Source organism: Acanthochromis polyacanthus, chromosome 3 (genome assembly GCF_021347895.1).
Source record: "Acanthochromis polyacanthus isolate Apoly-LR-REF ecotype Palm Island chromosome 3, KAUST_Apoly_ChrSc, whole genome shotgun sequence".
Taxonomy (NCBI): domain Eukaryota; kingdom Metazoa; phylum Chordata; class Actinopteri; family Pomacentridae; genus Acanthochromis; species Acanthochromis polyacanthus.
Window position 1 is genome coordinate 39,309,639 of NC_067115.1, and position 60,948 is coordinate 39,370,586.

The window sequence follows — 60,948 nt, forward strand, 5'->3', positions numbered from 1 at the left end:
CTGTACTAGAGGTACGGACCCGTACCTGTAGCATCTGTACTAGAGGTACGGACCCGTTAAGGTCACTGAAGAGCTGGCGCCGGTTAACTACTATTTGCTGCACATTACAGGCAGTTTATATGAATGACTTTGGCGGCGAACATTGTATAATTTAACCAAAAATACACCGTCTCCTCTCACACTTTAGACATTGCAGTTTTTACGCTTTTAGACGCCGTGTCTAAATTGTTTGAAGTCCAGCTCCTATTAATTAGTTTACCGCGTTCAGTGGTGGAAGCGGCTGACGAACTCCATTGCAAATGTTCCCATTTAATTTCGGACGCTAATTTACAAGATAAAATTAAGGATGTCGAATATGAAACAAACACTCGTGAATGGTGAGGAGCAGCTCTTTAATTCGGCATGAATAAATAAAAAAACCACAAACTCGATTTACTGTGATATTGTGAGATTTGTTTGTGGTGATGTAACTTAGCCATTCAACAGTCCGCTAACATTAAAGTGACTGACGTGCAGTGTCTGTGTTGACAGACGTAGAAAATACGTCAGGGTTTTGTTTAGGTTGTTAATATGTAATAGTCTGTCGCTACTTTGAAGGTAAAAAAATACTTGTAGTTTGCTGGCTGTTAGTTCTGCCATTTGTTTTGTTTGCTGTTTGTGCTTTATTAGAACAGGGTCACGTGAATAAAGAGTTTTGCTATTTTTAATAGTAGTGCCGATTTCAACCCCCAAATCGCTGTCAGTGAAAAAGTCAGATAATGATATTTATAAGACATTATGCATGACAGAAAAGAGAACAGCAGATGACTGACATGACAGGCTCGGCACGCAGATTCACCTCGAATCACGGAAGCGCCTTCATCACTCGGATTACCAAGCCAGCTCATTAATATTTATGTCCGTCGGATTACCAGCCAATCACAAAGCGCGTTCATCAGCCGGCTCATTAATATTCATGTCCGTCTCATTAATATTTATGGTAAGGTAAAGTGCCATATCCGTAGGCCACAGGCTACGGGTACGGGTCCGTATCTGTAGACACTACGTTTATCAGAGGCTCTTTATGATGCATATGCTGAGCTTTATTTGTATTTGCGCAGCGTAATTATATATATTTTTTATCTTGGTAGACGACCGAATTTCTGCTACTTTTTTTAGCTCGACTCTGCTGTTAGCTGTGAAGTTATCTCCTGGGATATATTGACGGATTAATTGTTGATGAGTCGCTACCTCTTTTTAATTTTAACGTCTTTATATTATATCAGAAGCCCTTTGTGGTGCATACATTTATCTGTATTTGTGAATATTGGCAGATGACCGACTTTCAGGCATTGCCTTGTGCTTGTTAGCTCTTCTTTGAAAGCTACCTAGCTACATCGCTACCTCTTTTTAATTGTCAAGACCATGTCCTTTATATGAGACCCTTTATAATGCATAAACGTATACTTGTAAGTATTTAACAAATATATTTATTAATATCTATCGTATCTATCTATCCGCCAGTATCCGAGAGCCCTCACTGAAGACACGAAGACCCTCATTGTTTCTCCCATTGTCAATAAAACATACTATTTCATTCATCAAAGCATAATGAGTTGTTATTCTTGAATATATATATTTTGTGTATGCCTTAAAATGGTTATAGTGAGTCAACTCCTGCCTCATCAGAAGTGGCTGGACACTATCTGCTGAATGGACAGATAGTTACTCTGCTTTTCAATAACTCCCAGACTACGGGTAAGTGAATCAGAGAAATATAGACATTGTCTGGAAATACAATAATCCAGCTGGGCAAAAATTAACATCTTCAATCATCTTATATTTCTGTGTAAAAGTCGATTTTCCATGCTAACACGAATGTGAAACATTCCCTCCAAAACCCCGAAAGTGTCTTTAATATGTCACCTTACGGCTCAAAATGTAAAACTGACATTTACATACATACTACAATGAATTAATAATCAAACAAGTACTTGGAGGTGTGATTTTATTCCTTTTTCACCGTGAAATCGCCGCTCTCAGTCCCATAGAAGGAAATGACAGCCCTGCCTGTTTGGAACTATTCAGGCTTACATGAACCACGTGACTGCCCCGCTGCGAGAGCATGAGTGTCACAACTCTTACTATCTCTAGAGCTCTGGTCATTCCTGATCACAGGCATATGAAGAGTAGATACGACACGCCTCTCTGAGCGGCGTGCCGACGGAGACGCTAAGCTAGCGGGGGCAAAGTTTCAGTGTTTTCCATTGATGTGTATGGCACGAAAATTAAAACAAGAAGAATGCCGGCTCATTGTGCGGCATACAGTTGCACACTACATCGGACGATCACGACAAGGAAACTTGGAATAACTTTCCACAGGTAAGAATAGTTTTGGGCTCGTTTTTTATTATTAAATCTTGTTGAGGGTCTATGAGAGCTAACTAGTTTAGCCATTAGCAAAACATTAACACGAGCTAACAGCTGGACAACCAAATACCAGACGATTAATAGTAGCTGTAGTATAGCTGTACAAGCAGTAATACGAAAAGTACAAGCAGCAGTAGTAGTATAAGTAGCTGTTAGAGTCGTAGACGTAGTATCAGCATGTGTAATAGTATTACAAGTTGTAGTAGCAGTTGTAGCAATATTGCCTTATTAAACGTTAATTTAATAAGTCTGCACTCGTTGATAGTTTATTACCGTAATCGGGGCACCACCCGGAGTTGAATCTACCGGGAAATTATTAATCAATCTTAATAAAAATATTATTAATGGATTGAAAAATTTGATTAGTTAGTCAGTCTAATATCTGAATGTCGAGAATCCTCGAAAAACATTGACCCCAGTCAACACACATGAACGTAAAAGAGACTGTAATTTTGGTCTAAATGAAAGATATTTATTAACCAATATAATGATAAACACAGGAATTAATACAGTGACAAATATGGAATGAATAAATGCTGTGGGTGTATGTGTGTGGTGTAGGTGCGGGTGTGTGTGTGTGTGTGTGTAGATTATTTATGTTTGCATTTCTAATCTGAGATTATGGCACTGAGTAATCAGACCGTGAAAAACAAATATCGAGGAGTTTAACAATTTAGAATATGAACGACGATAAGTGATCAAACGGAGTGATTAATATTAAATCAAGCTATTATTTTTGACATCAACCATTAGTTTAGATCACACGTCAGCTGGTCTTACTTTGCGTTGGAGAAGAGGGATCACACGAAGCTCAGAGACTGGGACGGGTTGCTGTGGCAACGGCCCTCGTTGATTTCGAGAGTCGGCTCGGGAGCTGCGCTGTTTGGCTGCTATGGCAACGCTTCGTCGTCCTGTCTACTTCGAACCTCGCGTGTCCCAGGGGTCTGGCTTGACCCGGTTCGTCTGGTGGTCAGCTGGCGGTGGCGAGGGCTGAAACAGCCGGCATCCTTCTGGGTTGATTTTGTCAAAAATAATTATTTGGAGGCTGAAGGCTCACGTTCTATTTCTGCCGGTCAGGTATAGGTGAGGGCCGAACAGACTGGAACTCTTCAGCGGGGAATGATAAAAGCGACGGAACAGAATCGAATTGGTTCCTATCAAAATTAAATCGTAAATAAAACAAAATTGTAGATCTGGTTGTTGGAGATGAGCAAAAATATCTATTCTGAACGAAAAGAAAAATTGAGTAAGAAGTTGTGGCTAATAGAGTGCCAGCCTCTATAACCGCGAAGTTTGGAAAGTGGAAAAAGAACGAACAGGGCGCGCCTAAAGAAAAAGGAAGATTCGCTTAGCGTAGTTTAAGATCGTAAGAGTCGAACAAGGCGAAAAAGAGAGCGAACAAAGAAACGTGAAGCTTCTTATAGTTTTGGCTAGAGGAGGAGGGTACCGAGGAGTTTAGGCGCGAGTCTGACACTCTGGGGGTCCCCCTCCCTGTGGGCTCCGGATGGGAGATTAGAGCCGATCAGATAGTGAATTAAAATATTAAAGCGCGAAAAAAAAACGATCTGTTTACTCTGTCATAATCCAGGACACTACTTTTAACACAACCAAAGTGTATAACACGATAGAACATTCTAGCTACTAAAAATATGTGAGTTATTTGTTTAATCATAGGTTTGTGTACTCTATCTAATGATTATGTGGGTCACAGTGTACATAAGACAACATGGTGTACATAAGGAGGTAAAGAAACAATTTCCAACTCTTTTCGACCTGTATAAAACACAATTTTATGATTAATTTCAGTGAAATCCTTGATAATGTCATGGCATTCCGACGTCAATAGGGGGCAATGTTGAACTGTGGAAGAAATGGGTTAGGCAGACAATAAACTTTCAGAATTAACATCTCAGGACAGAAATATGCTAGAGACGTCGGAGTTGGACTAACATGTATAACAAATTATTATTTCAACTTTGATATCTTCAAAATCACAAACAAAATTTCAGAAGCACGATTTTTAGAAAGAGAGTCCTTATTGGCGTCAAACAGACTGAGTGTCTTTCTGCAGCCCTCCCGGGGTGACGGAAAGGTCCTTAGATATTTATGACTCTCAGTATCTGATCGTGAGGGAGGGAGACTGCATGGCGTCTGTGAAGATGAGTTCAGTTAATCAAAGGATAGGAACCAAAAGGGAATAAACAGTCCTTTAGATGCAAATTTAGGAAGGTGTGAAACATTTGTGTCCCCTTCCACTTCTCTGCAAGGGGTCTTAGTGTCTTCTGTGAAGGTAGGAATACAAGAAAACATGCAAATACAACAATCCATGTGAGAGTCTGAAAAAGGGGGGTTTTCTCCTAGTCAGATCACAGGTCACCGTAAATGAATTTTACGAGGCTTTTGGTGAAAGGTACAGATGTCTCTGAAGCCATAAAAATCCACTTTGGGGCTCTTAGTTTGTTTGTTTAAGCTTTCTGAGAGGAGAGAATTTTGTTTTTCCTGTGAGATGATGTTCCTGTGGAATGTCTGGGGCCTCTTGAAGCTGGATGTTGACTACATACCCCCACTTTGGAACGATGTTGCTGTCCAGGAACTTCGGTCCAACCAGATCGGGAACATCCGAGGTCGTCAGGAACACAGAGGCACAACAGGTGCTGATCTGACTATGGTTGATGTCAAATGTTAGTATACTAATAACTAGAAAAAAAAACCTAACGGTTAGTTGGTTAGCTTCAGTACCAGCTATTATTCGATAATCTGTAAAGTGTAAGAGTTAAGATTCTAATAAAGTATATAAGACCTACGGGCTCTAGGAGAATTAAATGAAACTAAATTTATAGACATCATTTCTAAAAGGTGAGTCCCTACAGAAATGTTAAATCAGGGTTAGAATGTTATTTTAGCCAAAGGCTAGTTCGAGAATGGCGGGGTTATTGAATGCATCTTCGTTTCCTAGTTCATGATGTACTTCGATGTCATCAAGTTCTCTAGGTGTACGATCAGTTCCTAGGTTCTTGCGTTTAAAGATTCTATGGAGTCTATTGGTTTGTTGAGTTAGCTGGCACTGAAGATTCTTAGTGCGTTTCGCATAAAAGAAAGCTATACCGAAAACGACTAAGTATCCTAGGCCTACACAGATTGCTAGTACTGTATCTGGAGTCGACCAGGAGTACATCAGTGGCTGATGGGGTGTTTTTGCATGTGAGGCAATCTCTTTAAGAACGTTATCAACGGGACCCACGTCAATAACTTGAGTGCCTTCGTATTTAATTTGGTTGATGGTTTGTGAATCCAATTCTAATGTGTGTTTGTTGAAGAAATCAGAAATTTCAATTTCACTCTCGTATTGGTCAGGATGTAGGTGGTAGAGGGCCAAATCACCGATATGGAAGATAGCACCTTCAGGAACATCGACCCATATGGTTTGGCTTGGTAACTCAACGCGAGAGGAGGTCTCATGTCGATCATAGGCTAGGATGGCGCTTTTGTCTGGAGAATTGACCAGCCATCGGTTACCTACGATCTCAGCGTGTGTTTCAATAATTTGGTGTCTGGGGGTCACGGTTGTAGGACACTGTGACTCCCTGGTCATGGGTTTGAGTCCACAAATTCCATCAGTGTTGTCTCGTACAAATGGTTTGCTGGGACACAGGTAGTGTATGTCTTTGGTGAGGGTGCACATTCGTAAATTTGGAGCGAGATAAAGTCCGGGATTACTGTCATGATAGGCTACTACCTGTGGGGTGTGCACTTTAACGTGAGTCTCACCCTGCCAGGATCCAACATTGATTACATCTTTTAGTCGGTAAATGTTCTCATTTGCCACTATTGGGAGGTTAATGATAAAAGCCATCTCCCTAACCTCCGGATCAACATAGATAGGTACTGCACTACCTAAGGTGTATGCAAGATGAGCTTGCAAGGGGGTTACGGTGTCTCTTGTGGCTGTTGCTAAGAGGTCCTGTACTAGTGAGAGTGGGACAAGGTAAGGAGGAATCCTGCCCATTGCCAGACTGTCTACCGATGAGCTGATATCACGGAGCATGTCGGACATTAACATGGTTACCAGTTGGGTGTGAGCATAGTCAACCTGTAGAACGGATAATAAGGCGTCTACGGCACCAGTGGTTTTTAGCAGGACTTCGCTCTGAGTGTTAAGCACTAGTACTGTGCCCTGTAAGGTTTTGCCGATGGTCTGTAATTAGTCGCGTTGCCGGTCCATTTGTTCCTGGATTACAGGAATTTCGGCTTGGAGTTCACCGATATGTCGTTTAACGGCGGCGATGTTCACAGCGTTAACCGCGGAGACTCCCAGACTAAATAACGAACCCAAGGCGGAAGCTGCAGTTAAGTAGCGTTCCAATGACCCGTTTTTCGCGCCTATTGATACCGGTTAGTTCTGAACGGGTGATTGTAAATTTCTGTAATTGGGTTAGTACATGAGTAATGTCTATTTCAGCATGGGTGATGACCTCTTTGTTCCAGCAGATTCCCGCCCATGAGGTCATCTTGGCCGTGGTGGAGACGTGTCGTTTACATACCGTCTCTGGGTGGAACCGGACAAACACTTTCTGTGTGTGCAGCCGGCAGTTTGTTATCAACAAGCCGGATTGTTCTTGTAGAACAATCCCTGAGGCGGGTCCTGGCTCAACAACTTCAGGGTGTGCCGGGACCACAATCCATCCAAGCATCAAGATAGTGAGCAGCCAGATCATCCTATCGAAAGACATATATACAAGGTTAGGGAATCGCGGATGATCAGGCTGGTAATTAAATTTTAACCCCCACTTTGTTGTTTATGGGGTCGTTAGTGATCATTAACAACGTTAGTAGGGCACTTGACTGAAGACGAGTCACCTGTTCTAACTAGTTTAGAGGCGTCTCTGAGGTATTTGTTTAACTTCTTCCTATTTCCGGGTCCTATGTTTGGATTCGACCGTATAACTAGTTGTCAGTTAATCTTTAGTCACTGAGGTCTGATTTTGGTCAGGGGTGTCGTTGTTCTCAGGGATGTTTGCAAGGCTCTTGTGTGGTTTGATCTGGTTTCTGTGTACCCATTTGAACTGGGGTTCTTTCCGACCTTTGCTGATCCTAATTCTGTAGACCACAGGGGAGAGTTTGTCTGTGATCATGTAGGGGCCGGACCAGCGAGGGAGGAACTTCCGAGTGAGTCTGCCAGTACTTTGTTTGGCATTTCCAGCTGGCTGGAAAAAGTTGTAGTACCAGACTTTGTCCCCCACTTGGAGTTCGCTTTGGGAAGCTTTTTGGTCGTAGTAGGCTTTGCGCCCTTCTACACTCTTGCTGAGGTTTTGTTGGGCGAAAGCGAAGGTGGCCTTCAGGTGTTCGCTTAGATCAGTCATGTATTGGTGAGTTGTGTAGGCTGTGGCCACACAGGCCTCACCTGGTTGGTAGAGCAGGTGGAGGGGTAGAGTCATTTGTCTACCCGTCATCATTTCAAAAGGCGAGACTCCAGTCGAGGTGTGTGGAGTTGCTCGGATGGCCATTAGGACCAAAGGTAGCTTGACATCCCAGTCTCTGTGGTTCGTTGCCACGTATTTCTTTAGGATGCCAACCACTGTTCGGTTGGCCCTTTCTACCTGTCCAGACGCTTGGGGGTGGTGACTGACATGAAGGTTGGCCTTTATGCCGAGCGTTTGCCAGAGTTGTTGAGTGACTTCAGCAGTGAAGTGTGTTCCCCTGTCTGAGTCTATGCGCGTGGGGAGACCGAACCGAGAGAAGATGTGGTTCATCAGTAGCACTGCAGTGGTTTGAGCGGTGTCATTTGGTGCTGGCAGGCCTTCCACCCATTTGGTGAAGGCGCATGTTACTGTCAGAAAGTATTTGTTGCCTCTGGCTGATTTGGTGAGAGGCCCCACCCAGTCGATTTGGAGGTCTGACCATGGAAAGGAGATGCCCCTCCGTTGTAGGGGAGCCCTGTGCGTTGCATTGGTTGGTTGGAACTGGCAACAGACCAAGCAACCTTTGATGTAGTCTGCAACGTCTTTCCGCATGTGTGGCCAATAGGCTACCTGTCGGAGTGCAGCATGAGTGGCTTCTGTTCCTCTGTGACCCGCACATGGTGAGTCATGGGCGTATGTAAGCATCACCCCCCTGTGGTTACGAGGCACCACGAACGCAGGCGATGTGAGTGGGTCGGAAACATAAACCAGCAGGCCCATGAGCACCTTCAGCGAGGAGCGGACAGCAAAGAGGTGTTTCAAGTCGGGCACAGAGTCGAGGTCAGAGTCCAGGAGGATATGGGTGGCAGGATCGGTTAGGTGGAGAACCATCTTGTGGATGGCGGGGTCAACAGACTGCAAAGCAACGAGGTCAGATTTGGACCAAGCAAGGGGGACCGGTCTGGGGTCCGGGGCAGGTTGGGGAGCTGCGGCTTGAGCGCGAGCCACCACACAGATGCTAAGGGTGGCTGGCGGGGTGTCAAGGGTGGCTGGGGCGTCACCTTGGGTGGGTGGGAGGGTGTCCAGGCCGGGGACGGTTGGCTCTGGCGGGACAAAGACCCACGGGGTTCCTGTGAGGGCGCCCCTCTTGGCCAAGACGTCAGCCAGATCGTTAAACTCTTTGTCGGGGCCAGGGGTGCGGGAGTGACCCCTGACCTTCTTCCAGTAGAGTTGCATGTCATGGGTAGTGACGATGTGGTCACAGGCCATGAACAACTCCTTGTGTTTCACGGGCTTGCCGTTAGAGGTGCGAAACCCATTACGGCGCCACAGAGGCAGGTGGCAAGAGAAACTCAGCCGGGCGTAGTTGGAGTCAGTGCAGACGACCAGTGCCTGCACCTTGTGCGTCACGGCCAACTGAAGCAAGATCAATATGGCTGCTATTTCGGCGTACTGGGACGACTGAGGCCCCAGCTGGAAGTGCTGCGGTTGGCATGGGGAGTCGTTAACCCAGACGACACCTACCCCAGCCTGTGGTTGTTCGTCATGGTGGAAAGAACAACCATCCACATAAGCCGTGAACATATCCTGACAGATGTTAGGGTCAAAGTAGTGGTGGTTCGTTGTAGGGAGGCCCGGTGGGTCGGCGACCGGTACGGTTGGTGGAGGGGTGTCATCAGAACACCGCTGACACTCCGCAAGTCCAGTACCCAGAGGGGTTTTCTGGTTCTGGGCGTAGCGGACCTCCATGTCGAAACTTTGCAACGCCATCAGCCAGGACGCCACGCGAGCATTAGTCACAACACCATCCCTGATTCTTTGGCTGTTCAGAAAGGTGACGGGCTGGTGATGGGTCTCAACTATCACCTTTTGTCCGCCAAGGTAGTTGGAGAAGTGTTTGACCGCCCACACCGTGGCTAACAGAGCTTTTTCACAGTCTGTGTACTTCAGTTCAGGGGCTAACAGCGTTTTACTGGCGGAGGCCACCACTCGTTTGTCCAGGTCGTGTATTTGGTACAGGCCTGAGCTCAAGCAGTGGTCAGAGAAGCCCACCTGAAGGTAGAAGTCTTTCTCGCAGTCTGGGTACGCCAGACAAGGGGCAGTACAGAGTTTGTCTTTGAGGGCCTGCATGGCACGGTCGTGTGGTTCAGACCAAACAAACGGTGCGTCTTTCTTAAGCAGGTCGGTTAAGGGTTTCGCCAAGTCAGAGTAATTCTCAATGAATTGCCGTGAGTAGTTACAGACTCCAAGGAAGCTACGAAGCTCGGTGAGGTTGGTTGGTGCCTTGATATTCATGACACCTTGGACACGGTTGACCTGGGGTCGCACACCGTGCGTCCCTACTAGAAGACCAACGTAGTTCACGGAGGTCCTGCACCACTGGCATTTGGACAGCGATATCTTGGCACCAGCCTTAGTGAGTTGACCGAGGACGTGGTCAATTTCAGCCAGGTGGTGGTCGAGCGTGGCGCTCCGCATCAAGACGTCGTCGACGTATATGAGGGTGCCACGATCGTTAGCGTCAGGGCAAGCTTTGTTCAAGAAGATGTTGAACTCAGCCGGTGAATTGGCATAACCGAATGGACACCTGGTGAAGGTGTATTGTCGGTTGCGGAAGGTGAAAGCGAGTTTATGTTGGTCTTCAGCGTGCACTGGGATGGTCCAGAACCCCGAGGCGATGTCAAGAGTGGAGAAGTAGTTAGCCTCCCTGACCTTAGGGAGTTCCTGTTCCAAACGGGTCATGGGCCATCGTGACAGCGGCACCTGTTGGTTGAGTCTGCGGTAGTCAATGGTCAGGCGCCATTTACCGTTTGGTTTGACGACTGGCCACAGAGGTGCAGAGTAAGTGCTGTTGCATGGACGTATGATGCCTTTGTCCAACAGTTCGTCAATGATTTCTTGGACAGGCTCATACGAAGCCAAAGGAATCTTACATTGCCGTACGAACACCGGCGGAGCGGTTGGGGCTGTTGGGATGCGTACGGAGTGGATGTCGGTCAGCCCGCAGTCAAGGGAGTCTTGTGCAAAGGAGTCTTGATACTTGCATAAGACTGCACGAAGCTTTTCGCGCTCTTTGTCAGTCTGTAAAGCATCAGCCTCTACAAGCACCTGTTGTAGTTGAGCAGCGAAGGTGGACTCAACTTTGGCGTCCGGTACAGGGTGCGTCGTGTTCCGGTCGCAGTCCGGCGTTGCGGATGGCGCCGAATCGACAGTCAGGACCGAAGCTGTTTGGACCACCATCTGCTCGCCGTCGGTCAAGTCGATACGACTGACCAGGTTGTTGGGGAGCGAGAGGGCGTGGAAGACAGCTATAGCCCTAGAGGGTCTGGTGTATAACACCCCCGTGTCACCGTGGTCAGGCAGCAGCGAAGGGACGTGACCGAATACCGGCACAGCCAGTTCGAAGTCATGAAATTCAGTGCTGATGAGTCAACCTAGCGGTGTTGATTTGGGGATGAGAATGTCCTCGGTAGTGCGGTTATGTACCAGCAGGTGATTGGACCGAGAGCACAGTTCCATGAGGGGAATGGCTTCCAGGGACAATCCCATGTTGAAGAAAATCGGTGAAGGCTGAAAGAATGCCTGAGAGTGATTCAGACGTTGACCTGTCTGCATGCAAATGCGTATCGCAACGTACTTGGAGGATGCAGGAATCGTGAGGTGCTGTTCGGTGGTCACCTGACAAGCTTCAGGGATGGTTTGGCCCGATTTGAGGTTGTCATTGTCGGCTGGGACAGGACCGTCCCTGGCCTCGGTGAGTGACCAAAGAACGTTGTTAATGGTGTCCACTTGGACACCAAGGCGCACCAGTATGTCGCTGCCAACATAAGCAGGGTGTGGTAGGTCAGGAACGACCAAGAAGTGATGAGTGAAGACCTTCGTATGCCATTGGACCTTCAGGGAGCAAATACCTTCGACGGTTAGTGTCACACAAGGTCCAGTGGCAAGTGGGAAATGGAAAGTCTTTTTAGCCATCTGGAGTGTAGGCTGGGCCTGTAGAAGAGAGTCATAGACTGTTCTACTGATGGCTGATTTGTCTGACCAGAGGGCCAATGCCACGTTTTGCACACCGACGCCCTCCAGGGTGATACCACCTTTTATCTGGGGGCAGTATGTGTCAGTGGTGGCATTGTCGCCTAAAGCGCAAAGGAAGGTGTCACGTTGGGTCATTGGAGCAGGACGAGCAGCGTCGTCCGTAGCTCTAGCGTCAATCACACAACACTGCACTCCAGTGTTTTCGGGAGCCGTGAAAGGTAACGGTTGGCGGACTTGGGCCCAGATCTTTGAGCGTTTGAAGTCAATCAGCGGTTCCAGACGGTTGAGAAGATCCTTCCCGATGAGCAGAGGAACGTCATCAAGAGGGGACACGTAGACCGGGTGAACGAGGGTCATCGAGCCGATGGTGAATTTTACCACTGACATGGCGGTCAGTTCGGTCATGGTAGGGGCATACGGTTGCACATTCAAGGAGCACGTCTGCATTTTCAGGTTCCTGTTAGCACGCCTTGCCATAGGTTGCAACCTTTGGAAAAGCGATCGTGACATCAAAGTGATGTCTGCTGCGGTGTCAAGGAGGGCTTCATGAGCAAGGACGTCTTCTAGCATGATAGACAAGTAGAACTTTCGGGCCACCCCCTTTTCGATGAGGTGGCCAAGGAACTGTTGGACTGGAGGTTTAACCTGGATGGTAGCCGTGTCTTCTCTGAAGTGTTCGTCGGTGGTATCTAGCTGGACCACCAAGACTGCACTGGAAGGTTTACCGATGTCACCTTCCTGGTTAGAGTGGTCAACCGAGTTGTTTTGGTCTTCGGTGTTTGCCGTAGGTTCAGGGGGTCCTCGATAGAGGTCTTCTTCAATCGGAGCCGATTGGTCGGAGGAGACGCCCGTAGGACCTGCGTTAGGAACCATGGATGCCACCGAGAATAGATCTGCCTTACCTTGTTTGTCTTTCCGCTTTCCGCTCTGTAGTTCACGAACCAGTTGCTTAATTGCCTCCAAGTCTTCTTGGGAGAGGGCAGTAGACTTACCGGTGTCGTTGTAGTCATCTTTTGGTTCGGTTTTGTGGCCTTTATCATATTGGTGGAAGTCATTATTGCGGGGTGGACCACGATGGTCAGACCGATCACAATGGTTAGGTCGGTCATATTGGTTAGGCCGCCACCCTTGCGAGTGGCGTGGAGACCAACCCCGGCGGGTGTCTGAAGAAGCCTGGTTGAAAGCCGGTCTCATGTGGTCCTGGTTTTTGCCAGGCCAAGAGGGTTTGGCAGGTCTGGACTTCTGCTGACGTCCTGGAGGAGAGGACCATTTCGGTGACGACTTCGGTTGGTCAGTGTGGGGCGCCTGAGTGGTTGGCCCTTGTGACTCACTGACTGGAGCTCCTTCCAGCTCTAGTGGTAACGGTTGGGTCACCTTCATGACGGCGCTTGAATCCGTCGACCTGGACTGGCTCTGTCTCTGCCTAGCGTGTCCTTTATTTGCCAACTCACGTAGTTGTCGACTACTTAAGGTGCGGGGACATGCCGAAAGGTGATGACTGGTGGTAGGGTGGAGGTTCTGGACAAAAAGAGATTTGAAATTCAAGTCTTCCTCTATTTCTGGTTCATTACGGGACCCGAAATAGGCTATACGTAGCCTGTGGTAATATTGTGGGGGTGGCTCTGAACGACCCTGCTTGATCCCAAGTGCAGCTGTCAGGCCAGTCTGTGACAGGCAGTCGCTGAACTCGACTTCTAGGGCCTGACAGAGCACGTCATAGTCAGCTCTAACGGAAGTGGGTTGGCGCTCGATAAAGCTGCTGACATCACGACTTGATGTTATCTTTATCAGATAAATTTTGTCCTCTACTGAGGCATCTGGAAATCTCCGCAAGTGGAAGTCGAGGTCGTTTAAGTAGGTGCGGGTGTCGTTTGAGCCACCAAGATTTGGTTCAAAGCGAGGAATGTGCCGGGCCATCTTATCGAAATCACGGTTCATGGGTGCCCGGGAGGACTGAATACCCGAGGGCCCGGAAGACCGAGGAAGCGAGATAGGTTCAGCCTGGTCAGGGGGTGTCCTGACATCTCTTTGGTGGGTAGCAGGTTCCGGCGTAGAAGCCCGAGAAGCGGACGGGGGAGGTCCCCCCTGAGTTTCGCGAGGAGGCGAGCCAAATCCCCTCCTTGTTGTGGGGTCTTTCATGGAGCGTGTTCGACTAGGTCGGTCTAATGCTAATGACTGTTCTAGTACACTTTCCATCTCAGCTATCTCTTCTACTTTGACTTTTTGGATGTCCTGTAGAGCTCTAACTTTGGCCCTATCGTCCTGTAGTTGTTGTTCAAGGTCTTCAATGTACATGCGATCAGACTGTTGGTGTTCACTGTATGTTTTGACTTGCTCTCTCAAGTCTTGGATTTCACCCAAAGCTTTGTTAAGCAGGTCTTTGGCTTTTGCATAGCCCCTGTCGGACTCTTCCAGCTGTTCTTTTGCAGCGTGCAGCTGGGTATTTTGAATATGAATGGTTTCCTGCAAGTCATCATTGTTCTTTTTCAATTGGCGTATTTCTTGGTTGTCTGACTCAGCTTTGTCACTTTTAAGTTGTATGATTTGGTTTTCTAGCTCTGCTACACGTGTGTGAACCCGTGCACTGGCTTGAAGTTCTTGTTTGAGTTTTTGTATTTCTGTATTGCGAGCTTTTATAACTGTGTAGGAATTTCGTAGTTGTGCTGACAGTATTGCAGCCATGCTCCCCAAGAGCTTGGCTAAAGCCTTGTCTTTGGGTGGTTTGGTAAGTGCCTCACTTATGAGACCGGTCATAGCGTTCTCAAGTGCAGTAGAATCGGCGTCCTGGACTTTGTCCATGTATCCAGGTAGCAAGTCATCAGTCAAGCCTGCTAACGCAACATATAAATTCATTGTAGGGTCTGCGTGGGCAGATGTGTCCTTAGACATGTTTAAGAACGATAAATTTATAGAACAACAACAAAACAACTTAAGCACCAAGTAGGTTGTTTAAGGAATGAGCAGGAAAATTTTTCCCCAAAGGAAAAATTGAAAAAATTGCAAAATCAAAAATTAAAATGTGGAATTAGATAATAAAAGAGAAAGAACAATAACAAGTGGAATTATTTACATGCAAGTTAGTTGTTATCAAAGCTTTAAGTGATTCAGTGACAAGCCTGAACCTGTGTATTTTTGTCAAAATTAAATGATTTGTTTCACCGTGCAGGATTAGCAAGCTTGATGTATTTATCAGCTGTAATTGCCCTAGGTGAAGGAAATTTAATTAAGCCTTAAGGTTAGTTAAAAGCGTTCAGCTTTGGATGCAACCTTAAATTGAACAAAGAGAGAAAAACCACAAAACGATTCAAAAATAAACATTAAATTGCAAGCTTTGTCATGCACATTAAATGTTTGCTTAAAGATATCCAACTGATTAGTTGATGCAATAAAACAATTCACTTGACTTGTGTTCAAGTGATGAGTAAATGGTGAGAAACTCTTAAAGTCAAATAGGGTTAAAATAGAATTAAATTTTTATTATTGTATTGTTTTTTTTGTTTGTTTGTTTTTTTGATCGATAGCAAGTAAAATAGAATTGAAAAAAATTAATTAAAAAAAGAAAAATTCCAATAGTAGGCAAGGTAGAATAAAAAGAGCAATAAGATTGTTTTTGTTTTGTTTTGTTTTGTTTTGTTTTTTAATAGTGAGTTGAGTAGAATTAAAACACACAAAAAGAAGAAAATCTCAAATACTGGGTTAAATGGAATTAAAAGTTGGTGTTTTGTTTTGTTTTTTCTTAACAAGTGGTTTAAATAGAATTAGAAAATTAAAAATCTTTTTTTCTTTTCAAGAGTGGGTTGAGTAGAATTCAAATTATTTTTATTTACTTTTTCAATGGTAGGTAAAGTAGAATTAAAATTTTAATAAAACAAATGAAGTTCTGATAGGATTGAACAGAATTCAGTCAAAAGACAATAAATTTTTCCAATAATACGTGAAGTAGAATTAAGAAAGGAATGTAAGAAAGAGATTAATTTTTCCCGATAGGGTTGAATATAATTAAAAAGAGAATAAAAATGTTTTTTTTCAAATGATAATGATAATTGTAATTGAAAAAGATTTAATGATTTTTTTTTTCAATAATAGGTGAGGTAGAATAAAATTCAAAATAAGATTTCCAAAAGTGAATCAAGTAGAACTAAAACTTAGTAAGGATTTCTTTTCTTTTCTTTTGTTTTCTTTCAATAGTTGGCTAAATAGGCTTAAAACAAAGAGGATTTCCTCAAACAGTGGGCCAACAATAGTTGAATAAATTCCGAAAATCGTTAATAATAGGAGTTAATTCCAACAGCTCAGTCGTATATTCAAAGTCAGTTATGCTTTTCAATCAAAATGCGTTTTAATCGCTATTTATGAGCTCTCATGTGCATGCATTAGTATTCAGACAAACATGCAGCAATCAATGAAAAAAAAAATTCAGCTTTAAATGCAATAACTCAAAACAGCCAGCAGATGGTGCCACTTGCTTTGTTGTTGTTTGTGGCCAGCGGGGGTATCCCCGATATTATGGACTGGAGCTGCCGGTCCAAGGCGGCTAACGCTAGTTAGCTCGGCGGCTAACGACAGAGTAGCACGGCGGCTCTCAATAAAATGACACAGTGTGTCCCAAGCGTCAATCATGAATTTTAACAACTTCTGGAGCTTCAGCAGGCAAATCGTCTTTTACCAGAAGGCCTTATAATCATAAATTCAAGTCGACAAATTCTATTATAGCTCAAAGGCTAATCAAGCACAAATGGCTAAGCTACTTAGCAACACGCACAGCGGCGTCCTAGGAAACTAAATGGTACCACGAGAACAAAGCTTTCCGAAAACAGCTCAGGGAGCTAATCAAGCAATTTTAATAAGATTCAGATACAGCACGATGGCTAAATTATTCAAAACTCACGCACGGCGGCGTCTCTAGCAACACACTGGTAAACCAGCTTTCCACAAACAGCTCAAGGCTAATCCTAACAGTTTTCATAAGATTCTGATCCAACACGATGATTAGGTTAATCAAAAAGTTACGCGCGGCGGCGTATTTCGTAATAATAATAATAAAACACAGCTTACTGCAGCTTCCACGTGCTATTTGTTTTGACACGTGACCTGTCAAACGGCGTTCCACGGCAGGGAACGTTCAGAGCACAGAGAGACGCTTTAGCAACGTTTAGCAACGATATGAATCTCAAGCGAATAGAAACAGTTTCGTGCACAGAAATATGCACAATATAGCTCAAAGAAAAGACATTATGCTCACACTCGATGGTAATGAATCAGGAGTAGATGTGAATGAAGAGTTACAGTTCAATTTAACGTTCAGATGTGAGGACAGGGTATTCTTTTTCGCCTCACACGGGGCACCAAAATATGTAGCAATATTGCCTTATTAAACGTTAATTTAATAAGTCTGCACTCGTTGATAGTTTATTACCGTAATCGGGGCACCACCCGGAGTTGAATCTACCGGGAAATTATTAATCAATCTTAATAAAAATATTATTAATGGATTGAAAAATTTGATTAGTTAGTCAGTCTAATATCTGAATGTCGAGAATCCTCGAAAAACATTGACCCCAGTCAACACACATGAACGTAAAAGAGACTGTAATTTTGGTCTAAATGAAAGATATTTATTAACCAATATAATGATAAACACAGGAATTAATACAGTGACAAATATGGAATGAATAAATGCTGTGGGTGTATGTGTGTGGTGTAGGTGCGGGTGTGTGTGTGTGTGTGTGTAGATTATTTATGTTTGCATTTCTAATCTGAGATTATGGCACTGAGTAATCAGACCGTGAAAAACAAATATCGAGGAGTTTAACAATTTAGAATATGAACGACGATAAGTGATCAAACGGAGTGATTAATATTAAATCAAGCTATTATTTTTGACATCAACCATTAGTTTAGATCACACGTCAGCTGGTCTTACTTTGCGTTGGAGAAGAGGGATCACACGAAGCTCAGAGACTGGGACGGGTTGCTGTGGCAACGGCCCTCGTTGATTTCGAGAGTCGGCTCGGGAGCTGCGCTGTTTGGCTGCTATGGCAACGCTTCGTCGTCCTGTCTACTTCGAACCTCGCGTGTCCCAGGGGTCTGGCTTGACCCGGTTCGTCTGGTGGTCAGCTGGCGGTGGCGAGGGCTGAAACAGCCGGCGTCCTTCTGGGTTGATTTTGTCAAAAATAATTATTTGGAGGCTGAAGGCTCACGTTCTATTTCTGCCGGTCAGGTATAGGTGAGGGCCGAACAGACTGGAACTCTTCAGCGGGGAATGATAAAAGCGACGGAACAGAATCGAATTGGTTCCTATCAAAATTAAATCGTAAATAAAACAAAATTGTAGATCTGGTTGTTGGAGATGAGCAAAAATATCTATTCTGAACGAAAAGAAAAATTGAGTAAGAAGTTGTGGCTAATAGAGTGCCAGCCTCTATAACCGCGAAGTTTGGAAAGTGGAAAAAGAACGAACAGGGCGCGCCTAAAGAAAAAGGAAGATTCGCTTAGCGTAGTTTAAGATCGTAAGAGTCGAACAAGGCGAAAAAGAGAGCGAACAAAGAAACGTGAAGCTTCTTATAGTTTTGGCTAGAGGAGGAGGGTACCGAGGAGTTTAGGCGCGAGTCTGACACTCTGGGGGTCCCCCTCCCTGTGGGCTCCGGATGGGAGATTAGAGCCGATCAGATAGTGAATTAAAAATATTAAAGCGCGCAAACAAAACGATCTGTTTACTCTGTCATAATCTAGGACACTACTTTTAACACAACCAAAGTGTATAACACGATAGAACATTCTAGCTACTAAAAATATGTGAGTTATTTGTTTAATCATAGGTTTGTGTACTCTATCTAATGATTATGTGGGTCACAGTGTACATAAGACAACATGGTGTACATAAGGAGGTAAAGAAACAATTTCCAACTCTTTTCGACCTGTATAAAACACAATTTTATGATTAATTTCAGTGAAATCCTTGATAATGTCATGGCATTCCGACGTCAATAGGGGGCAATGTTGAACTGTGGAAGAAATGGGTTAGGCAGACAATAAACTTTCAGAATTAACATCTCAGGACAGAAATATGCTAGAGACGTCGGAGTTGGACTAACATGTATAACAAATTATTATTTCAACTTTGATATCTTCAAAATCACAAACAAAATTTCAGAAGCATGATTTTTAGAAAGAGAGTCCTTATTGGCGTCAAACAGACTGAGTGTCTTTCTGCAGCCCTCCCGGGGTGACGGAAAGGTCCTTAGATATTTATGACTCTCAGTATCTGATCGTGAGGGAGGGAGACTGCATGGCGTCTGTGAAGATGAGTTCAGTTAATCAAAGGATAGGAACCAAAAGGGAATAAAAAGTCCTTTAGATGCAAATTTAGGAAGGTGTGAAACATTTGTGTCCCCTTCCACTTCTCTGCAAGGGGTCTTAGTGTCTTCTGTGAAGGTAGGAATACAAGAAAACATGCAAATACAACAATCCATGTGAGAGTCTGAAAAAGGGGGGTTTTCTCCTAGTCAGATCACAGGTCACCGTAAATGAATTTTACGAGGCTTTTGGTGAAAGGTGCAGATGTCTCTGAAGCCATAAAAATCCACTTTGGGGCTCTTAGTTTGTTTGTTTAAGCTTTCTGAGAGGAGAGAATTTTGTTTTTCCTGTGAGATGATGTTCCTGTGGAATGTCTGGGGCCTCTTGAAGCTGGATGTTGACTACACAGTGACAGTATCAGCAGCAGTAGTTGGTGTATTACCACTAGTAGTAGCATTACTATTAATACCACCAATACTACCACTAGTATTCTCTTGTGAGATCTGATAAGGTAAAGTGAAATATTGCATTAACAACAATACTCCCTCCTGCATTGAAACAACAAAAGTACCAAAGAACAGAACTTTTGAAAAATAGTGTTCCTTTTTTTCTTTTTGCCTGTTTATATATTAACTTTCTCAAGGGTGGGGAAAATGTTGCTGTGGCCCATTACATGGTGAGCCAGAGAGGAACAGGCCGACATTCCCACATCACTGGACGCAGTGTACATAATCAAAGGTGATACATGGTTATGTAACTAATTACGATCATGAGTATCAGATATATTTTTAAAATACTGGAAAGGAAATTCCTGTTATATACATGCAGTTGTAAAATTTAGAGTAATTATGTATTATTTTTGTTTTTGTTTTTTTTCATCTACAGAATTGAAAGATTATGGCGAAATGTGTATGGAAATGTCCTTGACTTGTTCCACACACTATTTCTCAATTTGGAAGTGGATGGGTTTCTAAACCCTGAAAATGTACTGGAGTTATTCACTCTCCACTGGACCTACGTCCCACAGCTGCAGCAGCATCTTCAGGCATTCAAGGAAGCCTGGACTCACCATAGTTTGAGGACAGAGAGAGGGCAATCCCCCATGCAACTGTGGCTTAGTCAGCCATGTGAGGGAAATGCTGCTGATCCAGTTGAGGTATGAATCCCCTCTTGTACCTTTACTTTCCTGTCTTCCTTTATATTTGCTTATGTTAACTTTATTATTTCTACTTTGGTACTGGATGGTTCACTTGACAGAGAAAAAAATCTAATGCATGTGATCTCACTTTATGATTCAGAATCCAGATTTATTTTGATTTATTAACAAATTGAAATTACCAAAGCATATTTAACAGACACAGTGTAGATGTATGCTGTCTAACACTGCTAGGAGAACCTGGACATTTCAAAAATGCTATACTTGGTTTAGTAGCACAATAATATCTATTCTTTATAGAGCTGTGACAGGTCCTGTAGTTTCTGTACTTGGTATTTTTAAATTTTAACATATAAACATATTGTCAAGTACAATGAAGATGTTGAGGTCTCAGAAAGGACTCAGGCTTATTATGGCCCTAAGGTAACAAAGGTTTTGAAGCAGACAAATAAAGGTCTTAAGAAGAAACATTATAAGTTAACCATATGATTATGCTTGCTGAAATATATATGCATTTTTAAAGTGTTGATTTGATTAAAGTAATGATTCAGATGATTTATTATGTTCAGATTGAGAGGAATGATTTAAGAAGTGATTCTGAGTAAAGTAATCCTTGTTTAGGCTCTGTGTGTGTGCGTACAGGCCTCATAGGCTTTGTGTGTAAAAGCAGAAGTGCAGTAAACAACAGTCACAATGACTCGGCAGCCACAATGACATTGCAGCCTCCTCGGAAAAAAGGGAAGTTTGGGAAAAACCCAAGAGGGCTGGCTGAAATGTGTGTGTGTTAAACAGAATGTGGACACTGTGTATTTGCTGTAACAACATGACTTCTGTATTACTGCTGTATGTGATGACAAGTTGATTGCATAAGTTAGACGGTGTCAGAGGGCGTACCTAGCCAGTTTTGTGTGTCAGGAGAGAGTATAAGAATGGGAGAGCAGAGACATTATACGGGAGATGTTCGCCGGAGCTGCGAGAAGAGCTGCAAAGGGAACTTGGCCGGAGTTCTGAAGAATCTTCAACTTCCTCTATTGCCCTCGAGACGGGAAGACTACGCGGGACTTAGGCTCCAGAGATCGCTGAGGACATCGTTGGAAGCAAAGTCTTTTTCTGACTTTGTTCAACAAGCGAAGACCACACTCTGCCAAACGGAGAGTCCTAAGAGGTTCTGCAGTTATCCAGAAGAAACCAATAGAGGGGAGAACCGACTACACCCGAAGAGGCAAAGGAGGCAACAGCACCGGGCTGTTCCCCTCCCCGGGGCTGGGAGACCCAGTGACCCACTACAGCCTGAACAGACGAGGGTTTTCCATCACCACCAAACCACAGAGAAGACAGCTGGGGCGTAAGCACTAACGTTCCAGCCAATTCCAGAGATAACTGCCAGACCACGATTGGCTTACAGGACTCCTCCGCTCCCCCCTGCCGAGGGATAAGATCCTTTTGTCCACAAAGAAGACATCGTACCGAGTCCTCTGGACAACTGAGGGCTTTACCCAGACGCAAGTCAAGACCGAGTGATATGGTAGTGGCCACGCTGTTCGCTCTCTCTCCTAAATTCAATAATTAGAGAAGATTGTCAGGTACGCTCAATTTAGTTACTTTAGTATCATTTTTAATCAGAAATAATTAATTGTTTTAATCATGAATTGATGCTGTGCCCTTGCTAAACTTGCTTAATAAAACTCTTTATTGCATTTAAAGAGAAGCCTAATGAAATCATTATAAACCACTGAAAATCTGCATAGTGGTAAAAAGTTAAGTTGATTGTGTGCATTCAATCCAATGGTTCTTAAAGGTTACTTAGTCCAAAGTGAGAGTGTTTAAACATTACCCCCGAGGTTAGTTCTTTCCAAACCTCTAAAACGAACCCAGGAATAGCACCAAGTGCATGCAAGTCCTTAGAGAGAAGCTGACCGATAACGAATGTGAATGATAGATCAATTCTACTACTTAGAAAGGCTGCTTGGTGGGATAGCATTTATCAGATAAGAGGGGTGAGACATTTGGATGCAAGGCAGTCAGAACCTGGGCGAGTGTCTCTCGATTCCAGCTTAATTTATTCTGCTGAAACCTGTTCGGTGGAATACTAATAGGCAGATAGAATCTAACCCTTTAAACGGAGAGCTGGACCAAATTTAACCTGTGGTAAGGGTTAAAAAAGGCTAGACTGGCGAACAATATGCATAGATATTTCAATGGTGTAAAATAATATCTATACAATTTCATAGTTTATGAATTTACTCCTTGCACATCTTGTTGTCCAACCCACATATGAAATCAAGTTTTGCCATACCATGTAGTCCCTAATCTCATTTACTTTTTTTATTACTTGAGGAGTGTGCATTTCTTAATAGAAGAGCTTGCTTCTAAATTATGCTTTCCTTTCAGGTTGCTGCTGATTATGGGATAGACTGGACAGGACCTCACACCCCATACCCAGAAGGCGTCACTGCACCTGATGCACAACTACCCCGGCAGCTTACACAGGCTGAAGTTACATCATTGCCTGATCCGGCCGTCCCTTTTTCTGCTGCACTACGGGCATACATGGATACAGTGTATATTCTTATGGACATTTTTCAACAAACCTAGACATATCACAACTCACCTTAACATAATCAGAATGAAACGGACAAGTCTCAAAAGAATGCTGCAAATTTTTGTTGCATAATTTTATGACCAGTTGTGAATTTCAAATAAATGCCTTTGAAAACAACAATGTACAAAGACACAGCAAAGGGATATAAAACTGCTTTTATTGCATGCTGAATAGTTTGACAGCTTTTAAAAGCATTAGAACAATGTGCCAATAAAAAGATTTTTTAATAGAACTGACAATTCTTTTCTTTAACTTCCAAACATTTATATTACAACTGTTCTCCAAAGACAGTCTTCCACAAGTGTGGAAACATTTTGTTGTCGCAGAAATGCACAAACCTGAACCATCGTTTTTTAATCTTTCACATAAAAATACGCTATTTCATTAATTCACTCTCACCTATAAACTGTCTTCTTGCAACAACTCACAGGCCGCCACATTTCTGTTACATGTTGTCAAGTGAGATGCAGATGTTGAGGTCTCAGAAAGGACTCAGGCTCATTATGGCCCTAAGAGACGGGAAGACTACGCGGGACTTAGGCTCCAGAGATCGCTGAGGACATCGTTGGAAGCAAAGTCTTTTTCTGACTTTGTTCAGCAAGCGAGGACCACACTCTGCCAAACGGAGAGTCCTAAGAGGGTCTGCAGTTATCCAGAAGAAACCAATAGAGGGGAGAACCGACTACACCCGAAGAGGCAAAGGAGGCAACAGCACTGGGCTGTTCCCCTCCCCGGGGCTGGGAGACCCAGTGACCCACTACAGCCTGAACAGACGAGGGTTTTCCATCACCACCATACCACAGAGAAGACAGCTGGGGCGTAAGCACTGACGTTCCAGCCGATTCCAGAGATAACTGCCAGACCACGATTGGCTTACAGGACTCCTCCGCTCCCCCCTGCCGAGGGATAAGATCCTTTTGTCCACAAAGAAGACATCGTACCGAGTCCTCTGGACAACTGAGGACTCCTCCCAGACGCAAGTCAAGACCGAGTGATACGGTAGTGGCCACGCTGTTCGCTCTCTCTCCTAAATTTAATAATTAGAGAAGATTGTCAGGTACGCTCAATTTAGTTACTTTAGTATAATTTTTAATCAGAAATAATTAATTGTTTTAATCATGAATTGATGCTGTGCCCTTGCTAAAATTGCTTAATAAAACGCTTTATTGCATTTAAAGAGAAGCCTAATGAAATTATTATAAACCACTGAAAATCTGCATAGTGGTAAAAAGTTAAGTTGATTGTGTGCATTCAATCCAATGGTTCTTAAAGGTTACTTAGTCCAAAGTGAGAGTGTTTAAACATTACCCCTGAGGATAGTTCTTTCCAAACCTCTAAAACGAACCCAGGAATAGCACCAAGTGCATGCAAGTCCTTAGAGAGAAGCTGACCGATAACGAATGTGAATGATAGATCAATTCTACTACTTAGAAAGGCTGCTTGGTGGGATAGCATTTATCAGATAAGAGGGGTGAGACGTTCGGAAGCAAGGCAGTCAGAACCTGGGCGAGTGTCTCTCGACTCCAGCTTAATTATTCTGCTGAAACCTGTTAGGTGGAATACTAATAGGCAGATAGAATCTAACCCTTTAAACGGAGAGCTGGACCAAATTTAACCTGAGGTAAGGGTTAAAAAAGGCTAGACTGGCGAACAATGTTAAATGTCACACACAACAATTTGAGCCTGACAGCAGGAAAAACAAGAACTGTTGTGAACCTTCTTCTGAAGCATGTATTAGCCTCACAAGCTTACATCACATCAGAGCAATTGTCAAAACAACTAAACATATCCGTTTTAACATTTTATGTGTTTTGGTAGCATTATTTGGACTCTCACACAACATACGAGTTGGTAAGCCATACTGAGCAACAGCTGACCTGAACAGTGGTGGATTTGTTGTTTGTAGCTGCTCCTATGTAAACTATGAGCCTGCTAAATCCATCCACTCCTGCATGGATCACGATTTGCCGTATATAAAAGTCACAGTGAAAATATGAATAGAAATGTATAATTATAGGTAGTTACAGCAATGCTACAGTAATAAGGAACAAGGACAAATTATCTCAATAAATGCAACGTAAAGACAACCACAATTACAATAAACAACAGAATTATTATTAATAATTATTATTATTTATTTATCTCTCTCTCTAGGCTGTTATATAGTTGCACCAACCCCTCTCGCCTCAGAGCTGCTTCCCACTTCTTCCTCAACCCAGTCTTTGGGGAACCTACATGGAGTAAAGAAAAAGTAGACAGGGAAGTAATTAAGTATATACACAACAACATATTTATAAAGAAATTATTTGAAAGCAGTCCTAAATAATTGCCTATAATCCCAAACATAAAATGGGTTTGGAGGAAGAACATAGATGCTAATCTGGATATATATGAGTTAGGCTTTATAACTACAATTGGTAGTATTGGTGGTATTACTAGTGGTAATACACCAACTACTGCTGCTGATACTGTCACTGCTACTACAACTTGTAATACTATTACACATGCTGATACTACGTCTACGACTCTAACAGCTACTTATACTACTATTGCTGCTTGTACTTTTCGTATTACTGCTTGTACAGCTATACTACAGCTACTATTAATCGTCTGGTATTTGGTTGTCCAGCTGTTAGCTCGTGTTAATGTTTTGCTAATGGCTAACTAGTTAGCTCCCATAGACCCTCAACAAGATTTAATAATAAAAAACGAGCCCAAAACTATTCTTACCTGTGGAAAGTTATTCCAAGTTTCCTTGTCTTGATCGCCCGATGTAGTGTGCAACTGTATGCCGCACAATGAGCCGGCATTCTTCTTGTTTTAATTTTCGTGCCATACACATCAATGGAAAACACTGAAACTTTGCCCCCGCTAGCTTAGCGTCTCCGTCGGCACGCCGCTCAGAGAGGCGTGTCGTATCTGCTCTTCATATGCCTGTGATCAGGAACGACTATCCACCCTGGAGAGGAAGCCCCGCCTAGAGCCATTTGATTGACAGCTCAGTCCACCAAGTGAAAGCAAACTGATTTGCATTTTATTTCTTGGTGGTTATTTCATAATGGCCTGACACCATGAAATAGAAAAATGCAAATCAGTTTGCTCTGGGCGGGGCTTCCTTTCAGGGTGGGGAGTCGTACCCGCACACAGGCTTCTTTCCTGACGCCAGCTGCGACCACGGCTGAAGTGAGGCCGTGTCACCGTGGAGCTTCGGCTGATTCTGCCATCAGACACTGAAAGGACGCTACTAATTCGGTAAATTAATGTTTGTTTTCTTATCAGTGGCAGAATAAGCCGAAGCTCAACAGTGACATGGCTTCACTTCAGCCGTGCTGGGAGCTGGTGTCAGGCAGGACTCCTGTGTTCAGAATCCCCGCCCAGAGCAAACTGATTTGCATTTTTCCTTTTCTTGGTCGACTGAGGAAATATAAAGGGAAATAAATAAATAAATAAATAAATGTGGAAATATAAAGAGAAATAAATAAATAAATAAATAAATGTGGAAATATAAAGAGAAATAAATAAATAAAAGGAATAAACTGAAAAGGTAAAAGCAAAGACAAAATTTTCCTTTTTATTTATTTATCTTTATATTTCCACATTTATTTATTTCTCTCTATATTTCCACATTTATTTATTTCTCATTATATTTCCACATTTATTTATATTTTGATTTGGCACTCCTATTACTCCATACTGCTGAGCCTGAGAACTACCTGTATTTTTGTTGTGTTTGAACTTAAAACAAAGACAAGTCATTGTAGTTATATTTAAATTTTACTGTATTTTCTGTGGAAAAATTTCAGAGAGCTATTTATTTAACCTTTTATTCAACTTTATAAGAGATGTTTCTGAGTCTAGGAAATTCAGGCACTTCTGGAGCTATTATTTTCTATTTGTGTGATTCAATAAACATGCTTTAGGCATTTCAATGAAGTTCAGTGTTTGCATTATTCGATTTTTTTACACCAATTTTTACACTTTTACTGCAAATGAATATCGGCTCCAAATATCAGTTATCGGCCTCCTCTAACTACTAATAATCGGTATCGGTCCTGAAAAACCCATATCCGTCTATCTCTAGTCCTTACAATATAAAGAGACAGAAAGGGGATTGTGCTCTCTCTCAGAAGACATCAGGCTCTAATTTTTTCCCCAGTGATCATTCTTTATATTTCATGCCAAACCAACAGCATTTCTGATATACATGAATCCACTCAAGCAGATGTTGCTAACAAAAACAACAAACACAGATGTGTGGGCAAATGTAAAGATCCATTGTTAAAAACTAGTTTTTCCAAGTGTACAGTTGACATAACTATTAAACCTGTAAATTAATCTAAACTTCTCACACACAAACGACATGAGCGCAGATTACAAATGTCCATTTTGTTCAACCTTAACATTGATGGTAAAGCTTTCTTTTTCACAGTGATTAAACTTAGTATTTCTATGACTATACATTATACAGTAAATAATGATGCACTTGTACAGTGTCTGCATGTGGGTGATCATGTGGGTCATTAAGACACAGCAATTTCAATCTCAACTTTTATTACAAACCAAAAACTCATTTACAACACCAATGCGTGTCTGTGCTAATCTTGTTTTATCAGTCTGAGTGTACAGTTTGTTGAAGCAAGTTGGATGTGTGTGTCTGTCTAGTAACTCTTGGTGGTCTCGTATGCATCCGGAAAAGGTAGGCTGATGTGTCCACTTCCAGCCACCAGGGGCAGGATTCCCGCATTGGGAACAACGTTCCAGGATAGCGTTAGAGTGATATTCTTATTGGCCCTGCAAACAAGAAAGATAGGACAGTCAGCCAATCACATTCCCTAACACATCAACAACATGCAGGCCACAAAAATTAGTCCCACTGATTTTAGAATGGTAACGAGCTGTGAAATACGAGGAAAAGGAGTTCTTATTTAGGATGGGAATGAGTTCATTGATGGGAAATGTAAGATCCTGTAAGAGTGGTGACTGGCACATAATAGGTACTAAAACTCAGCTGTGTAATGTGTCAGTGTCTGATGCTTTGATTCTTATCTTTATAAAATGGTAATACTAAATTGCTGGATACGTCAGGCAGATCACTGCAATGGGAGTTACTGGTATATTTCTGGAGGTAAAGAACCCTTAAAATTGCTTTCTTGGTAAGATGTTTTTTTTGGGTGAGTGAAACTCTTTGGCACCAACAACTGCAGAGCTACCTGCAGATGCTATGAAGAAAGTTTGGGGTTCTTTGATACTTTATGTGTTTTGTACAAACTGCTCTGCCCCTGGGCTGAATTGACTAACATAGCCAGTCTGAGAAAAATACTCATTTTATGAACTTGAACTAAATAATAATTACCTTTTCCATATGACTGATCTGCTTTTTATTTGTGTACATTTTTGTTTGTTTGTTTGATTAGGTAATTATTATCTGTAGATTCTGTTTCAAGTAGGACATGTCCGTTTTTCAAATGATGCTGAAAGATGAATGACAAAAGATGCAGAAAAAGTGCATGTAAGTGAGGCTGCAACCTGATTTAATATGAGGACAGTTTAAGAAGTTAAGAGTTATGTTATGCTGTGTTAGTTCATGACTCTGACAAAAGAGCATAGAAATATAAAATACTAGAGCTGGTATTACTTCAGCTAACACAGGAATGCAGACCTGCCAACCTTGGCGAAATATTTTGAGTACCACTTAATCTCACGCACACACGCACACACACACAGCTCGCGCTCATGTCGATAGGAAAAAAACTCTCGGTGCTTATTTCCCCAATATGACATCGTATTTTCAACGTGAAAGTAACGTTATTAACAGTACATATTTGCCAAAAGACACACACGTACACTCACGCGTGTGTGCGCACACACACACACACACACAATTTTACCGTTTTAACCGCCAGCTGCTGCGGGTGGGGGCACGGGGAAAGGGGAGAGTGGCGGCAGGAGGCAGAGGACAGGACAGAGCGGCCCAACAAAGGTTCGGCAGACTCGTTATTCTCCGCTACTCTATGATGATTGGTTGAAATTGCACCACTACACTGCTGCATCGTGTTGTCAGGCATGAGTATTGCACGTCCACATTTCTAACAGCACTCACAGATGTCTGCAGCTTTTTGAGTAGTTTAATGAGGCGGAGCGTACCAGCGTATTTTGATGTCAAATTGCGTACCTGCTACGCAAAGTGCGTACAGGTTGGCAGGTCTGGGAATGGTGCGAAAAACATGAGCTAAAAGTGTGCCATTGCCTAATTTGCATAATTTCCCATTTCAACGTCGTGGGAGAGACAAAAAGTGAGTATAAATCATCCAAAATATGTTTTTGAACTAGAGGCTTAATGCAGTCATTCATTTTAGCATGACAATTATGAAACATTTTCATTTACATTCCGCTAAGCCTGGACGGGAATCAGCAGCGAATTTGCGCATGCGTGATTCATCTGCCGTCTGGCTGCGGAATGATGTCGGTCTCCTCTAATCAGACAGTAGGACTGCTGCTGGGTTACTAGACTGACCACCTGTGCTATGGGACGGGAGGAGATCACAGCAGCACCTGCTGCTCGTTGAGGGCAGGAAGTGCAGAACGATCTGGGCTTTCATGTCAGTCAGAGTCTCCAAAACATCAGAAAACTTCCCTAGATTTGTCATTAGTCGCTTTTAACAAAAAAAGTCGCTAGGAGGCTTTGGAAAGTCGCCAGATTTAGCGACAAAATCGCAAAGTTGGCAACACTGGCACTGACTCCTGTGTATCTTCTTTACTCCAGACTATAAACCGTATGATGCAGACAGATTTTAGGTTCATTACCGCCACCTACTGGGCTGAAGTGGTCAGTGATACCGGTGTGCCACAAATTAGGGAACTGAAAAAGGTGCGATTAAAAGCTTTAATTTATTAGGGTCCGAGCACCGAGGGTGCGAAGGACAGGCGGTGCAAGGGCACCGACTGTCCAAGGCACCAGCGGTGCCTAGGACCCTATTGAAACCCTAGGGTTTATTATTATTAGGGTCCGAGCACCGAGGGTGCGAAGGACAGGCGGTGCAAGGGCACCGACTGTCCAAGGCACCAGCGGTGCCAAGGACCCTATTGAAACCCTAGGGTTTATTATTAGGGTCCGAGCACCGAGGGTGCGAAGGACAGGCGGTGCCAGGGCACCGACTGTCCAAGGCACCAGCGGTGCCAAGGACCCTATTGAAACCCTAGGGTTTATTATTATTAGGGTCCGAGCACCGAGGGTGCGAAGGACAGGCGGTGCCAGGGCACCGACTGTCCAAGGCACCAGCGGTGCCAAGGACCCTATTGAAACCCTAGGGTTTATTATTATTATTATTATTTTTTTTTTTTTTTTTTCTCCCGTAAAGTAAATTGGCTTTTTGGCGGCCTTATCATACTCCAAAACGCGTGAAATTTGGCATGCACATCAGGACTGGCGAAAAATTTGATATTTTATGGGAGTTGCGCATGTGCGTGGCAAAATGGCTCTATAGCGCCACCTGCAAAGTTGAAAAAGTAGTCATTAGGCCAACTGCCACAATGTTTCATGTACAGCTACAATATTTGGTGGGCATATGCACAACATCAGGACACACCAAAAAGTCAATTACAGCCACGCCCTAAACCCAACAGGAAGTCGGCCATCTTCAATTTGCTGTAAATTTTTCAAACTTAATCGCTCCTCGGGAAATGAATTGCCTTTTTGGCGGCCTTATCATGAACCAAAACGCGTGAAATTTGGCGTGCACATCAGGACTGGCGAAAAATTTGATATTTTATGGGAGTTGCGCATATGTGTGGAAAAATGGCTCTATAGCGCCACCTGCAAAATTGAAAAAGTGGTCATTAGGCCAACTGCCACAATGTTTCATGTACAGCTGCAATATTTGGTGGGCATATGCACCACATCAGGACACACCAAAAAGTCAATCACAGCCACACCCTAAACCCAACAGGAAGTCGGCCATCTTGAATTTGCTGTACATTTGTCAAAATTTATAGCTCCTAGTGGATAAGTCTGAGAGAACTGAAATTTGGCCAGTACATGCACCAGACCTTTCTGATGAAAAGTTATCAAAAACTCAACCAGAAGCCAAAAGGTGTGGCCATGGCGGAGCCTCAAACAACTGATCCTTCGCCATGAAACAGGAATTGGTGTCTAATTCTTCTCAACATGCTCCAATCTGCCTGAAACTTTACATGTACGATGACAGTCCTGTCCTGATGTCATCCACATAGGGATATTCATTGACAGTCATAGCGCCACCTTGTGGTTTCAGGAAATAGACATCTTTTACACTTTCATGCCCTATTGTTACCCGGTTGATCATATTCACTTCAAATGCAGTGACAACAGCCTAAACACATTGATGATGCATCCCAGTGAAAATGGTGACTTGTCATCAAAGGGCGTGTCTGTGGCGGCCAAACCAATTTTGATGTTTCGCCATGAAAATTTAACGATTCATATCTCAGCTGAACAACATCCTATCTGCCTCAGACTTCACATGCTGGATACCAGGTCCAGTCTGAACACATCCACACTCATAAATTTTGAAAAAGTCATAGCGCCACCTGTTGGTAATAGTAAGTTTAAGGCCTTATATTTTCAGGTACAATGGCCCCACACTTGGTGATATCATGCTGGAAATTGGTCAGTCGAGTCTTCACCTCTTGACAATCCCACACTGTGAAGGGTGTGACATTTCATGCAACGCTGTTGCCGTAGCAACCAAATATCGCCATGAAAAACAAAGCCCTTTCTGACAGGTTAGGAATACTCCAATGCTCACAAAAATTACCACACACATCACCATTGACCCAAGGAACAACACTGTATGCATCTCGGCACTGCACATGCTATAGCGCCCCCTACAGTATTTTTAACAAACAGCCCCCCCAGCACGTTTCACCTACATCCATGAAATTTGGGAAGCTTATAGAGCACATCAGGATGCACAAAAAAGCCTCTTGGAGCCATGTCCTAAACCCAACAGGAAGTCGGCCATCTTGGATTAATTGTGAGATTTTTGATGATTTTTCTCATTTTTGAGAGTTAATACCTCCTAGGGGATAATTCCAGGAGACCTGAAATTTTGTCAGTCCACACAGCAGGACTTGGTTTGGAAAAGTTATCAAAAGTTTAACCAGAAGCTAAATGGCGTGGCCATGGCGACCATTAGAGTTTTGATGCTTCGCCATGAAACAACAACTGCTGTATAACTCTCCTCTGCATGATCCAATCTGCCTCAAACTTTCCATGTGTGATCACAATCCAATCCTGATCACATCTACAGGCCAACAGACACTCTCAGTTGCAGCGCCACCTGTTGGAGGGACAATAAATGCTGTATAACTGGCCTCTACATGATCAAATCAGCCTGAAACTTTTCATGAGTGATCAGAGTCCAGCCCTCATCACATCCACTGTTTGAAATACACTCTGAGTTACAGCGCCACCTGGTGGTGGATGGGCAGGAAATGCTGTATAACTAGTCTGAACATGCTCCAATCTGGCTGAAATTTTACGTGTGATTAAACTCTGGTCCAGATGTGATTCAGAGGCCAGCACACACTCTCAGTCACAGCGCCACCTGGTGGACGTGCATGGATTCGCCGACCAGCGTGGATGCGAGGACCCGTCCATCGCTGCTTGCAGCTTTAAATTTTTTTTTTTTTTTTTTTTCTCCCGTAAAGTAAATTGGCATTTTGGCGGCCTTATCATACTCCAAAACGCGTGAAATTTGGCATGCACATCAGGACTGGCGAAAAATTTGATATTTTATGGGAGTTGTGCATGTGCGTGGCAAAATGGCTCTATAGCGCCACCTGCAAAGTTGAAAAAGTAGTCATTAGGCCAACTGCCACAATGTTTCATGTACAGCTACAATATTTGGTGGGCATATGCACAACATCCGGACACACCAAAAAGTCAATTACAGCCACGCCCTAAACCCAACAGGAAGTCGGCCATCTTCAATTTGCTGTAAATTTTTCAAACTTAATCGCTCCTCGGGAAATGAATTGCCTTTTTGGCGGCCTTATCATATTCCAAAACGCGTGAAATTTGGCGTGCACATCAGGACTGGCGAAAAATTTGATATTTTATGGGAGTTGCGCATATGTGTGGAAAAATGACTCTATAGCGCCACCTGCAAAATTGAAAAAGTGGTCATTAGGCCAACTTCCACAATGTTTTATTTACAGCTACAGTATTTGGTGGGCATATGCACCACATCAGGACACACCAAAAAGTCAATCACAGCCACACCCTAAACCCAACAGGAAGTCGGCCATCTTGAATTTGCTGTACATTTGTCAAAATTTATAGCTCCTAGGGGGTAAGTCTGAGAGAACTGAAATTTGGCCAGTACATGCACCAGACCTTTCTGATGAAAAGTTATCAAAAACTCAACCAGAAGCCAAAAGGTGTGGCCATGGCGGAGCCTCAAACAACTGATCCTTCGCCATGAAACAGGAATTGGTGTCTAATTCTTCTCAACATGCTCCAATCTGCCTGAAACTTTACATGTATGATGACAGTCCTGTCCTGATGTCATCCACATAGGGATATTCATTGACAGTCATAGCGCCACCTTGTGGTTTCAGGAAATAGACATCTTTTACACTTTCATGCCCTATTGTTACCCGGTTGATCATATTCACTTCAAATGCAGTGACAACAGCCTAAACACATTGATGATGCATCCCAGTGAAAATGGTGACTTGTCATCAAAGGGCGTGTCTGTGGCGGCCAAACCAATTTCGATGTTTCGCCATGAAAATTTAACGATTCATATCTCAGCTGAACAACATCCTATCTGCCTCAGACTTCACATGCTGGATACCAGGTCCAGTCTGAACACATCCACACTCATAAATTTTGAAAAAGTCATAGCGCCACCTGTTGGTAATAGTAAGTTTAAGGCCTTATATTTTCAGGTACAATGGCCCCAAACTTGGTGATATCATGCTGGAAATTGGTCAGTCGAGTCTTCACCTCTTGACAATCACACACTGTGAAGGGTGTGACATTTCATGCAACGCTGTTACCGTAGCAACCAAATATCGCCATGCAAAACAAAGTGCTGTTTGACAGGTTAGAAATACTCCAATGCTCACTAAAATTACCACACACATCACCATCGACCCGAGGAACGACACCGTATGCATCTCGGCACTGCACATGCTATAGCGCCCCCTACAGTATTTTTAACAAACAGCCCCCCCAGCACATTTCACCTACATCCATGAAATTTGGGAGGCTTATAGAGCACATCAGGACGCACAAAAAAGCCTCTTGGAGCCATGTCCTAAACCCAACAGGAAGTCGGCCATCTTGGATTAATTGTGAGATTTTTGATGATTTTTCTCATTTTTGAGAGTTAATACCTCCTAGGGGATAATTCCAGGAGACCTGAAATTTTGTCAGTCCACACAGCAGGACTTGGTGATGAAAAGTTATCAAAAGTTTAACCAGAAGCCAAATGGCGTGGCCATGGCGACCATCACAGTTTTGATGCTTCGCCATGAAACAACAACTGCTGTATAACTCTCTTCTGCATGCTCCAATCTGCCTCAAACTTTCCATGTGTCATCACAATCCAATCCTGATCACATCTACAGGCCAACAGACACTCTCAGTTGCAGCGCCACCTGTTGGAGGGACAGTAAATGTTGTATAACTGGCCTCTACATGATCAAATCAGCCTGAAACTTTTCATGAGTGATCAGAGTCCAACCCTCATCACATCCACTGTTTGAAATACACTCTGAGTTACAGCGCCACCTGGTGGTGGATGGGCAGGAAATGCTGTGTAACAAGTCTGAACATGCTCCAATCTGGCTGAAATTTTACGTGTGATTAAACTCTGGTCCAGATGTGATTCAGAGGCCAGCACACACTCTCAGTCACAACGCCACCTGGTGGACGTGCATGGATTCGCCGACCAGCGTGGATGCGAGGACCCGTCCATCGCTGCTTGCAGCTTTAATTATTATTATTATTATTATTTTATTTTTTTTTCTCCCGTAAAGTAAATTGGCTTTTTGGCGGCCTTATCATACTCCAAAACGCGTGAAATTTGGCATGCACATCAGGACTGGCGAAAAATTTGATATTTTATGGGAGTTGCGCATGTGTGTGGCAAAATGGCTCTATAGCGCCACCTGCAAAATTGAAAAGTGGTCATTAGGCTAACTTCCACAATGTTTCATTTACAGCTACAATATTTGGTGGGCATATGCACCACATCAGGACACACCAAAAAGTCAATGACAGCAACGCCCTAAACCCAACAGGAAGTCGGCCATCTTCAATTTGCTGTAAATTTGTCAAAATTAATTTCTCCCGGTAAATGAGTTGCCTTTTTGGGGGCCTTATCATGAACCAAAACGCGTGAAATTTGGCGTGCACATCCGGACTGGTGAAAAATTTGATATTTTATGGGAGTTGCGCATATGTGTGGAAAAATGGCTCTATAGCGCCACCTGCAAAATTGAAAAAGTGGTCATTAGGCCAACTTCCACAATGTTTTATTTACAGCTACAGTATTTGGTGGGCATATGCACCACATCAGGACACACCAAAAAGTCAACCACAGCCACACCCTAAACCCAACAGGAAGTCGGCCATCTTGAATTTGCTGTACATTTGTCAAAATTTATAGCTCCTAGTGGATAAGTCTGAGAGAACTGAAATTTGGCCAGTACATGCACCAGACCTTTCTGATGAAAAGTTATCAAAAACTCAACCAGAAGCCAAAAGGTGTGGCCATGGCGGAGCCTCAAACAACTGATCCTTCGCCATGAAACAGGAAGTGGTGTCTAATTCTTCTCAACATGCTCCAATCTGCCTGAAACTTTACATGTATGATGACAGTCCTGTCCTGATGTCATCCACATAGGGATATTCATTGACAGTCATAGCGCCACCTTGTGGTTTCAGGAAATAGACATCTTTTACACTTTCATGCCCTATTGTTACCCGGTTGATCATATTCACTTCAAATGCAGTGACAACAGCCTAAACACATTGATGATGCATCCCAGTGAAAATGGTGACTTGTCATCAAAGGGCGTGTCTGTGGCGGCCAAACCAATTTCGATGTTTCGCCATGAAAATTTAACGATTCATATCTCAGCTGAACAAGATCCTATCTGCCCCAAACTTCACATGATGGACACCAGGTCCAGTCTGAACACATCCACACTCATAAATTCTGAAAACGTCATAGCGCCACCTGTTGGTAATAGTAAGTTTAAGGCCTTATATTTTCAGGTACAATGGCCCCAAACTTGGTGATATCATGCTGGAAATTGGTCAGTCGAGTCTTCACCTCTTGACAATCCCACATTGTCAAGGGTGTGACATTTCATGCAACGCTGTTGCCGTAGCAACCAAATATCGCCATGCAAAACAAAGTGCTATTTGACAGGTTAGAAATACGCCAATGCTCACTAAAATTACCACACACATCACCATCGACCCAAGTAACGACACCGTATGCATCGCGGCACTGCACATGCTATAGCGCCCCCTACAGTATTTTTAACAAACAGCCCCCCCAGCACATTTCACCTACATCCATGAAGTTTGGGAGGCTTATAGAGCACATCAGGACGCACAAAAAAGCCTCTTGGAGCCATGTCCTAAACCCAACAGGAAGTCGGCCATCTTGGATTAATTGTGAGATTTTTGATGATTTTTCTCATTTTTGAGAGTTAATACCTCCTCGGGGATAATTCCAGGAGACCTGAAATTTTGTCAGTCCACACAGCAGGACTTGGTGATGAAAAGTTATCAAAAGTTTAACCAGAAGCCAAATGGCGTGGCCATGGCGACCATCAGCGTTTTGATGCTTCGCCATGAAACAACAACTGCTGTATAACTCTCCTCTGCATGCTCCAATCTGCCTCAAACTTTCCATGTGTGATCACAATCCAATCCTGATCACATCTACAGGCCAACAGACACTCTCAGTCGCGGCGCCACCTGTTGGATGGACAGGAAATGCTTTATAAGTAGCCTGTATGTTTTCCAATCAGCCTTAAACTTTACATGACTGATCAGAGTCCAACCCTGATCACATCCACTGCTTGAAATACATTCTCAGTCGCAGCGCCACCTGGTGGATAGACAGGAAATGCTCTATAACTGCTCTGAACATGCTACAGTCTGGCTGAAATTTTACATGTATGATTGGACTGTGGTCCAGATGCGATTCAGAGGCTGACATACACTCTCAGTCACAGCGCCACCTGGTGGACGTGCATGGATTCACCGACCAGCGTGGATGCGAGGACCCGTCCATCGCTGCTTGCAGCTTTAATTATTATTAGGGTCCGAGCACCGAGGGTGCGAAGGACATGCGGTGCAAGGGCACCGACTGTCCAAGGCACCAGCGGTGCCAAGGACCCTATTGAAACCCTAGGGTTTATTATTATTATTATCATTTTTTTATTTTTTTTTTCTCCCGTAAAGTAAATTGGCTTTTTGGCGGCCTTATCATACTCCAAAACGCGTGAAATTTGGCATGCACATCAGGACTGGCGAAAAATTTGATATTTTATGGGAGTTGCGCATGTGCGTGGCAAAATGGCTCTATAGCGCCACCTGCAAAGTTGAAAAAGTAGTCATTAGGCCAACTGCCACAATGTTTCATGTACAGCTACAATATTTGGTGGGCATATGCACCACATCAGGACACACCAAAAAGTCAATTACAGCCACGCCCTAAACCCAACAGGAAGTCGGCCATCTTCAATTTGCTGTAAATTTTTCAAACTTAATCGCTCCTCGGGAAATGAATTGCCTTTTTGGCGGCCTTATCATATTCCAAAACGCGTGAAATTTGGCGTGCACAGCAGGACTGGCGAAAAATTTGATATGTTATGGGAGTTGCGCATGTGTGTGGCAAAATGGCTCTATAGCGCCACCTGCAAAATTGAAAAGTGGTCATTAGGCCAACTTCCACAATGTTTCATTTACAGCTCCAATATTTGGTGGGCATATGCACCACATCAGGACACACCAAAAAGTCAATGACAGCCATGCCCTAAACCCAACAGGAAGTCGGCCATCTTGAATTTGCTGTAAATTTGTCAAAATTAATTTCTCCCGGCAAATGAATTGCCTTTTTGGGGGCCTTATCATAAACCAAAACGCGTGAAATTTGGCGTGCACATCAGGACTGGCGAAAAATTTGATATTTTATGGGAGTTGCGCATGTGTGTGGCAAAATGGCTCTATAGCGCCACCTACAAAATTGAAAAAGTGGTCATCAGGCCAACTGCCACAATGTTTCATTTACAGCTACAATATTTGGTGGGCATATGCACCACATCACAACACACCAAAAAGTCAATCACAGCCAGACCCTAAACCCAACAGGAAGTCGGCCATCTTGAATTTGCTGTACATTTGTCAAAATTTATAGCTCATATTCATATTCACTTCAAATGCAGTGACAACAGCCTAAACACATTGATGATGCATTCCAGTGAAAATGGTGACTTGTCATCAAAGGGCGTGTCTGTGGCGGCCAAACCAATTTCGATGTTTCGCCATGAAAATTTAACGATTCATATCTCAGCTGAACAACATCCTATCTGCCTCAGACTTCACATGCTGGATATCAGGTCCAGTCTGAACACATCCACACTCATAAATTTTGAAAAAGTCATAGCGCCACCTGTTGGTAATAGTAAGTTTAAGGCCTTATATTTTCAGGTACAATGGCCCCAAACTTGGTGATATCATGCTGGAAATTGGTCAGTCGAGTCTTCACCTCTTGACAATCACACACTGTGAAGGGTGTGACATTTCATACAACGCTGTTGCCGTAGCAACCAAATATCGCCATGCAAAACAAAGTACTGTTTGACAGGTTAGAAATACTCCAATGCTCACTAAAATTACCACACACATCACCATCGACCCGAGGAACGACACCGTATGCATCTCGGCACTGCACATGCTATAGCGCCCCCTACAGTATTTTTAACAAACAGCCCCCCCAGCACATTTCACCTACATCCATGAAATTTGGGAGGCTTATAGAGCACATCAGGACGCACAAAAAAGCCTCTTGGAGCCATGTCCTAAACCCAACAGGAAGTCGGCCATCTTGGATTAATTGTGAGATTTTTGATGATTTTTCTCATTTTTGAGAGTTAATACCTCCTAGGGGATAATTCCAGGAGACCTGAAATTTTGTCAGTCCACACAGCAGGACTTGGTTTGGAAAAGTTATCAAAAGTTTAACCAGAAGCCAAATGGCGTGGCCATGGCGACCATCACAGTTTTGATGCTTCGCCATGAAACAACAACTGCTGTATAACTCTCTTCTGCATGCTCCAATCTGCCTCAAACTTTCCATGTGTCATCACAATCCAATCCTGATCACATCTACAGGCCAACAGACACTCTCAGTTGCAGCGCCACCTGTTGGAGGGACAGTAAATGTTGTATAACTGGCCTCTACATGATCAAATCAGCCTGAAACTTTTCATGAGTGATCAGAGTCCAACCCTCATCACATCCACTGTTTGAAATACACTCTGAGTTACAGCGCCACCTGGTGGTGGAAGGGCAGGAAATGCTGTATAACTAGTCTGAACATGCTCCAATCTGGCTGAAATTTTACGTGTGATTAAACTCTGGTCCAGATGTGATTCAGAGGCCAGCACACACTCTCAGTCACAGTGCCACCTGGTGGACGTGCATGGATTCGCCGACCAGCGTGGATGCGAGGACCCGTCCATCGCTGCTTGCAGCTTTAATTTAACATGTTATTTCTTCCGTAATAAATTAATCGAAATTAAAGTATTAAAGTCCCAGCCCTAATAATTATTTCATTTTGCAGTCCTGCTACTGCGCAGTGGTGACACCAAGGGGGGCCTGGTCAAATTTTAATTCATACACTGAAACGCCTGTGTCAAAGTTTCAAAAATAGTAGCTCCGTTGTCTGAGTGCAAGTGAAGGCAGCACTGTAGCAGCAGCTGGTCAGCAGTGAGGCCCAAACACAGAGCCTTGCTAGGTACAGTCTGACTGATGGACAGCAGCAGTGAAGTCATTTTAGACAAGCAGACCATGAACAGGCTCGTAAGTCATACTGTACTTACTGAGTAGACTTTGTGTTGAACCACCTGCTGGCTGGTCTACGCTGGAGAGCTGATATTAATAATCGGATATTATGAGCTGCTATGGTTGGATCACTGGCCTCGATTAGTAACTGCAGTGGTGCTACGTCACTTTGCAGACAATGATGAGAAAGTCCATTGACGTGCTCTTTGTTTAAGAAGAAAAGTAGTGCAAGGGAGACGCAGCAGAGGTTTGACATTAGTGAGGACAGAGGAGCAGCTCTGGTTGACATTCCTGCTGTCTGCATGCCAATTGCACCCTCAAATCTTGCCACATCTGTGGCATTGTGTTGTGTGATAAAACTGCACCTTTCAGAGTGGCCTTTTATTGTGGGCAGTCTAAGGCACTCTTCTCCTCTTGTTCCCAAATGGTGGAACAAACTACCAAACTCTGTGCGTTCTGCTGAGTCCCTTTCTACTTTTAAGAGACAATTGAAGACTCAGTTGTTCAGAGAACACCTAGGCACTTAATCCAACTCCACCTTAGGGGTAGAATAAGTCAGGTGGTCCAAAACCCAGCACTTATTTAGCACTGACAAAGTTGGAAAAAAAGGGGGGGGGGGGGGGGCACTTCATCTGCAACTTGATGGCAACAGCTTTGACCAATCGCACTTGAAGCACTTTTTTGCATTTACTAAAGGTTTTTCCTTATGTCTGAATTCTTGCTTGTGTTGTACATCGCTTTGGACAAAAGCGCCTGATAAATGAAATTGTAGAATTGTAGAAGGCACACCTGTGCACTAATCATGGTGTCTAATCAGCATCTTGATATGGCACACCTGTGAGGTGGGATGGATTATCTCAGCAAAGGAGAAGCGCTCACTATCACAGATTTAGACAGATTTGTGAACAATATTTGAGAGAAATGGCGATATTGTGTATGTGGAAAAAGTTTTAGATCTTTGAGTTCATCTCATAAAAAATGGGAGCAAAAACAAAAGTGTTGCGTTTATATTTTTGTTGAGTGTAATATGTAATATTAAAGCTGCATATTTGTCTTTTAAAGAAATGGACAACTACCCTTTGCATAGTTTAACTTGCATATAACCATATATTAAATAAAACAGGCTTGTTGTGGAAGTCAATATGATAACTGTACCGCATGTCAAGCTGTCAAGCATATGATTCCATCTGTTACAGAAACCCTTAACAAAAGGATAAGGTGATGAAGGTGAAAACTACACTTAAATGTTGAACAGTGTTTTTGTAGAATGTGTGTTTTTTTGTTTTGTTTTCATGTACTGTCCTGTTCATGTAAATCAAGCGGAATGGTGCTGTGGTTAAGAATTTCCTCACAGGGACAATAAAGTCAAGTCATAAGCACACGATTCCTTAACTTTCATATTTACAACAGCTTTTCTTATTGAAACTCAAGTTATTGTTTTTGGTTTTGTTGTGTCGACCCAGGATTTTCACCAGTCCTACCTGGCCCTCTTCGAGAATAATTTCTGGAGTCCCCCTGCACTTTGCTAGCCATTGTAATTGGCTAGCTCACCGGTTCAGTATCTTCCAACCTGCTCCTGCACTCTGATCATCAGGTGTGTCTGACTTGGACCTCCCCCTCTGTGCCTCTTCTTACCTCAATTTTGGTTCATCTGGCAGGAACAGACTGACAGAGTCAAGGAGAAAATAAAACTTATACTTTCCACCACTATGGCTAATGCACTAGCTGACTGTGTTGGATATAGCGACAACAAAACAGATACATGATCATCATTCACTCAAACAAATGTGACCACTTGAATTTTTTTTTTTTTTTTAATAGGTAAGTGAAGAGACAGACAGGAAAGTGGGGAGAAGAATGGGGGGAAGACATGCAGTAAATGACCGTGGAGCGGGAATCAAACCCAGGTCACTGCGCCAGGAGCTACAGTGCCTATCATAAGTATTCACCCACTTTGATATTTTAACCTTTTATTGCTTTCATAAATCAATCATGGTCAATAAAATTTTGCTTTTTTAACAAAAAAAAATATTGGAAAAAACTCTTTAATGTCAAAGTGAAAACAGATTTCTATAAAGTAATGTTAATGAAAGAAAATTATATAAATAAAAATAACGTTTGCATAATTATTCACCCTCTTTTTAATTTAATGGTCTAATTCAATAGAGGTCCATCAAATTGTTGCCAATAGTCTCACAATTAGTGAAATGAAGATCACCTGCATGGTGTGGGTGTGTTTCAAGTTGTAAAACACCTGTGTCTGAAGGGTCCAGAGAGTGGTTGATCAGTATTCCTGGCTACCATTACACCATGAAGACAGAAGAACACTCTAAGCAACTCAGGGAAAGGGTTATTGAGAAGTACAATTCAGGGGATGGTTACAAAAAAAAAATCCAAGGCACTGAACATCCCCCAGAGTTCAGTGAAATCAATTATCAAGAAATGGAAGGAATATGGCACTTGTGTGAATCTGCCTAGATCAGGCCGCCCTCGTAAACCAAGACCCCTACAACTACTCTGAAGGAGTTACAAGCTTCAGCTGCTGAGATGGGAGAGACTGTGCATGTAGCAACTGCTGCCCGGGTTCTTCACCGGTCAAAGCTTTATGGGAGAGTGGCAATGAGAAAGCCACTGTTGAAGAAAAGTCATACTAGATCTCGACTAGAGTTTGCCAAAAAGCACGTGGAAGACTCCATGGTCAAGTGGAAGAAGATTCTTTGGTCTGATGAGACCAAAATTGAGCTTTTTGGCCATCAGACAAGACGTCATGTTTGGCGGAAACCAAACACTGCACATCACCAAAAACACACCATCCCCACTGTGAAGCATGGTGGTGGTAGCATCATGCTGTGGGGATGTTTCTCAGCAACTGGACCTGGAAGGCTTGTAAAGATAGAGGGCAGAATGAATGCTGCAAAATCCTGGGGGACAATCTTTAATCAGTCTGCAAGAGAACTATGTCTTGGGAGAAGATTTATTTTCCAGCAAGACAATGATCCATTCTGCAAAAGCTACACATAGTGCAGCGGTTAATTGTATATTTCATTAGAATCCTTCAAATGGTGACACAAGCATGAAATTCTCCACAAATATGCTTTAATGTCCTCTCTTTTAGAAAAGGGTCCTGGGCACGCCAAAAATTCAAGATACGACCAGACGGTTGGGGTTCGATTCCAGGTGTGAGTGAGTGATATATGCATAGTGTGGCATAGCTCAGTGGGTAGAGTGGCTGTCTCACACCCAGAAGGTTGAAGTTCGATTCCAGGTGTGAGTGAGTGAGTGAGTGATATATGCATAGGGTGGCATAGCTCAGTGGGTAGATATACAGTTCCCAGCAGCACTGAGTGATGGTGGAAGGCTGTATGCATGTCAGAAGTCTCAGCTGGCCTCCATCCTAGAGAGTCATGTTGCACCAGCAGACAATGCACCAGAGACAGATGTGCTGATAGTGGATGAGTCTGCTTTGGTCCATGCCTTGCCACCAAAGAAAGGAAAGACCTTTGAGGGCTATGCACTCCTGGATTTCCTGCCAGTGATTCATTCATGTAGTAACAGACATACGTCTACGCATCTGGTGTTTGATGTGTACAACAAATCAAGTCTCAAAGCTGAGACCAGAGCACAGTGTGGTTAGGGAGACAGACGCAAGGTGACAGACAAAAACACTATCCCATCCAACTGGCGCAACTTCCTCAGACACGAGGACAACAAGACTGAGTTGTTCGAGTTCTTGGCAGACAGGGTTGCCCAAATGTCTGCAGAAAACATGGTCATTGTTACCAAGGGGTCTGGTGCCCTCAGCATTCATGAAGCTGATTTGGAAGGACTGGACAAGTGCACTCATGAGGAGGCTGACAGTCGCATCTTTGTGCATGCAAGTTATGCCTCAGCACATGGGAGCAAAAGCATCACAGTCAAATCCTGTTGCTTTCTTTTCAATGCAGTTCAATGCAATTATTTCTTATTTTTTTGTTGGGATATCTTCGCTGATTGCGCATAATAGAACAACATTTTCTTCTCTTCTTTATTTTCTCTGGGGCTGGAGCCAGGTTCGCCTGGTTTGGTGGCCCCATGATAACTGGGCTGTGCCCAGTGCCACTGCTGGTCTGTGGCTGGATACGGAGCAGGCAGAGCTGGGCTCTCCTAGCTCCGATAGTTCAGGTTGGACTTGGAGGTCTTCTTTGTTTAAATCTTGAATGACATGGTAGATTGTGGGAAACAGTTCATGATCACAATCCCATGATTTAAAGTTCATTTAAATGGAAAAAGCATGTTTATTTCAACAGATATATGGTCTCGGTGTGATATTGCCAGATACTGATGGCGGCCATCTTGAAAAAGTCGCCATCTTGAATTTTCACGTGGCCAGGACCCTAATCTGAAAGAGTATATCCAGGAGGGTATCTGTGCAAAATTTCATGCTTGTGTCACCATTTGAAGGATTTTTTTAGTTATCTGCTCCACTAACAGGAATGGTTAAAAAAGAACCAGGTAAATGTTCTGGAGTGGCCGAGTCAAAGCCCAGAACTCAATCCTATAAAGAATTTGTGGCTGGACTAGGCTGTTCATGCCCGATACCCGCGCAACCTGACAGAGCTTGAGCAGTTTTGCAAAGAAGAATGGAGCAAAATTGCAGTGGGCAGATGTGCAAGACTGATTGAGACCTATCCATACAGACTCACTGCTGTGATTGCAGCGAAAGGTGCATCGACTAAATACTGACTTGAAAGGGGTGAAAAATTATGCAAACAATTATTTTCATTTATATAATTTTCTTTCATTAACATTACTTTATAGAAATCTGTTTTCACTTTGACAAAGAGTTTTTTCCAATAATTGTTTTGTTAAAAAAAGCTAAATTTTATTGACCATGATTGATTTATGAAAGCAATAAAAGGGTAAAACATCAAAGGGAGTGAATACTTATGATAGGCACTGTATAGCCCCTGTTCATGGGTTGCCTGCTCAATCAGTTGAGCTATAAGGGCACCCGACCACTTGGAATTTAAACTCACACATTCTCTAGTCACAATCTGAAATCCTGTCATTGTACAGGTGTGGAAATACACATAGAATAGAATAGAATAGAATAGAATAGAATAGAATAGAATAGAATAGAATAGAATAGAATTACTTTATAGATCCCCGAAGGGAAATTCAATTGTTTGGTCCTATCTTTTTGCTTTTGAACTAAACAGTCAATACATGGAGATGTATGAAGGGAAAGGACCTGAGCCTGAACTGCCAACCTTACGATTAGTGGACAACTAAAACTGCCCTATTTTCAGTTCAAAGGTAGCTGATTTATACACCCTGCCTTGGCAGAAAGAAACTGATGATGTGCTGTAGGGATGGAGAAATGAATGGAAATTAATGTAAAGTCAGTGTAATGTCTTCTAAAGTGATGGAAACAATTGTGCGAATATCCATCAAACCTGAGTCCATTCCCATCGTCAAAGAAGAAGTATTTGGACTTCATGTCTCGGAGGTTCAGTTTGGTGTTTTCGCCTCGAAGAACAATTTTATCCCACAGCACCACCTGGTTCAGAGACTGAAACACACACACACACACACACACACACACACACACACACACACACACACACACACACACACACACACACACACACACACACACACACACACACACACACACACACACACACACACACACACTCTTTAGGTTTATTTGTCAGTGTTAAATGTGCATTGATCAACAGACAAACGATCTGCACAAATGTTCAAATTGTTTCTCACTACCCATTTTCTCTTTCTCTCTGGTCTTCCCTGACCCTAACCAGTCGAGGCAGTTGGTTTCTCTCCCAGAACCTGGTTGCATTGGAGCTTTCTTCATGCTAAAAGACATTTTTTTCTTTCCACATTGACCAAGTGCTGCTTGGGTGGGAATTCCTGGGTTTCTTTCAATAGTATACTAAGACCTTGACCTTAACATGTACCCTGAGATGCTAACGTTAGGATTTGGTGCTAAATAATAAACTTAATAAATAAGATAAACTAAAACAAAATAACATTTATGTTATTTTGTTCACATTTTTGTTTACATTCTTATAATTTCTTACAATAAAATACATTTGTTAAATTAATATATCCTAACATATAATATATATAGCATTATTTAATATACACTTAGTGGACACTTAAATAGGTACATAATATTTAGTATAACCTGCTGCTGTGGTCATGTAACTGTAAGTTTAATAGTAAGGTTGCAGTTTTCTTGGTACTGAACTGTATTGTACTGAGAGTTGTTCCAAACATTACACTCAAGAAAATTATAAAACAACATTAGAAACACCTTTCAAAATGAAGAAAAACAGCACCACAAACTATGTGCAAAATTAAACTAAAATGAATAGGTGTATCCAAAAAAGTTTCTACGGACAACTTAAATTTGGTTGGCCATTATTCACTATAAATCACAACATACGCAACAAACCACTTGCCAAATGAAGATGTGCACAAAGGATGACAAAATTAAAAGGTATATTCAACTGAATCTTGTTCAGAAGCCAGATGATTTCCATATTTTCAAGGCAATGTTTTCTTCTGATACTACTGATCCCAATCACTCAAGCACAGACAGTTACTTAACCTGCTTTAATGTACTCTTCTTAATAAAATAACATTTCTGTTGATTTTGACTTACATTGCTCTTTGTGGAATACTCAGCAGACAGATAGAGAAACAGCTGTTTAACATTCCAGTCAAAAATTGGCTGCAAATGTAGCAAAAGTTAAAGAACAAAAGAACTGACACATATCCTACACCACTGGAAGGTAAGTATCCTCTCATCACATATTTTTATACTATAATACATTTTTTATACCACACCTCATATTAAGTTAACTGATAAAGACCATTCATGAAATAATCATTGCAAGCATTTGCACTTTATTATTTTCTTATTAGTAGTATTATATGTACCTAAAACCTCTGTATAGTGTGTTAAACTTACTCCTGAAAATACTTAACATCCAACATAGTTGCCTGTGCGTGAAATTTGAGAGCACCTATTAAAAATAACAAACATCCCATCTTACATCTGTAGAAGTGCACAAGCATGAGCAGCACTGTCTCAGCCATAATGGAGGGCTACACAGAGCACATCACATGTGTTTGTTGAAATGCAGTGACCTTTCTGATTGGAATTCTTTCAATTGAAGGCAACAGGTAGGAAATTAAGAGATCTTTTAACCACATTTCAGGCTTTGTGCATGCATTTATTCAATTTTTGTTCAAATAACTAACCTTTGATTTACTAAAAAACAAAACATACTAGATAAGGGTTTCTGAAACTAAAGTAACATTTCTTTTTTTCACTTTACATGTACTGTTCACTATATGTAAAAGAGCAGCTATTGCAAAGGATATCAGCTGAGAGGTCAAAGGTAATAAAACCAAGATCACTGCGTTCTCTAGGTCCAGTAAAGTCATCGACATTCTTCCTGTTAAAAAGAAAAAGAAGGGAAGTAGAGGAGGAGAGGTTATACAGTTTGCTGCACTTTATGCAGCACAAATTACATGCATAAAAAGATAGTTTGTTGAAGTTCAATAATAACCTGAAAATTCAAGAAATGTTAACCAGAAGGTCAGTGATTCAAACCACGATGCAGCCACTGTTGGGCCCCTGAGCAAGGCCCTTAACCCTTCCTGCTCCAGGGGCGCTGTACCACGGCTGACCCTGTGCTCTGACCCCCCCAAGATGGGGGAATATGCGCAAATCTGAATTTCCCCTCGGGGGATTAATAAGGGATAATTTTTTTTTTTTAAAGTCTGTCACATGTAATACGGTTAAGTATTTCATTTGTTAAAATGAATAGGTGTTGTAGATCCCCTTCTCTGTTTAGGTACAGTTATTGTAGTTAATGTAGATGGCTTCCTTTAGTCCTCTCTTAAACCATCTTTAGTCTGTCCAGACGAGCTGCTCTCCTGTCTTGTGCCATGCGCTAGCCGAGATGTTGTTTAGTCTCCCATTTATACAACTGTGTGGACTACTTGCTGCACTGGACTGCACATAAAACATGCTTCCACTTCCACCACTCCACACCCTCAATGTGGAGTTTGATCACTGTGGGAGACACTGAAGAGTCCATTGCACAGCCATACTTCTGTCTCTAGAAACATTTTGTCATATTAAGTAATTAAGTGGTGGTCAGGCAGGGATCCAGGGGAGTCAATGGCTTTCAATTTTTTGACTGTTGTAAGCAGTCTATGCCCTTCTTTTTGTTGCTTTTTGTAGTATCACGTCTCAGGGCCTCACTGGTAGTATTGTCACCAAGTAACGCTGTGATTTTTAGTCAGCTGTGTTAACACTGTACATCTTCCTTAGCAGTGACAACGTTACCTTCACTTAGAGACCTTACTGCTTTCCTTTCATGGGATGTGAAGTTAAAAGGAAGTGCTTTAGCATTGGAGAGAGCTGCTGATACCTTCAACCTGGTCCACCACTGGTAAATGCTGTGGCGACACGGCAAAGCCCAGTCTGTTAATGGGCCGTCATGTGAGCTGAAGTCGCTATAAACATTTGAAACTTCCTATAATTTAGTTAGAACTCAGGAAGTACTATGTCTTAGAGATAAAACATCTTTAACCTTACTCCTGAAAATATTTACCGTTAAACACAGTTGTCTGTGCATGCAATGTAGGAGAATCTACTGAAAACAACAAACAAATCAAATCTGAATATACAGTGTGACATTTAAGCAAACAGCAGCTGGAGGCTTCCCACACACGAGTTAGCTTGAAAAACATCTAGCATTAGATAGCTTTGCACTGTTTCAGACTGCGTTCGAATTCTCGGTTCATCGCAACAAAGCTAGGATACAGTGCAAAACTAACTGCGAAATCACGTACTGCAAACAGGAGTTACAAATGAATCTTACAGCATGACTTTGGAGACGTGGATGTCCACAGGAACTCTTCGGTCTTTGAAAGCTGTAGTGATAAAGCAGCCGAACGTCAAGGCCGCCATGACGCTCAGAGAGAAAGCGAACAAAGAGTTAGCTCTCGACAGAACAGTATTCATTTTTAGATAACAGCTACAACTACTGAGAATGCCAAGATCAACAGTAATTAACTAACACGTATGGCAAAAGCTGTACGCGGACGTTGGGTACAAAATCCCGGAAATCTATATTTTCTAGAACAAACACGAATTTCCCGTTTACACTTTTCAAAATAAAAGTAAAAGCGAATATAGGTTATCTTTCAGTTATGCAATGACTGAATAATGTGCATTAATATACAGGGCACAGTGCGTCTTAATACAGCACAAAACGTATATGGTTGGTTAAAACTAAGCTATTGTGTTAAGCGTTCCTGCTCAGCTGCCCGACCATAGTCAGAAAGCACAGGGTAGGTCGGCCGAAGTCACTTTTAGCTCATTTCGGGGTTAAGCCCCTTCACTTCACCAACAGTTGTGTAAGGCAAAACACAAGAGCCCGATCTTGTCTGAGAATTCTACAGTCTTTTATTGAAAAGTGACTGTAGCTACATCGTACAGTTGCACTAACCCAGAAGATATGCATCGTAACTCTTATTCTCTTACCCGGCTCCCGTCTTCACTCGCTCTTGCTGCATTCAGGGTCGCTTTGACATCTCGCGCTCTCTCTCCAACAACAGAGCCGCTTAGACCTGCTTGTGAGGACAAGACGAATCTGAGAGCCGGTGCTGTTTCTACTATTTTTTTGCGGATCACGCTGTGGTCACAAAGGGCATGATAAAAACATGAACTATTGAAGGTGACACGTCCGTGTATACGGTCCGTGTATATTTTGGTAATTGGATTTTCCGTTGTAAAGCAGGTATTGAAAAACCAAAAACGAGTGGTTATTTGATTTTTGTTTTCAAAGGCAAAAATTAAAATTGAAAAACAAGGCGTTTTTCCTTTTCACGATCATAAAGGGATGTACGAATTTTAAAAAATGCTTTGATTTTCATTTTTTATTTACAAAAACAAAAAATAAAATAAGTAAGAGACAGAAACGAAATAAGACCCGTTTTTCTTTTTCTGAGACCGGAAGTGGTCATCAGCAAGGGTGGAGCCGTGATTGGTCAGACTCAGAGCCCAAGAGATAGTAAGAGTTGCGACACTCATATGGGTCTTGTAACAGGTTTGCTATAAAAAAGGGTATTCGACAGGGATGTGGAAGTTCTCCTCTTTTATTTATAATGGTTGCAGAGATGCTTTCTATTTTAATTAAAGATAGTGAAGTAACAGGAATTGATATAATGGATAAACAATTGATTATAAGTCAACTAGCTGATGACACCACTCTTTTTTTGAAAAATAAAGACCAAATCCCTTTGGCCTTACAAACAATAAGTACTTTTCTAAGGCTTCTGGTCTACAACTAAATTTAAATAAATGTGAATTACTTGCGCTAAAGGATGACTCTCAGCAATCATTATACAACATACAAGTTAAGAATGAAGTAAAATATTTGGGAATTGTCATAACAAAAAACAAAATCATTTCTGACAAGGTAAATATTTGGGATAACATTAACAAATGCAAATCAACACTTAATAGATGGTTACAAAGAGATCTTTCCATATTTGGGAGAATATTGCTAACCAAAATGGACAGCCTTTCCAGACTTATCTACCCAGCGTACTCTCTTCCAATGAATCATAAGATGATAAAAGCTATTAATAACATAAATTTTAATTTTATATGGAGGAATAAATGTCATTACATAAGTAAAAACGATATGGTTCAATCCTATAAAGATGGCGGAGGAAATGCAATAGACTTTGATAATATGAATGGTTTATTGAAACTAAAATGGCTGAAAAACTTGCTTAACAATATTCACTCTATTTGGTACTACATACCCAACATGATTTTTAATAAGATGGGAGGAATTCACTTGTTATTGAAATGTGATTTTGAATTTAGTAAACTACCAGTGAAGCTTTCTGATTTCCATCAACAGACCCTTCTCTATTGGAAGTTAATCTTTAAACATAATTTCACACCACATAATTCTCCGATATGGAACAACCGGTACATAACTATCAATAGAAAATCGTTCTTTACAAATGACTGGTTTTCTAAAGGTATATGGGCTGTTGCCCATCTTTTAAATGATGAAGGAAACTTCTTGCCGTATGATGTTTTTTGTGAGAAATTTCAAATTGAATGTACGAAGAGAAAATATAGCCAAACAGTTAAAGCTATTCCAATAACATTGCAGTCTACGGTTAGACAGGATATGTACTACTCAAATGTTAAACCAGATTTAAGACATTTATTAATTAATGGCATTGACTTCTGCGATCGCAAATGCAACAACAAATTTATAAGGAACTCTTTAGTAAAATGCAGCTTTCCTAGCTCTGTAAGAAGAAATTATATTTTAAAGGATTTTAGAAAAGAAAAAATTGAAAAAATTAGATGTCGATATCTGGCTTTCCCTATTCCATTCAAAATGAAAGAAGTCCACTTCAAAATTTTGAACAAAATATACCCAACTAATGAATTTTTAAAAAACAAATTCAAAATAGAAACTGGAAATTGTTCCTTCTGTGATACAGAAGATGAAAACCTTGAACATCTCTTCTTTAATTGTAGAATAGTACAGATGTTCTGGCAGGACTTTGAAAGTTGGATGCAATCAAAGGGAATTTGTGGAATTACACTGACTGATAAAAACATCAAATTTGGGATAGATATTAATAACAACAAAATAGACTATGGTGTGAACAATTTATTAATACTCTGCAAACATTTTATACATAAATGCAGATTTATGAAAATTAAACCAACTCTAACCCACTGGAGGAATGATTTTAAGCTCTTTGCTAAATCCTTAAATCTGATATTGCATAAGAATGCTGGTCTTCTTGAAACTTTTTGTAGCGAATTTAACTTGACTAACTGATTCCATTTATAACATGATTTATTGTTTGTATTTTCTTTCAACTGCCCCCTTGCTCTTTGTTGTATCTGTTTTGTTTTTGTTGTATGTTGTTAATCTATATTTCAGATGATAGAATTTGGTGGTACCTAATTAATGTATCCTGTTCAAAATTTAAATAAAAACCTTAATAATAAAAAAAAAAAAAAAAAGTTGCGACACTCATGCTCTCGCAGCGGGGCGGTCACGTGGTTCATGTAAGCCTGAATAGTTCCAAACAGGCAGCGCTGTCATTTCCTTCTATGGGACTGAGAGCGGCGATTTCACGGTAAAAAAGGAATAAAATCACACCTCCAAGTACTTGTTTGATTATTAATTCATTGGAGTATGTATGTAAATGTCAGTTTTACATTTTGAGCCGTAAGGTGACATATTAAAGACACTTTTGGGGTTTTGGAGGGAATGTTTCACATTCGTGTTAGCATGGAAAATCGACTTTTACACAGAAATGTAAGATGATTAAAGATGTTAATTTTTGCCCAGCTGGATTATTGTATTTCCAGACAATGTCTATATTTCTCTGATTCACTTACCCGTAGTCTGGGAGTTATTGAAAAGCAGAGTGACAACAGTTCATTCAGCAGATAGTGTCCAGGCAGGAGTTGACTCACTATAACCATTTTAAGACATACACAAAATATATATATTCAAGAATAACAACTCATTATGCTTTGATGAATGAAATAGTATGTTTTTATTGACAATGGGAGAAACAATGAGGGTCTTCGTGTCTTCAGTGAGGGCTCTCGGGATGCTGGCAGATAAATAGATACGATAGATATTAATAAATATATATTTTTAAATACTTACAAGTAAAAAAAAACTTACAAGTATACGTTTATGCATTATAAAGGGTCTCATATAAAAGACATAGTCTTGACAATTAAAAAGAGGTAGCGATGTAGCTAGGTAGCTTTCAAAGAAGAGCTAACAAGCACAAGGCAATGCCTGAAAGTCGGTCATCTGCCAATATTCACAAATACAGATAAATGTATGCACCACAAAGGGCTTCTGATATAATATAAAGACGTTAAAATTAAAAAGAGGTAGCGACTCATCAACAATTAATCCGTCAATATATCTCTGGAGATAACTTCACAGCAGAGTCGAGCTAAAAAAAGCAGCAGAAATTCGGTCGTCTACGAAGATAAAAAATATATATAATTACACTGCACAAATACAAATAAAGCTCAGCATATGCATCATAAAGAGCCTCTGATAAAATATAGGCAGTTGACAATTCAAAAGAGGTAGGCATTTCATCAATTTACCTCCACATATACTCAACAACCTGCAGTGCAAATGAACGGTGGCTGTCAGTGTCGAAGCGGTGCTTGGAACTAAACAAGCCTCCACAACCCGGAAGTCGACCGAAAGAAAGCGTACAACGGCACCCAATGGGAGTGTCGCAACTCTTACTATCTCTAGGGCTCTGGTCAAACTCAGAGCCCTAGGCTGTGTCCGAAATCGCATACTGATGTACTACTCATACTAAATGTGACGTCAAAATAAGTATGTAGTGCGTTCACATTGGATAGTATGAATGGATTGAGTACGCCATAGATATATACAAACGCGAGATGGCTCATGAGCGCTGTCAGCCTATGGGGAGCAACGTCGCCACATGGCGGCCATCTTGGGACAGGGCTGCTCGATCACTCATAACATTAAAGTCAATGGAGCATGGATTTTAAAATCACTGTAGATTGCTCAATTTTCAACCGATTTTACAACAGCTTGGTTTGTTATAAACGTCAGAGATGTACTTGTTTTACTGCTTACATAAGAATAATTAAAACCATTGAATTCATATAATAATGAACACAGATATCAGCTTTTTTCAGCATAAATGGATGTAAATGTAATTTTAATATTTAGCATTGCACTTTTTTATTACTATCAGCTTTCTAATGCACAGATAAAAACAAAGCTCAACCAAAATCAATGCACAACAAAAAGAGATGATGTCTTTTCTTTTCATGAACCTGGTGCCTACATTACCCACAATGCATTTCGGCTGCCGGCTGACTAATCCAGGCATAGATGTATACAAACAATAAGTCTAAGGTCTCAATCAAAGTCTCTTAACAAGCAAATAAATACAACCACAACCACAAAGAATGTAATTTCGCCTAAAGATTAGGTTCTCAAAAAACGTTGGTCTCAGGAAAACCTAATAATTGAAAATCAGATTGTGAGTAACACCATCTTCAATGTGAGTAGCCAGGCAGAAAAGACACACAACTATGCCGCATTTTTCAAAACGAAAAGCTGCGATTTCGGAATTGAGCCTGAATCATAGCCACGTTAATAAGGTTTGTAATAAACTAAACCGTTTGTAAATAGATCAAGAATTGAGCGAGTTATGAGTGTTAAAGTGAGGAAATCATCCACCTTACCATTGACTACAGTACAGTGCGCCAGAGCAGTCCCCTGTCCTAAGATGGCCGCCAAGTGACGACGCCGCCGACTCCGTCTCGAGACATCTAGCGTTTGTATATATCTATGGAGTACGCGAGAAATACCCGGATATATACTATATCCGGAAAAATTTTAAGTATGCGCGGTCATAGATATATACAAACCCGAGATGGCTCGTGAGCGCTGTCAGCCTATGGGGAGCGACGTCGCCACATGGCGGCCATCTTGGGACAGGGCTGCTCGATCACTCATAACATTAAAGTCAATGGAGCATGGATTTTAAAATCACTGTAGATTGCTCAGTTTTCAACCGATTTTAGAACAGCTTGGTTTGTTATAAACGTCAGAGATGTACTTCTTTTACTGCTTACATAAGAATAATTAAAACCATTGAATTCATATAATAATGAACACATATCTTTTTTCAGCATAAATGGATGTAAATGTAATTTTATTATTTAGTATTGCACTTCTTTATTACTATCAGCTTTCTAATGCACACATAAAAACAAAGCTCAACCAAAATCAATGCACAACAAACAGAGATGATCTTTTCTTTTCATGAACCTGGTGCCTACATTACCCACAATGCATTTCGGCTGCAGGCTAACTAATCCAGGCATAGATGTATACAAACAATAAGTCTAAGGTCTCAATCAAAGTCTCTTAACCAGCAAATAAATACAACCACAACCACAAAGAATGTAATTTCGCCTAAAGATTCTGTTCTCAAAAAACGTTGGTCTCAGGAAAACCTAATAATTGAAAATCAGATTGTGAGTAACACCATCTTCAATGTGAGTAGCCAGGCAGAAAAGACACACAACTATGCCGCATTTTTCAGAACGAAAAGCTGCGATTTCGGAATTGAGCCCGAATCATAGCCACGTTAATAAGGTTTGTAATAAACTAAACCGTTTGTAAATCAATCAAGAATTGAGTGAGTTGTGAGTGTTAAAGTGAGGAAATCATCCACCTTACCATTGACTACAGTACAGTGCGCCAGAGCAGTCCCCTGTCCTAAGATGGCCGCCAAGTGACGACGCCGCCGACTCCGTCTTGAGACATCTAGTGTTTGTATATATCTATGTGCGCGGTGACCACACTAGTCATACTCAACCGCCCCATAATGCTTTGCGAGCTATCCACCGAAATGCAAGCCTCCGCGGGATATGTGGCCGGACCGCAGCGATTTTTATTTTATTTTATGTGGTTAAGTAGTCATCCTAATCACCCCACAGATTTGAGAAATAGGCGTTTTCTGACCAACGTTTTAAATTTGTCAGACGCCTCACAACGTGCTACTGAATGCTAGTTGCAGCAGCTCGCTTTGCATACAGAACAAGTAGCAGCTACCTCCAGTAGCCTGCAGCTACAACTGAAATGATTCGCATAATCTGGCTAATAACTGCATGAGGAGTGCCGGCTTGAAATTGCCACATTAATTATGCGACTGTTTGTTAGCGTAAAATCGACCTGAAGCCAGCATTCAGCCGAGATATTTGATAGCCGTACTTCCGGTTTTTGTCATCGGAGGTTTGAAATGCATTATGGGAAACAGAGTAGTATACTACAGTGTGAACGGTCGGCATTCTAATCATACTTATAGTACGTAGTACACAGTATATACTCATTGAGAATGTAGTATGTAGTACGTTAGTATGCGATTTCGGACACAGCCCTTGAGATAGTAAGAGTTGCGACCATAGACATATATAGGTAGACGCCTCATAGGCTGTCGAGAGACGTGCTTACAGCGCCGCCATCTTGGACCGGGGCCAGCCGAGGCAGCGGTGCATAGAAGTCTATGGAGGAGAGAGGTACTGCTGAATCTAAAAGTGGAATTATTCGCCGAATTTTGAACCGATTGCCAAACTGTTTGATTTTTAGAAACGTCACACGTGTAGCTACTATACAAACTGCTCGGATATTTTTTTACAATGCTGGTTTTGCCACTCAACACTTAGATGCTGGACTTCTGTTCAGCCTATGGATGCTCTAATGAGCGCCGTAAGGGAACAGGAGCATGTGGGATTACTTTTCACATGTAAGATGTATGTAAGGAATAATATATTGTTAGCAGGTTGTCATAGCTAGAGTGAAATAAACGCCGAGAAGACGGATAGAACCCCTCAGTTCCGTGTCTGGCTTCTACCCATGATCTAACCAGCTCTCTACATCATCCTGTGTATTACACAGCTGCTTACCGGTAAAATAACTAATCTGAGACAATTTTTTGTTTAAAATTCGATGTTATGAATCTAGCGTTCCTAGCAACTTACTGCAGTAATTGGTGGGTTAGAATACAGCATCTGATTGATCTAATAGCCCTGATTTATGATGGAACTATTTTTGTTGTAGACAATTCTTTATCTCTAGCTACTTTTCTCACATGTTTAAGCTTTCCCAAAGAACGTGATTTATACACGTGATATAATAGTAATAATAACAGTAATAATAATGATAAAAATAATAGTAATAATAGCAGTAATAATAGTAATAATTGATATAATATTAAGAGTAGTAATAATAATAATTATTATTATTAACAGTAGTAATAATAGCAGTATGGCAAAACCTGCATTGTAAAAAAATATCCGAGCACCTTGTATAGTAGCTACACGTGTGACGTTTCTAAAAATCAAACAGTTTGGCAATCGGTTCAAAATTCGGCAAATAATTCCACTTTTAGATTCAGCAGTAAATCTCTCCTCCATAGATGTCTATGCACCGCTGCCTCGGCTGGCCCCGGTCCAAGATGGCGGCGCTGCAGGCACATCGCTCGAGTGGGCAGCCGCAGTCAATGAGGCGTCTACGTATATATGTCTATGGTTGCGACACTCCCATAGGTTGCCGTTGTACGCTTTCTTCCAGTCTACTTCCGGGTTGTGGAGGCTTGTTTAGTTCCAAGCACCGCTTCGACACTGACAGCCACCGTTCATTTGCACTGCAGGTTGTTGAGTATATGTGGAGGTAAATTGATGAAATACCTACCTCTTTTGAATTGTCAACTGCCTATATTTTATCAGAGGCTCTTTATGATGCACATGCTGAGCTTTATTTGTATTTGCGCAGCGTAATTATATTTATTTTTTATCTTGGTAGACGACCGAATTTCTGCTACTTTTTTTTAGCTCGACTCTGCTGTTAGCTGTGAAGTTATCTCCTGGGATATATTGACGGATTAATTGTTGATGAGTCCCTACCTCTTTTTAATTTTAACGTCTTTATATTATATCAGAAGCCCTTTGTGGTGCATACATTTATCTGTATTTGTGAATATTGGCAGATGACCTACTTTCAGACATTGCCATGTGCTTGTTAGCTCTTCTTTGAAAGCTACCTAGCTACATCGCTACCTCTTTTTAATTGTCAAGACTACGTCCTTTATATGAGATCCTTTATAATGCATAAACTTATACTTGTAAGTATTTAACAAATATATTTATTAATATCTATCGTATCTATCTATCCACCAGTATCCCGAGAGCCCTCACTGAAGACACGAAGGCCCTCATTGTTTCTCCCATTGTCAATAAAACATACTATTTCATTCATCAAAGCATAATGAGTTGTTACTCTTGAATATATATTTTGTGTATGTTTTAAAATGGTTATAGTGAGTCAACTCCTGCCTCATCAGAAGTGGCTGGACACTATCTGCTGAATGGACTGTTGTTACTCTGCTTTTCAATAACTCTACGGGTAAGTGAATCAGAGAAATATAGACATTGTCTGGAAATACAATAATCCAGCTGGGCAAAAATTAACATCTTCAATCAGCTTACATTTCTGTGTAAAAGTCGATTTTCCATGCTAACACGAATGTGAAACATTCCCTCCAAAACCCCAAAAGTGTCTTTAATATGTCACCTTACAGCTCAAAATGTAAAACTGACATTTACATACATACTCCAATGAATTAATAATCAAACAAGTACTTGGAGGTGTGATTTTATTCCTTTTTTACCGTGAAATCGCCGCTCTCAGTCCCATAGAAGGAAATGACAGCGCTGCCTGTTTGGAACTATTCAGGCTTACATGAACCACGTGACCGCCCCGCTGCGAGAGCATGAGTGTCGCAACTCTTACTATCTCTTGGGCTCTGGTCAGACTGAATCAGAGCCGAGGACTCTTTGTCCCGCCCACATTTATCGGCTTCTGCTGTTTATGGACGCTGCTACCGCTGCTGCTAACAACGTTAGCTTCCAAAAGTGGAGATAAACTCTACAGGTAAGTGTTAAAGTCAACTTTGTAACTAGTTGCACTCTTCTCTACTTCTGGACAATATCACATATAAAGCAGTGGCGTTACTGTAAGTTAACATCAGACTGTAACCTCTGATATAAACATGTTCTAACATCGTGTTTTAAAGTCGTTCTGTAAATCTCAATTTGTTTCCTAACTTTGTGTTTACACTGAGGCTAATCCCGGTTAGTCAGTGTTATCTATTAGGTGTAGCTAAGTGTCCTGAAGGTCACAGCGGATCAATCATAATAGATCAGTCATAAGGGAAACTGCTGTTTCGAGGTAGAGTTCATTAATCATCAGTAGACAGAAATTAATCTATGTTAATGTTCCTCCACAGAACTCTGTTACTGATGAATGTTAATCTCTCAGCTCAATGAATGAAGAACAATTCATTTCTGAGTTCATATCTCTGTTCTTTGCTTCAGACATTTTTTTCTCTACAACAGTGTACGGTCAGATAACTGTGGAGCTCATGTTAACGCTAATGATACATTAGAATAAAAGTAATAAACTTTATTGTCCATCTAAGGCAGTAAAATACTCTTTGGCCTCAACCAGGAAAGCAAACATTTCTATAAGATTAGAAAGTAGGACAAAATACAACACTCTGTTGTGTTTCATTCATACCCTGATGTGTTCACTCTGACATTTAAAGTTCCAGCAGTTGGACTGAAAGAACCTTGGAGATCTTCTTCTCACTGTTCGTGTCTTTTCCTTCCAGCCTTGGTCTGGATCATTTGGAACATCTAGTCTGATGGGCTGAAAGCTACAGAGAACATGAACATCCAGCTGTGGTTGTCTGAACAGTCTTCTCTCCATCACTGTGAGGAAGAGCAGCACTGATGTTCTCCTCATCCTTCCAATAATGCTGCAGATTCAGCTCCTCTCTTCAGAATACAACTTGTCTTGTGACTGTTCAGTTTTTACACTTCACTGTCAGCAACACATTATTTCATCCATTTATTATGTGTTTACACATCTTTACAGTTCATAATTGTTAAATAATGCAGTTTTTAAATGTGCAATGAAGGAAATAATGAAGCTATTGACCTGAATGTGTTGATGTTTTAATGCTACATATCTGTTACAAATAACATGGACTTTTTATATTGTACAGGGTTTCTGCAGATATCAATCAGTCAAATTTAATGCTTTTTAATGCAATTTTATTGCTATACTGTAAAAATTTTAATGCCACGACCATGAACTCAAATTACACGGGTTTGTTTGTTTTTTTGTAAAAGATGATTTTTATATGAAAACCCTACATTTGACTATTTCTGAATCTGGGAACCACCCCTGAACACCAACGGGCTGCAGTCATTCTCTGAAATGCACGTTTTTGAGCCATTTTTGCTGGAATTTGTGTTTCCCCATTTCCCAGCCTGGTCCAGCCTGCCGGCCACTTTAAAAACATGCAGTTTTTAGAAATTGTACCCAACCGGCTGGAACAATTATCTCAATGCTTCGGCATGTTTACGCAGATGCACATATCTGACAAATCGCAGTCTATAAATATATATTATTGTCAATAATTTCCTTGAAAACTGCAGAAAGAAATTTTAATGCCACCATGAATCAAATTTAATGATTTTTAATGCCATTTAAGGCCTTAATTTTTGCAAAATCAAATTAATGACTATTAATGTCCTGCAGAAACCCTGTTGTATTTCTGCTACAGCAGCAGAGATGAAGTTAAAGGTGATAAATAGAATCTGTGAATACTAAGAACAGAGAATAATAAACTGCTGAAAGAGTTGGTCTGTCCTTCTGTCAGTGAAAGTGAAACAGGAAGTGGTTCACTGAGGATGTCGTCCATTCCCAGAGGAAAAGAAAATTCAAAAAGAGATCTCGAAAATGTTTCATTTACTTCTCCTAGACAACTTTGAGATCTGCGTGACACTAAACTGAGACTAAGGCTTATTTCTCCTGTGTGTCATTTTTTTTCTCCTGAGAATTAAGATGCACTAAATCTCAGTTTAGTCTCCTTTAAAGTTTCAGAAGAGATCTCAACAAGCTCTCATATAATTCTGAGTTTCTCAACTTTTGTGTCTCTTTGTGATCTCAGGCAGACAAATCAGAGAGCTCTCTCTAAGAACTCAATCTATTCTCATCCCAGCTTCAGTTCATGCATCTCATACTAAGCTCAGACAGAATAAATGAAGAGATCTCCACAAGCGCTCATTGAATTCTCAGACTCAGATCAATGTTTTGGTTGTTTTTAATCATCTAGCACAGGGGTCGGCAACCCGCGGCTCCGGAGCCGCATGCGGCTCTTTCAGCCCTCTGTTGTGGCTCCCTGTAACTTTGGAAAATAAATTGTTCTGCCTTTCAGGCGCGTTTCAATGCATTTTAATGTA

At 41.8% G+C, this 60,948-nt stretch overlaps 1 protein-coding gene and 3 long non-coding RNA genes across 4 annotated transcripts; 2 read left to right on the top strand and 2 right to left on the bottom strand.

Moving 5' to 3' along the window:
* The first annotated feature begins 20,134 nt into the window (after positions 1–20,134).
* On the top strand, positions 20,135–23,122 carry LOC127533198 (uncharacterized). The gene is made up of 2 exons (XR_007940978.1): positions 20,135–20,295; positions 22,687–23,122. It is a non-coding gene; the product is annotated as an uncharacterized LOC127533198 (long non-coding RNA).
* Positions 23,123–27,431: 4,309 nt separating this feature from the next.
* On the bottom strand, positions 27,432–49,536 carry spcs3 (signal peptidase complex subunit 3). Its single transcript, XM_051945701.1, has 5 exons — positions 48,878–49,536; positions 47,367–47,440; positions 46,642–46,718; positions 45,410–45,525; positions 27,432–27,688 (listed from the first exon to the last, which is right to left on the bottom strand). The coding sequence occupies exons 1-5, from the start codon at positions 49,018–49,020 to the stop codon at positions 27,556–27,558; spliced, it is 543 nt and encodes a 180-aa protein (XP_051801661.1). The 5' UTR covers positions 49,021–49,536; the 3' UTR covers positions 27,432–27,555.
* Positions 32,541–38,599, bottom strand: LOC127533178 (uncharacterized). The gene is made up of 2 exons (XR_007940941.1): positions 37,826–38,599; positions 32,541–35,056 (listed from the first exon to the last, which is right to left on the bottom strand). It is a non-coding gene; the product is annotated as an uncharacterized LOC127533178 (long non-coding RNA).
* An 8,904-nt stretch (positions 49,537–58,440) lies between the features above and the next one.
* Positions 58,441–60,347, top strand: LOC127533204 (uncharacterized). The gene is made up of 2 exons (XR_007940984.1): positions 58,441–58,570; positions 59,310–60,347. It is a non-coding gene; the product is annotated as an uncharacterized LOC127533204 (long non-coding RNA).
* The last annotated feature ends 601 nt before the right edge of the window (positions 60,348–60,948 follow it).

Coding starts and splice junctions, on each gene's coding strand:
- spcs3 (XM_051945701.1), bottom strand. CDS start 49,020: ATGAATACTGTTCTGTCGAGAGCTAACTCTTTGTTCGCTTTCTCTCTG. Junction 47,441..48,877: donor CACGTCTCCAAAGTCATGCT/GTAAGATTCATT, acceptor TCTTTTTAACAG/GAAGAATGTCGATGACTTTA. Junction 27,689..45,409: donor GACGATGGGAATGGACTCAG/GTTTGATGGATA, acceptor TCTTGTTTGCAG/GGCCAATAAGAATATCACTC.